The 61,821-nt window shown below is 46.2% G+C and overlaps 1 protein-coding gene and 1 long non-coding RNA gene across 2 annotated transcripts; both read right to left on the reverse strand.

The window, feature by feature from the left end:
• Positions 1 to 16,626: 16,626 nt before the first annotated feature.
• Positions 16,627 to 35,320, reverse strand: LOC141973796 (uncharacterized; the record flags this gene model as incomplete). The annotated part of the gene is made up of 12 exons (XM_074932713.1): positions 16,627 to 16,779; positions 17,744 to 17,950; positions 19,562 to 19,606; positions 21,561 to 21,684; positions 21,848 to 21,974; positions 23,258 to 23,494; positions 24,017 to 24,145; positions 26,672 to 26,800; positions 28,434 to 28,562; positions 32,344 to 32,472; positions 32,845 to 32,979; positions 35,254 to 35,320. Coding segments are annotated over 8 exons (1,026 nt in total), but the record flags the coding sequence as incomplete, so codon positions are not given.
• Positions 35,321 to 35,324: 4 nt separating this feature from the next.
• LOC141973634 (uncharacterized) lies at positions 35,325 to 48,401 on the reverse strand. The gene is made up of 3 exons (XR_012635576.1): positions 48,313 to 48,401; positions 41,611 to 41,988; positions 35,325 to 35,376 (listed from the first exon to the last, which is right to left on the reverse strand). It is a non-coding gene; the product is annotated as an uncharacterized LOC141973634 (long non-coding RNA).
• Positions 48,402 to 61,821: the final 13,420 nt, after the last annotated feature.

A 61,821-nucleotide genomic window follows, 5' to 3' on the forward strand; every position in this document is an offset into this window, starting at 1 on the left:
GCGTTCCTGGTAACAAAAAACCCCCAAACCTCAAAAAACAACATAGTATACTTCAGAACCCTAAGAGGCAAAACTATACTCTAAACAGATCCTAAAATGAAACAAACCCACTGCTGGAATACTAAATTCAAATACTACTGAACTTCTCACCTTTAATCATAATAGGCATAACTGTTTTAACACACATTGTTGATGGTTAAGTACAAGCTGACAACCGTCCAGAATAAGGAGCAGTCATTTATTTATTTATTTGAACAAACCAATTGTTTGGAGCTCACCCCAGTGTAACAACCTCTTCGAATAAAATGTTACATCCTAGCTTGCAGTAACTGGTAAGTCAGATTCACAGATACATGCTTCTATTCAACAGGAGGGAGTCAAAGGGAAAAAAAGCCCAAGAATTCATAAAGATGCAAACAAGAGAGACTAAAACCAGGATGATCAAGATAAAAGCAAGAAATAAAATTACAAAAGAAAAACCTTCAGATAGTAAAGATTGAGTGAAGCTGACAGCAATCAAAAAGACAGTGAAAATGAAAACCAAACCAAACCAAACCAGAGTTGAACTGCTGGTATATTAAAGTTTCAGCTGAAAAAGCCCTCACGTCGGTTTATTCCATTTTAGAAAGGGAGAGCACAAAGTCACAGATAACACTTCCTTCCAGCTCTGGTCTGTTAAATGCAGGCAGGTCCCCGAGCACACCTGAAGTCTCACAGAACGCAAAGGGATCTTCAGTTAATCACCCGTTGTTAAGTGACTTGGTCTAAAGTCTTAAAGAGAGGTAAAGAGGAGAAAAAAAAAAATAAAAAGAAAAAAGAACAGAACTCTCCAACGCCTGTTTTATATTCATAGCATCAATAACGTCAATCACTAAAACTGCATATCACTTTTTCACCTTCCTTTTAAGGAAAAAAGGATTCTTCAGGCCTAACACTGTACCAAGCTAGCTCGAAAGAGCAGGTATGCCAGAAGGGGTTGGCCTTGTCTCGAGACCGGTGCAGAAATTCAGGAAGTTTCACTCTTCTAAAAGCTTCCTTCTCTCCCAAAACTATTTTGTTCCCCCATTCTTAATGCCATTGCCAACCCCTGGGATTTGTTCCAGACCACCGGTAGGTACCCTATCAAGAATTTATCTGTAAATATCACAAAGCTTATGTAGCTTCACAGACCACTTAGTTCCAGATCACGGAAGACCACGGTTAGAGAACGACTAACACACAGTGGTACATGACTCCATAAAACCATCAGAGAAACAGGCATTCTGCCAATTTGCACCAGTAGCTGTATCACCTTTTACACAACACATCTCAGAGGCTCTTCCCCAAAAGAAGGAAAGCTTTTTTCACGTGACAGTAAATCAATCATATAAATAGCAAACCACTTCAGCAATGCCTCCAGAGACATTATAATGACAAGTAGGCCTCCTGAAGCATCACTGCTATCAGAAACTAACAGATCCTCGAGGGTGCAGATTTCCGCTGCCAATCGTGCTCATTCAAGCTGAAACCACACAGGTTTACCAGGACCAGCATTTCCATCCCCAGCTGCAAGGCCCGACGCCTGGCACCCAAACTCTCCACGCAGGTGCCTGGAAGAAGCTCAGTCGCTCGGAGGGCGACTCACAAGAGCAGAACAACATACGTGACCCAGCAAGCAGGTACGAGGACCAGCCAACCGGGAAGCCTAAGGGGTGCTGCTCCCTTCGTTCACTCGCACTGCCGAGGCGGCAAGGACGACTCTGAGGGGCGCTCACTGCCCGCCAACTCTCACCCCTACAACAAAGCCCCGGAGCACGTTACTGTCAGCAGGGAGGACGCGAGCTACCGCTGCCCTTTAAAAGGGCGAAACGGTTCAGAAAAAGGGGAATAAGCCAGAACGCCCACAGCAGGGCCTGCAAAGCAGCTGTTCGCCAGGGCCGCGCGCCGCGAGGGGCCGACACCGCGCAGCCCCAGGCGGGCCGTCCGAGAGGGAGGTCTCGGGACGGCTCCCGGAGCTCGGCCCGCGGATCCTACACGCGCCAACACACGCGGTCGGGCCGGCCGCCGCCCCGCAGGGTCGCGGAGCGGCCCAGGCCGGCAGGCCGGGCCGAGCGGCCCGGATCCCGCCGACAGCCGCCGCCGACAGCCGCCGCCCGCGGCCGGCAAACGCCTCAGCGGCACCCCTGCCCTCCGTGCCAGAGCACCCCCCGCCGCCCCCAGCCTCCGGACCTGCCCCGGCCGCTTCGGGCACCCAGCGGCGGCCTCCGACGCCCGGCAGCGCGGGCGGGCCGCCGCGGCGGGACGGCGCCGCCGCCCGGCCTCGCCCCGCCCGCCGCCGGGCACGGCGGGTGCCGGCGCGTCCCCCCTGCCCGCCGCGGCGCGCGGCCTCACCGAGCCCAAGCGCCAGAGCGCGCCGCCTCCCGCGCCGCGCCCCGGCTGGCCACGCGCGCCTGGCGGGCGAGCGGCGCGGCGCGGCGCCGCCGGCCACCCGCGGAGGCCCCGGGCCGGCTCCGCCGCCGCCTACAGCTCCCAGCAGCCCCGGCGGCGCCGCGACCGCGCTGCCGCGGCCCCCCGCCCCCCGCGCCGCTGGCGCCCCGAGTCCCGCGGCGAGGCGGTGCGGCCCCGCGGCTCCCGCCCTCTGCCACGTTCACGGGCGGCCGCGGGAGGGGCCGGGGCCGGGGCGGGCTCTGCCTGGCGGGGGGAGCCGCCCGACGTGTTTGCGCGTTGTGTCGCGCGCATGGCGGAGACCACCGAGTGCGTGAGTGTCAGCGGCCCTCTGACTTCTCTGTGTGGCTACCGGGGAGAAAAAATTACAAGACGGCCTTAAATTGGGCATCCTTAACAAGCCGTCAGGCTGCACCCTTTCCTCGATCGCTGACTGTGGGAATTTGTATTTTGGTGCCTTGTATTGAAGACCGAGGCAAAAAAACCCCACGGAATGCCTTCAGTTTTGCTGCATCACTGTTTGCCATCCTCATCCGGTACAGCCCAATGTTTTTCTCCTCTCGCTGCTGGCATACTTAAGAGCTTTCTGGTCTGACAAAACAGGCTGCCGTGTTTTAGCTGTCAGGTGTGTTTGTTTTCCTCCCTCCAGAAAAGTATTTTAAATAAAAAATACGAGGTGCTCCCTTCTGGGGAATGAAAGCTGTAGGCTCGTGTCCTTTTCGTGGCTGTATCTCCATCAGGATTGTGGTTGTGCTTTTGTAGCTGTTCCTAGGCTGAGAGTGGGAGACAAATCCTCTGGGGTGTAGAGTCAAGTCCCCTTCCCCTCTTCATCTGTGCTTTGAGAGGTACATCAGCATGCAGTGGGAAGGCCCTCCGGGACAGCGATCTGACCCGGCTGACGTGACGTATCTAATTAACTAGCAGCCTAAACTAACAGGAGGATCAGCTCTGCATCCTAGTGATTCATGTTCAACCGCTGCCTTAATCCCTTCTGTTGAACAGAGATGTAATGCTCGCAGCTGACACTGGCTGCTCGTTCTCGTGTCAGAATAAGAAAATCCAGACTTCGATGCCTGGCACTGGTGTACGCTAGACATGTCAAGCCTCACGTGAGGGAATCACTGAACTGGCTCCCACCTGGCTTTTAATTTCTGAGAAGCGGTGGAAGGAAGACGTTTAGGGAGAGGGCGATTTCACCAGAGGCTGGTTGAAAGGCAAGTAAAGCACTCGGTATGTTCTTGACATCTCAGGTCCCAGATTAGTTCTATTCCTCTCGCTCCAAAAATGAGTCTAGCCTACTTTGGGATCTGTGTTCAGGATTCCCAAAGGAACCTAGAGGAGATAGGCACAGAGCTCCCAAAAGAGTCAGTTTATTCAAACAGAGTCGCTGCTGAAACCAAGTGGTGCTCTGGCCCTGCTTCTTTCCCGATTTCAGTGTGATTGTCACGGTGCCTAACTCAGTTCAGTCATTAACCACACCAGTACTGGCCCCGCTGAGGTAACCAGTCAGAAGGACATTCATTTGTTTGTGCGCTGCTTGCAGGAGAAAAAGGGTTTTTTCGAGAGCGTTTGGTCTTAGGTTGCCACTTGTATTTGTTCTGTGTTTAGGTGTATCTGATGCGGGCTGGTTTTACCCTCAAACCAGGCTGGTTAGAATCTGGGATAAATACGTAAGAAAAAAAGAGGTTTCTTTATACTGCAATCTTCTGAAAGGAGAATTCACTCTTTAGAGCGCTTTGTAATTGACCGGGTTTGTTTGGACAGGTTGCTGGTACACCCCTGTTGATAGTTCAGCACAAAATTACCTTCGGGTTTAATTACCTTCGGGTTTAGTTATGTGATGAATCTTCTTTAACGTTCATCGCGATTTGAGAACAAAACCGTTACAGATGTGGAAAGAATTATCACAGAATCATAGAATCGTTCAGGTTGGAAAAGACCCTTGGGCTCATTGAGTCCAACCATCGGCCCTAGTCTACAAAGTTCTCCCCTACACCATATCCCCCAGCATCTCATCTAAAGCACCCTTAAACACATCCCTTAGAACATGTGTCACTATCGCTGTGCTTAAGAATAAGATGGATTGCTGCAAAGTTTACTTAGAAAACGTGTTCTGAGATCTGAAAGTAGTGCAACCCCACTAAAGTGGGGTTGATGAATATTGATGAAAACTATTTTTCATCGTTATGGCACACAGGGCAGTTACGACTCCACGGTCAAATTTGCTGCATAGGCATCAAGCTGTGGTGCACAAATCTTCCTATCTTTTTCTGGATATTGCTTAAATAATGTGTGGACATGCTTCCACAATTTTGGACGGAAAAATGACTCACATTGTGAAGGATTGCTGTTCCCAGTGGCCTTTCGTTAGGTTCTCTTCCAGATTTATGCATTTTTCCCTTGTATTTTGACAATGTGTAGCTTTGTGGTCTTCTGTCTGGTATATATGCTTTTCCTGACCTTGCATGGTTTCTTTTATTGGGGCATTTAATAAATACTGTGTTTAAAATGCAGCATAACAGTGTTAAAAGCTTAATTGTCCGTTTGACTCATCAATCCATAGGTAGTAAAACCAAACAGAATGGTTCAAGTTCATCATCATCAAGTATCAGCCCAATGTTTTCCTCTGCTCGCTGTTGACATACTTAAAAAGACCTTTCTTGTTGTCTGACACGACCCTGGCCAGTTCCAACTCTGGCTGAGCTTTGGCCTCTTCTGCCATGGGGACCTGAGTCTTCCTGTGGAGCCCGGCAGCAGCTCCTGTGCCGAACCCAGCAGCTGCCTTCTGGGCCTTCCCCGTCTTGCATGGTTGGCTTGGCTGCAGAAGGGGTCACGGGGCAGTGTGTGAGAGGAGGGCAAAGGGCCCTGGGGAGCAGGAGGAATATGCGTTGCCATTTCAGCCGGGTTCACTCGAAGCAGAGAGGAGCTGTGCTGGGGGAAGTCCTGCAGAGAGTGAGCGATAGGGACGGGAAGTGAGGGTGGTGGTGAGGGCTCTCATGGGAATTGATGGTGCCCATCTGCTGAAGAGGGGTCCTTCCCAAGCAGAGGAGGAGAAATGCTAGTGCCAGGGTTGGATCTGGAAGAGCAGGAAGAAAGCCTGTGCTCAAGGGCAGCAACATCTCCGTCCTTCTCGGCTCGTGTCCGCTTGAGTGAGGGAGGGGAAAGAGGGTCCAGCAAGACCAGAGAGTGCGGCTCAGTGGCACTCGCTCGGGGCAAAGAGACCTTTCAGGTCCATAGGGCCAGGCACCATGGCACCTTGCTGAAGGGAAAGGGGCCCTGCAAGAGCAGGGGGCAAAGACCCACGGCGCTGTGCTCTGGGGAGGGGTGCGCTCAGAGAGCACAGGTGAAGCCCCACGACAGTCAAAACAGGGCAAGGAGGCAGTGCAAGACCACAGGGAGAAGACCCGTGTTGCTCCCCTAAGGACAAGGAGAGGAAAGGGTGGGCACAGCCCCGGGAGAAGAGGGAGAAAGCGGCACGGGGAGAGGTGGGGGGTAGCAGTGCCACCTGCGCTGTTAGTAACACAGACTTTTTCTGCAGTTTTCCGGACTTTATTTTCTTTTACTCATAATCCTTAGATTTAGAGGGCCAGAAGCCCTTGAGGGCCAGTGCCTGCCCCAGCTGCTGGCCCAGCCCTGGTTTTGGCAGCACCTGGGGCATTCGTCTAGTGCTGCCGGTGGTGTGGCCTCTTTTTGGCTGGAGAAGAGGCCTTGGGGCTGCCAGCCTTCCTTTTTCGGGGTTGCCGTGGTCCCTCAGGGGAGCGACTCCTGCCCTGGCTGGAAGTAGACGGACGTGCTGTGGTCTCCTCGGGCTCCTCCTGGGGCTCTTCCTGTTCCTCGGGGATAGGAACCGGGGCCGAGGGAGGGCTGCCGGGATGCCCCCAAGGGGCAGCTGCTGAGGTGCTGGGGAGGTCTGCGCTGGTTCCTTCAGGGCTGCCAGAGGGGGCCGGGCCAGGTGTGGGAGACCCTTCTCGGGAGGCAGCAGGACCGGGAGCAGCCACAGGGCTGCCCTCCCAGCCCCCGGCAGCGTGGCCGTCCTCCAGGCCCAGCAGACGGCGGGCGTCCCCGCTGCGCCGCTGCACGGCGACCGACGCCAATAAGCTGGTGCACAAAGGTCGCCGCGTGGTTTTGGAGGGAGGCCCCCAGCAGCTGGACCAGCAGGTCTTCATCCAGCCCAAAGAGGACCAGGAGGGGCACAACGAGGTCCTCCACTATGTCTGCCAGTGAACGCTGCTTCCCAAAAATCAGCCCCAGCTCCTGACGCACCCAGGGCAAGAGAGACTGGAGGAGAGCTGGGTGGTCCCGGAAAAGGGATGCCCAGGTGCCGGGCTGCACGCCGCTGGGAGGAGCCCTGCGCACCATCCCCACAGGCGGCTCTTCTCTTGCTTCAGGGCTGCGGGCAGCTGGACGGCCAGCAGGAGCTCCTACTGCCTGGCGGTCGACGACGGACGATGCTGCAGACGGTGTGATCACATACTCCTCAAAGTCATCGTCCGCCCACACCGAGTGCAAGACGGAGGTGATGCTCCTCTTGCAGAGGGGCGTACAGGCTTGGTGTCAGCCCACTGCAGGATGCAGTTGTAACAGGACTGGTGGAGACATGGCATCACGTAGCTGGCCTCCTCCCAGCGTTCCAGGCAGATGGGGCAGCGGCTGTCCAGCTCCATGCCCATGCTCTGCGTGTGCTGCGGTGGGCTGGGGGGAGCTGGGGATGATGGACTGCTCCCTCTCACTGGTGCTGCAGCAGCTGGTGTCACGCTCGAAAAGGAAGAGGGGCCACAGTCAGTGGCTGGTCCAGGGAGGTATGGAAGAAACGCCCAGGTCTCTCAAGAGGGAAACCCTCCCGGCTCCTCAGGGTGAGGTGTCCCCGCCCAGCTCACCTCTGCTCCTGCGAGGATGACTCTGGGTGCCTCAGCAGGGCCGGGGAAAATCCTTTGACGGCTCTGAGGTCGGGCATGGAGAGCTGCAATGAACTCCCTGAGCAAGCACGACGCTAGCAGCAAAGTCCTTGCTCAATACTCCAGCTTCACGACCTCGCTCAGGTGGAGTCCAGGCATGAGCCAGCTGGGTGAGATTCGCGCCCAAATTTAAGCAGTGAGGGACGTCTCCCGATCTCCACGACTTCTCAAAGATTATGGAGAGAGGCCTCACAATGACGTCAGCCAGCTCTCCTAACACCCTCGGGTGGACAACGCCAGGGCACTACTTACTTCCTTTTCTCTGTTGGCTTGGTATAACCAAAATGAAGTTATTAGAACAGATTCCTTACACAGCTCAGACACTTTCACAGGACCACAGAAAGTTTGGAAGGCTGGAAGGGAGCGCTGGATGTCGGCTCATCAAGGCCCCCTGCTCCAGCAGAGGCAGCAGAGGCTAAGCTAGAGCTGCTTAGCCAGGATCACATCCAGACTGCTCTTCAGTGTCCCTTCTCCTGTCACCGGGCACCCCCAGGAGGAGTCTGGCTCCCGCTTCTCTGCAGCCTCCTTCGGGCCTTTTAATAGATTGGTCAGATCCCCTCCGAGCCTTCTCTTGACCAGGCTAAACAGTCCCACCTGGCTCAGCTTTTCCTCAGAGGAGAGATGCTCCCGTGCCTTAATCACCTTCATGGCCCTTTGCTGGACTCTCTCCAGTATGTGCGCCTCTCTCTTGTTCTGGGAGCCCAGAACCGGACACAGTGCTCCAGGGGTGGCATCAGCAGTGCCAAGGAGAGAGGAAGGATCACCCTTCCTTGACCTGCTGGCAAAGCTCCTAATGCAGCCCAGGACAGCGTTAGTGTTCCCTGTGGCCAGGGCACACGGTTGGCCCATGATCAGGTCGGTGCCCACCAGGACCTCCAGGGCTGCTTCTGCAAAGCTGCTTTCCAGGCCGGGCCGCCCGCCGCATGTGCTGGTGCCTGGGCTTGTCCCTCCACAGGTGCAGGACGCTGCGCTTCCCCTGGGTGGACTTCCTGGGGCTCCTGCTTTGGCAGGGTACGACCCTAGGTATTAAAGAATGACAGGCATTAATGTGTGACACAATTTGTATAGTTTTGGTGTTATCTTATTTGTGACAGGTCTGAAAAGCAATCAGGTTTTCAGAGGCTGTGGCAATTTACAGCTGGAACTACACTGCATTTAATTCTGGTGTGAACTTCTCTGTGAGGACGTTAGCATAAAGAGAGTTAAAGGAGGAGTACTTTGCTACGGTGAGAGCGCTGGAGAGACTAGAAGTGAGCCAGTGATGGTGTAGACCCCAAAATAGGGCGTGTAGTGTGTGTGTACGCATCTCTGAAAATATGTGTACAGTCCTGTGCCCGTTTGGAGCTAGACGGGTTCAAAGGGCCGACCAGTCACCCGTGTATGGCTGCTGGCAGGGCAAAAGACACGGTTTCTGAAAGCGTCACTTTGGCTGTTGGGGTGAAGTAGCGGGATACTGTTCCTGTTTTTTTGCCATTGCCGTTGGTTATATTTCTGTCAGACTCCATACCTGGAATTAACTTGTCACTACAAGAAACTTATGTCCTTGGAAGGAGATGTCTGCTAACCTTCTAAGTATGGTTAGTTTTGTTTCAGCTGTAAACTGGAAACGTGCATGCTCACAATGGATCCGTATTCATGACTTACGTGAACACTGATGCAGAAAAGCAAGGTGACTGCAGAAATCAGTTCGTCACGGTGCCGGTCTGTAGAAGGGCAGGGTACGCTGTCGTTCTGATTCTCACAGACAAAGGAAAATCATGCAGGAAATTTCCGCGTCTGGTGTGACCTCCTCTGTAAGGAAGTTAGCATAAAGACAGTCAAAGGACGCAGACACGTGCCTCAGCGTGTACCCATTCCTGTATGACCGCATCTTATTTCTGAACCCTTTTCTGCTAGCAGGTCTGCAAAATGCCTGACCTAGTGGCTAGCAGGCAAGTCATTTTTTGCAGTGAGAGGAGGAACACTTCACTACAATGAGTACTGAAGAGACTAGAAGGGGGTCAGTGATAGCGGCCAGTAGCAAATACCCAGGCAAGGCATCAGACAAAGGCAAGCTAACAGTGAGAGTTTTGCAGCACACTCACCCAGCAGTTTGCGGCTCAGAGACTTGCAGACCGTGCCTTTACATCTGGTCACCCTCCAACGTGCTTTTCTCTCCGGGGCAGAGAACAGCACCGAGTCGTGAGTCCACGCAGGAGGAGAGATTTGGGCGCCGCCGTAGAGAGGCTGCACCGGGCAGCGCAGGCTGGTAGGAGAGCAGAGCCCCGGGACGTGGGGGCAGAGGGTGCGGTGACAGCAGGACAGGCCGGGGGGGATGAGCGATGGGGTACGGGCTGGCCCTGCAGAGCCCCTGGCTGGAAACATCTGCCCCGGGACCGGCTGCTGAGGTGCAGGCTGAGGCTACTGAGAGCCTTCTGGCTGACCTGTGGGCTGGCACGTGCCCCCGCCGCTGGCCCAGCCCTGGCTTCGGCAGCTCCTGGGGCCTGGTCTTAGTTTGGCCCCCGGGGTGGTCTCTTGGGCGGCTGGGAAGAGCCGCGGGAGCTGCCGGCCCTCCTCTTCGGGGCTCTCCGTCTCCCCCCCCGTGAGCGGTCCCTGCCGCGTCTGGGAGCGGAGGGGCCTGCCACGGCCTCCCCCGAATCCTCCTGCGGCTCTTCCCGCTCCCCGTGTGTTGGGACGGGGGCGTCCGGGGGGCTGCCGGGACCCCGGCGAAGAGCAGCGCTTGATGGGCTGGGGCGATCCTCTTCACGGGCCTCAGCCGGGCTGCCCGAGGGGGCTGGGCCAGGGGCAGGAGAGTCCCTTCGGGAGGCAGCAGGACGAGCGGGGCTGCCCTCCCGCTCCTGGGCAGCGTGGCCGTCCTCGAGGCCCAGCAGGCGGTGGGCCTCCCCGCTGCAGCGCTGCACGACGACATCGATGAGCTGCCGTACGAATGCCGCCGCGCGATCTTGAAGGCAGGCCTCCATCATCCGGACGAGGACGTCCTCACGCAGCCCAAAGAAGCCCAGGAGCGCCAGGGTGAGCTCCTCCAGCACAGCCGCTGCGGAAGGCTCCTCCGCAAAGATCAGCCCCAGCTGCTCTCGCAGCAAGGGCAGAAAGCGCTGGAGGAGCGCTGGGTGGTCGTCAAAAAGGGACGCCCAGGTGTCAGGCTGGAGACCACCCAGAGGAGCCCTGGGCACCGGCTCCTCTGCCAGCGGCTGGGGTGTTACAGGGCGAGGGAGGCTGCGGGTGGCTGCCTGCCTGGGCACTCCTCCTGCCCGGCGAGTGCCAGCTGACGCTGCTGCCAGCCCGGATGGTGCGATGACGACCTCTTCAAAGTCGTCATCTGCCTGCACCGAGTGCATGATGGACTGCACTCGCCTCTTGCAGAGGGGGCACTCGGGCTTGCTTTCAGCCCACCGCAGGATGCAGCGGTAGCAGAACTGGTGGAGGCATGGCAGCACATAGGCAGCGTCGTCCCAGCTGTCCAGGCAGATGGGACAGCGACTGCCTGGCTCCGTGGCCATGCTCTCCACCTGCTGCGGTGAGCCGGGAGGGAGCTGGGGATGGTGAACTGCTCCCTCTCTGTGGTGACGCAGCAGCCGGTGTCACGCTAGAAAAGGAAGGGAGGCCGCGGTCAGTGGCTGGCCCAAGGACGGGTGGAAGAAATGCCCAGGTCCCTCAAGAAGGAAACCCTCCCACCTCCCCAGGGTGAGGTGTCCCCGCACAGCTCACCTCTGCTGCTGCTGCGAGCAAACCTCCTGTGTGCCCCGGCTGCCTGCACCTGGCAGGGCCGGGGAAAATCCTCTGACGGCTCTGGGGTCAGGCAAGCAGGAATACTCCCCAGCCAGACCACCAGCACCAACGCCTCGCTCAACACTCCAGCCTTGCGACCTGCTCAGCTGGAGCGCGGGCACGAACCAGCCAGGTGGGCCTCGGCGCCCGGGTACTAGCAGCGAGGAACGCCGGGTCACAATCCGTCGCTCGGTGACATCAGAGCCCTGTAGAACGGGACCCATCGCCCGGGGACTCTGTGATATCAGAGCCCGTCTCTCGGGGTGATATCAGAACCCACCTGCTTGGCGACATCACAACGGGCCATCCTCACCCACGGCACTCACCCCAGCCACGATGACGCCCCGGCGCCTGCGTCCGGGGTCACCGCAGCACCCCTGCCCGCTCCGTCCCCCGTCTCTCGTCCTTGTGCTCGGCATTGGTGTTTCACGCCAGTCACCGAGGCCTCGGCCGTGTCTTCCCAGAACCCCGCCAGCTCGCTCTGGCCCTGGCAGATGTCCCCAGGCACTTATGGCGAGAGGGTTCACGCAGTAACGTGGTCCCACGGGTTCTCTCCACACCCAAATACTCTGGCCAGCCCTCTTTGCTCTCCTGCTTCCTCCCACGGGCAGGTGGGCAGAGGCAGCACTTGGCTTGCTCTGCCAGGTTTCTCCTGTCCTTATCTTCTTCCCGTCCAAACCATTCTGTTTCCATGAGTAGTTCTTATTGCTAATCTCTCATCCTTGATTAAACTATTATAGTAAACAATTTCCCACACCAGGTATCTCCAGCCAGTGTTTTAGATTCATCCTAGGGGGTCAGAGTTAGGAACCAGAAATTACAATGCTACCGCCTTCTATACTGTCCTTGTATTTCGGTTACTGACTTGTTCATGGTTAATCGAAGGCTATTATCCTACTGAAAAATGGAAATGCCTTGCTTTTGGCAACTCAGGTCTCCACCTTTCCCAACTAAATCTTTAATCATTCGAGAGACAGTCTTGAAAGCATTGCCCCGTTTATGGTATTAATTCCTCCTGCAGGTACAGACAGTAATTACAGAAGGTCGTCAGTTCAAAATCAGCCTCGATTTTCTGCAAAGCATCTCATAAACCACTTGCTTTCTGTAAGAGAGAAAATACGTTACTTGGTGATCCAGTATGGACAAGGATAGCATTTTTTTATATTTCCCATGCAATTTCAAGATCCATCCTAAGCAAATGAAAAACAAACCAAAAAATTTCAAAGCATTTCCCATCTTTCATTAGAAACTTTATTACATTTTAACCTACATGTATGTGAAGTGAAATAAATGGTAGTGAAGGGCAGAATGACGGACATTGGTCATCTTTGGAAAATATATATATTTTCACAACAAAACACGTTTTTGTTACAGCTGAGAAAAAAGCTAGGCATACTTGATAGGTTTTCTTAAAAAATATATTACAGTTCAGTCACATCAAAGTGAAGGTTTGTGGGCTAAAAACCTGAAGATAGAAGAGTTAGGTTCAGTGCTCTAGCACTAGTATGTGTGTTCCAAATGACAAGATCTTCTGTACAGTAATTAATGAACATGCATCCATTTGCTTTCAGTCATTTAAACTACTATATATACAATCTTTAATATAAAGCATTTTTGTCAAAATTAGCTCTTCTATTATTCAGTCTGGACTTTAGAACTTCAGTACGAGGATTATTATTTGGACACATATCTAATAAAAAATTCAGTTGTAGTCACAGTACATGTAAAATCCAATATATTTTGAATAACACATTCCCCACTCTTGATTTTGTTTTATCCTAGCTTCACTTCAATATTAACTCGGCTTTGCAGATTGTCTCAGCAGAAAGTATGAGTAGAATGAAATCTTCTTTCCCCTGTAATCTGCATGAACATCTCCAGTTAAAATTAATGGGAGTTCTCTGGATCAAGATAAGGACAAATTTTATGTGTAACAGTGTGTTGTGATTAAAAAACCTTTGATACAGTTAAAAGCCTTGAGGTTCATCATGCTGCTAAATGACCAGAATTAATATGCCTACATTATTTAAAACCCGAAGCGCATACTCACTACTTACTTTAAAACTGGCTATTAACTTTGTGTGGCATTTTGCACTTTACTAAATGGTAAGTTGCTAGGGGATAGCTATCTCCGTTCTCAGTGCTGTATTTCTCACTATTGTAATGTGAATATATAGACGCAGTGCATCTCTTTCCTACCTGTGGTGAAGCCAGTTCTCTTCAGTAGATGGGGTTTGCTAAAATTATTTCATCAACTTACTCATTAAATTCCCACCACAATATATGATGCGCGTTCAGAAATCTTTAAACTCTCTAAAGAACATACAGGGATGTACAGAAAGGGCTGTGTGACAGTCATGAGGACTGAGCTGGGAGTCTCTTAAACTGACAGCAGTGTGTACTCCAGGGCAAGCCTCCCCAGCCGTACAGGAGACAGCAGGATTGCTAATGCAAGTCCCATGTGCTTTTCTCCTCTGGAATGATATACAGCTACCATTTAACAAGAATGTGTTACCCCTGCAGGCAGCCTGAGTGTCTACCAACAACCATTCACTGAAGTAAATTCACAAGTCGTTTATGTGACCTCTACGTATTGCAAATCTGGCTCAGAAATATGCAGACATTGCTTATGCTGACTACACAGCAAGAGTTTTACACACGTATAGGAAGGCAGACTTTGGTAATGTGTATATTTAGAACATACACAAGAGGCAAAATTATCAGAAACTCATCCATTTTTATGGATATTTGGCTGAATATACCCCTTGAGGATATGTGTCATACCAGAAATTTTCAAACAAATATCATTTATTCTGCTCTTCACTTTTTCATATAAAAACCTGTTTCTATCCTGAAGATTAATTTATCTAGTGGTCTCCAAATTTTACACGGAGTAAGAAAATAAATTTTTGTGAGCTCACAATTGCTAAATACAGCATTTGCTATTCATGGCTTCAAATAAAGGTTTTATTTTAAAGTCTGTTTCACACAGTACAAACACATGTATATACCAGTAGCTCTGCACGTTATCTATATGCACACAAACCCAATCAGTACTTGGTCTTATGGAAGGATTAAATGGTAACTGTTTTTTGAAATCTTGCAGTTAATTTCTGTACTTGCCAAATCCAAAGATAATAAAATCATTTACTCCACAGATATACAAGAAATGCCCAGGGAATTACAGAACAGCCAGTGCTCACAGCCAGCAAAAACCAAAAACTTTATAGGGCACTTCATACAGGCATATACATTCTCAGGCTTGGGCACATCACCAACAATGTCTCTGGATGCAGATCTCTCACTTATCACCACCTCAGTGACAACAAATAAAAGCAAACTGTATTTCTACGTGAGCTCCGTGATTCCTCTTAAAAAAATTTCCAAAAATTTTTTCAGTTTTTCTTCCAGTTGATCCTCTGTTGCATTTTGTATTCCAAAGGCATCTAATTGTCATTTATCAATGCTGTCACAATAGGGATAATTCTTTGTCTCAGACTGTTAGCAGATAAAAATGGTCATGGCACGCCCTGTGTTAAGCCAGAGAGCATGTAAACCGAACTCTTGACCTATCAACTGTCCTTCACATTGTTACAGTGCATCACAGGTCTCGTGCCAAAACGTGACCCCGACACAGAAAAGAAGAGAGGACTGCTGCTTCCCATTATATGCCTGTGTCCTTTCCCTATCCAGTCCCCATCAGTCGAGGAGATAACAGTCCTCCAGACAAGATATTCTATTCACAAGAAGCTACAGAGTTACCACCAGAGCAGGGTGGAAAGGCCTGTTGGGGTTATAAGAACGTTAGCAGGTAGCATCCCTGACATCAGGAGCAGCTGAAAGTAATACTGCCACATCATTTTTTATGTATCTAAAGGTAACTGTCCACTGCAAGAGAACGTCCAGTCTATATAAACCATTTTATTTTTAGGATGATGTGTTTGGGGGCAATTTTGCTTCAACAGATGGACACCTTGGCAAATTTAATTTCCTCTGAATTATGCAGTTCATAACAGATTCTTTTGGAGGGAGAGAAGGGAGCCTTTTGGAAAGATGATGTCCATCCATATAGTCATCAGAATAAGCTAAGCTTTCAGGAGGGACTGCTTTTCCCTTTCCTTCAGCATTCTTTTAATTATCCTCGACAAAAACACCTTGACTTTTTTCACCAATTCATTAAGTTAAACTATTATGGATTAGCTAACTACCTCTGATAAACATCAGTATGACATGCGTTCTTACTTTAATCCTCTCCCTCTGCCCAGAGGTCCCTTTAACCAGATAAATAAAGTCCAGCTGGCAAAAATGCAAAATAAATGGACACAAAGTAGAATACTTTTGCAATTACAAGCTAGATCACTAGAAACACAGACACAGAATAAAAGAGGAGACACAAGTTAATGAAGAATGGGGAGTACGTGTGTCACATTATTAGCAATGCAAAAGACCAGCTTAAGCATGACATCAATTATAAAAAAAGGTGCCTTTTTAGCAAGGATGCACAGAGATTGCTTTGTTATTTCTAAGAAAAAAAAACAGAACACTTTACTATTTTTTATTCTATATTACAGTCATTATTACTACCCGATTATAAAACGTAAACCTTTCCTTGCAGTTAAGATTTACAGCAGCCATCACCTTTGTCCACTCCTTACATCATCAGTCCATGGTGATAAAAATAGACTGATTTAATTTACATAATTTATGAATTACTGATATGTATTTTTACTTGTGTATGGCAGACGTAGCGGTCAGAACTGCAACATACGGAGCTGAATCGTAGCAGAAGATTTGCTGAAGACTGGTGCTGGGTCTGGAGTACCAAGAGATCTTGAGGCATCATATAATATTGATGTATGCAATGCTTTTATCTCCAAAACAATTCAAGCAAGATACCCCACTGCCAGGAGCAGACGAAAAAGCCTGATGATGGATTTCCCAAACAACTGCAGTATTGTGCTTACTTATCCCCATCCAATCTTGTTTCTTAGTATGTCTTGACTAAAGATCACAATGGAAGGTAAAATTTGGCAAAGCAGTTTCTCTTCTACATAACTAGGGAATCAGATCACCTGTACAAAGTGGTATTTGGTAAATTGCACTGTCCTGGGAGTATTTCTACTCTGAAACATGACAAATAGCAAGTCTATATTTAAAGTAGATGAAATGGGATGTTATCAAAACTAACCTGCAAACGTATTTTTAAGCCAGTATATTATAGAATAAATGAGTTGCATACCTGTTTCTATAACATTTACTGCCATGAAAAAAAGAATGATCAGGATCCCCAGAGTGTGGCATTTGCCCATCTGTCCCTTGTATACACAGTACAAACCTCATGTTGAGATTCTGTTTGATGTACAGCAATTGTTTGCTGGACAGATTAAGAGCCAAAAATTATGCTGAATGAGAAGAAGGAGCACAACCATGCTGCTTTGCCCCTTCAGAGTCCTACACATAAGCTTTTGGGGTCATTCGCTGCTGACCTCCTTTGTAGAGGATGTGGGGCTATCTCGAACCGGTAGCAAGTCACAATGACATGGAATATGGCTGGTTTTTGGAAGATCATAAGGATCCTGGCTGAAACGTCCACTGCTGCTGAATGCTCCCTGGACAATGCTGACTGCAGGTTCTGTGATAAAAGAGAGCACAAACATTCAGCACTAGAAATGGCAAACAGAAGGCAAACACTGTACTTCATTTCAGTTTGCATTACAAAACATCCACTCCTTTCTGCTTCAATATAAAGCCTTGCCATGCTGAGTCCTGAAATGCAGGTGTAGAAACAAAGGCTGATGTTAAGATGTTTGGGGTTTACACTAAGTTACACCTAGATGTGGGCTTTTACTGGCAGAAGCAAATAGAACAGCATCTGTCCTTTGTGTGTGGAAAAACTGAAAAAAAAACCCCAAAGGCCAAATCTGGGACTTTCAAGGTTTTATAAAAATGCTTAGAAGCACCATGGGGATATTGATGGATTTCAGAGGAATCTCTAATTGGGGACAGAAAAGGAAGTCGGTATCCTCTGACATGTGGCATACACTTTATTCCAGACCAGAGACCATTAGGATAACTAACATTCCACAAGACCCCAAGGTTTTCTGTAACTGCAGTAACTACAGTAATGCAGTAACTAGATAGGGCCCATATCAGTAAAATACTGTGTCTGTGGGTGAAGATGCTGTTCTTTCAGATCAAGAGGAGGAAACTGTTATTTTCTATCCCTTCCATACACTGACTCCAGCTGTGTTCAGTACTTACCAGCCTGATCTAGAGTTGAATTATACCGCAATCAAATGCTCATCTTATCTTTATGGTGTTGTGTAAAGAAAGGGTTTCAAACCAGGGAAATTCAGAGGTATCTCTAGGTTACAGAACAGAGCTGAACATATTTCAAACACTGTTCTTGTGAATTACACCACTTATCTCAAAAGAAGAATGTTGTTACAGCTTTTGCTCAGCAAATAGCATCTGAACATATTGTCCTTTTTGTCAGTGATTTTTCATGTGTTTTGATTAACGTAATTCAAAGAAAAAAAAAGTTCTGTGCTCTTTGTTCTTAACCTTCAACGTCTAGGAGTAGATTTTGTACTTACCAACTTCAGAAACATTTTTATTGGCTGAAGCAGAGCTGGCAATCTCAGCATATGGAGAGTCCCTGCGTGCTGGTGACTTCATTTCAACGTATCCACATTCAGAACTTTTTGGTACAAGAGTTGGTGGGTCTTTTATAGTAGCGTATGGGTTCTCAGAACTACTTAATGAGCAATTACTTAAACTGTATTCAGAGTTCTTCCCTAGATCTGCAAAAGGAGAATACATTACTCTCTCAAGCATGCTACATACTACGGACATTGCTAATAAACAGGGCATTCTTTAATTTTGAATTCTAAAAAGTCAGTCATAAATTAATATTTAAATGGAAACCGTCCATAACACTGCAAAATGGTTATACAGCAAAATTAAGGAAAGCAATTCTAACTGCTATGCTCTTTTGTGGCCTTAGTCTTGACATCAGCAAATTCTTGTTGCAAAGTCCAAGCACCTTCAATTCTGGTTAAAATAGCTAGCAACAAATACAAAAAATGTGTAGAATCAGTTTTTAATAGGCACTTCAAAATACTTTGTGCCTCTTCAAGTGCTGAACTCAGGACACTATTAGAAGATCCAAGACTGTTCCCAACAGCAGTGTCTGGGCAGGTGGTAACTTCTAGAGAAGGCCTGTTTGGTGTTTGTGGTTTGAGTATGCAGCCACACTGAAAGAGTAACCAGCTTCTCCTAAGTTTCCATAAGGTGCACACAGGTGAACTGAAAAGGAAACACCAGGTGGCTTGTCACTTCAAGATTTAGCTGAAGGGCAGGTAACTGTAGTTTAAGAGAAGACATAGTTTGTTATGCTGGGAAGAGATTTTGTGGCATCCCTGTTACTCTGTTCTCTGTGTTGTTTTGTGATATGCTGTGTTATTTAAGCTTTAGAGCTGAGACTTTCTCAGCTTGTTCCCAACTCCGAGTATCTAGTGTGAGACTGACCTTGGTGAACCTCTCAGTGGTTAGGTGCTCACAACTGTGACTCTTCTAAGGTATTTTAAATTGGCCTTCCCCTAATCCTCCAAGAAATGTCAGGGATAATAAATCACTCCTTCATCTTAACTGTCTTGTATTACACACAAGGTGAAAAACCAGCTGCTTTTGTCTACATATTTAACTCATAGATAATTCATATGGACTTAGTTGCACTTTTTTCATTGTTTAGACATCCAGGCATTCTAGTCACCCCTGCCATACCTTAATCATGTAACAAAAATAGCGGCACACACCAGTATAAGTGGTCCGGTATAAAGCCTTATGAGAAAACTGCAGAATTCACAAGATGAAAGTATCACCACTAACCTGAATTTCTGAAGCTTCGCCTTTCTTTCTATGTATTCCTATTTTGATATCCCTTCTGAAGGCCTGCACTGAATGTGATGAAGCACTGCAGGCTTGTAGTCATGCAGTTCTACACTGCCCAGGCCAGTTGCAAGAGAAATTGGTTCTCTTTTAAAGCCTTTCATCAGAGGCATCCTTACCTGTTTCACTAGGCTGAATTCAAGGGCCATCCCCCTTCTGCTGTCTAGAACAGAGCCATTGCATGACTTGATCCTTACAGAAACATTTGATCTATGTGACACACAGGGGACTTAGAAAGACTTGGTTTGGTTTGGGGGTGGTGGTGGGGGTGGTTTTGTTTTAGACCCTTCCCTCAAAAAAACAACAAAAAAAAGTAAACAAACTTCATTCATCGATTCAGTGTCTAGGAATAATTTCGTCTAAAATTATTTTATATTCTCTTCACAAAGAAACAAAAGATAATTGAGAAGAGTAAACTGAATGTCTACGTCACTTCATTTAAATGCATCAGAAAATAACCTCACCTGTCAGGGACTTTCCCAAATATCCCCTATCAAGTCCAAAAGCACCTAAGAAAAACGATATAAAAAACACAGTAGTTTTAAAATCAAAGAAAAGTGGTTAGATAACAGCTGCTAAAGCCTTAAGATTTGCTTTGGCACTAATGGCTACCTTAGCAGAATAATTCTTTTATAAGCACTGTGAAACTTCCCGGCATGGGGTTACAGAAGCATTGTTGCTATTTGTCTGCACACTTTCAAACAGTAGCTTCCCAAACAGAGAAGGTGGTTAAAGTCGTAAGGGAACCTCATAGATGTCACAAGGCATTATGCTTCCCCCAGTTACTCTTGAATGAGTCTCTAATAACTGCTGTTCGATTAAAGCATATTTTTTGTCTGGATAAATTGTTTCGACCAGAAAGGCATCCCACCTTGACCTGAAAATCTGCAAGTATGCAAAGTTTACTCCAATTCTTGCTACTGTGCTTGCACAGTTAATGACTCCCACTGTGTTGTCCAAGGTCACTCTCTTCCAGTCCCTTCTGCTGCAGGAATGGCCTAAACACCTAGCACCTAAGTCTACAGCTTTGCAATTATGTGCTAGCAACAGATTTCTCTCAATAGAAACACAGGTAATCAGCAATGCCTGACAACTGTCTTCAGAGGCCTGTCACTTACCTGGTTACTAATCCATTCAAATAGCTTTGATTGATACTATGGAGTGCTAATTTTTTAATCAGATTGTACTGTGATACAATGCTAGCAGCCTTACAAAAGCCTAAAATCATTTTACCTATATAGTATCTCTATAAACAAAATTCAGAGTTTCCAAGGACTAAGTCATGTTTCTTGAACAGACCTAAACCAATTAATTTTACTCCTACCCTGCTTTTATTTATCAGATCTCGTGTCAGCTGTTCTGTTGTTTTCACCAAGACTAATGCCTACTAGAGATATCCTAGTAATCCCATCTGATCTTCTAGAAAACAGATATAACATCAGCATTCATCCAGTCCTCTGGATCTCCCTGTTAATCAAGATCTACTGCAGTGGATTAACCACAGCCAATATCTCTTAAGAGTCTGAAGTGCTAGTACAAATGGTCTTAAGAAAATGTGAACACTCAAGCATTATGACTGAAACCCATTTTCTAAGAAAACTCAGGTCTGAGCCAGACGAAGGCTGGGGATGCGCAGGAAGAAACTGCTGCATACTGTTGTTCTGATTCTCAGAATCTGATACCGATTAGGATCAAAAATGAAGGTAATTAAATTATCTGAATTATACTAGTACTGAAAGTCCCTTTTAAGGCTTTCACTGGTCAGAGAGGTAATCCGTGCAATCCAGTCTTTTTTGGAATGCAGGAGACTGGGTAAGGACGGTAAGACAGCAAAGATATCATAAAGCAGGATAAAGCAACTCTCACCACTTCTTGGGCATTTTTCTTCTTAAGGACAGTGCTCTGTCTTTTAGCAAAGAGGAGCTTTAGCTGGGAAGATGCCCCTAGAATTTACATCTGAAGCAGCTCAGAGATGAGAAACTACTTTTTCAAGCACCGATTCCATTTGGTGTGGATTTAAAAAAAGAAAAGGGTATGCAAGCTCTCATTTATTTAACAAGAACATGCAATTTTGCCAAAGTAGACCCTCATTGTACAATACCCTACCAACTGTTTGAAACGAAGTCATAGTTTCAAACTATTAGTTTCCTTGAATGAAACTAATTAGTATGCAAATCTTCTAATAAAAATAGTACGAGACATTTTGCATATCATGTCTGCACTAGGCATCAAACCGATTAATTGTTCCTCACAAGGATTCACTTTTTCATCTCCAGGGGGGTACTGCCTTAAAGGAAGGTCAAACCCGTAACTCTGAACCTCACACACAGTCTAACAAGCCGGGTACTACCCTGAGTGGAGAACCAGGAAAACAAACATCCCTGCTTTCTAATCCATCCCAAACTGAATGAATAGCATTCACATTCTCCTCCTTTTTTTTTTTTTCCTCTTTTTTTTGGTTACCAAGCTCATTGAGGTAGCCACCATGTTTCCAGTCTGCAGGCAGTGTTCCTGTGTAGTCCATGACAGTTCCTCATTTTCCAGGTTGCACATTTTTAAGGTTCACAAACAGCTGATTGTTTTTTGCCTGTTTCACAGAAAGACAGGTAACAGAAACTGATGGGAAGTTGCTAAATTTCCAGATTATAATCAGGGAAAGCAAAAATAAACCAAATATGAAACATTAGGGAACAAAGTAAAATAAAACAAACGCTAATTTACACAGAAGCATCCAGATTTTTATGCTTTACCTTTGCTAGGGTCAGTCTGTCAATGTTGTTGACATGAGGTGGGGTAGTACATTGAGTTAGAGTATGATAACTAGGTTAGAGAAACAGGGACTGTTAGCATTTCCACCATTACTGTGAGGGATGGTTTCTGAAAAGAAAAAGAAAGGGAAATAAACAACTAAAAATAATATAGCAATTCTTTCACAGGTTATGTTTTTGACAGTGTTGCACTGATTGGAGAATCTGATTTAGAGTTTCTCAAAAAATCTAAAAATCTTGCATTCATTTAAAGAAATTAAGAGATATGGAGCAGGAACTGACTAGTCACATCCTCACTTTCAGCAAAGAGCATTCAAAAGTGTCACTTGCTCATGTCTCTTTCTGCTGTGGTCCCTCTTTTGCCTCTGTAGTCACGGCATTGTCCTAGTTATAGACACTTTTACCATCAAGTTCACAGCAACGTTTTCTGGTGCTGCAAGAGCACCATCACCTTTGCCATCAGCTGTCACTCCAACAACTATTTCTGCTGGTTTCTTTGCCTGATGCCCTTCTTAATAGATGTGTGCAAAAGACAGCTTTGCCTCGTTTCATGTACCCATTGCATCCCAACTCACATGCACGTTCATAGGTCGAAAACTCCTGGTTTGTTTCAAGAGCACTGTTCCTTCATTTCACCTGTTTCAAGTTCCAGCCACTCTGCTATCTGCTTCTCTACAGAACCTTGCCACAGCTCGTGTGAAATTCTGATTTTCTACAGTTACTGCAGTCTTTCTGTATTCAAGTTGTTGGCATTAAATTTAAAGTCTCAGTAGAAACCGCATTTTGCCACACTTTCCAATTCTGTTGAAAAACAGGCACAGAGGAATAGAAATGTCCATACTTCCACTGTTCAATGCAGAAAAACATTTGAGGGTGCAAAAGTTTTCACAGTGAGATGCATGGTCACTTTTTCATTACAGTGAACACCTTTTACCAGGGTAAACCACCTTCACGGTATCAAAAGCAGTGATTAAAAGACCACAATGCAGAACAAACTCAGCAGCTACGGATGCTGGAGCAGCATCCTTCTGAACTTGGGTGAACTGTCTCTGACAGCTGAAAGGTAAGCACCCAACTCTACCATCACATCCCACTGGTCTCATGTGCCCAGTTCACCAGCACCACTGTCTGTGTGGTCTCAGGGACTGCTCTCCTGTGAAAGGCAGTTGAGAGCAGTGTGTCAGTCGTCTTCTTACCAGGCACAACTGGAGAAGACAGCCTTTTCAAAATCAAGTATGTTTCTGCTCACCACAGCCCTCACTAATGTGAAAAGGTGAAATGGGCACATTCAAGCCCTGCTAGGGACAGATCTGAACCCCCTCAGAGCTTGGCTAAAAAAGCACAAAGTCATAAGATGGAGAAAAAAAACACCCTGTTCTAAATGTTACTTACCTGAAATGGTATAATCTGCATTGATGACCCTCATAGCCGGGGTCCAGGTCACTGCAGGCATGTCTGTTTCTTTTCCTTTCTGCTTGTGTCTGTAAATGATGAACAGCACCAGCAGGAAGAGCACAACCAGGACAGGAATGATGATGCCTGCTACAGCTCCTATCTGGTAAGAGGCAGCAGGGATGACAGTACTGGTACGACTTAAACTGTTCAAGTTTCCCACTGTAATTACACCAGCTGAAATACAAGAAGAAATTCAAATATGCGGCATAAATTCAGAAGTTTATGTGCCAGGAGCAGAAGACAATATTTCACTTCTACATTTTGCTGCTGATTTAACTTATTTAATAATGCCAAATCGGAACTATGTCAGAAACAAATATGAAGACAATCCTAGCCTTAAGAAAAAGCACAAATCTTCTTCACAGAAAGAGATACTGTCATGGAGTTGAAAAAGTAAGGACATTCTTCAGGCAAAAGCAAAGAGCAGGTAAAGCACATGCTCTATCAGCAGCTCTGGACAGCACAGCACTGTAAAACATTTCATGCAATCTACACTTGAGTGCTTTGCTCCAATAAACTATCACTATCTAATGCTTACAAAATCTACTGAATATATATAATTTAATAGAATGGACTACTTAAAACACACATGCCTTGTCAGATTAACTTAATGAATGATACAGCGATAACATCGAATAGGTTAATCCAAGTTGTATATAAAACAATTGCAATAATTTTATTGCATCTAGGCTTTACCTTGATCACACCTGGCCCCTTTCCAGCCTGGGCTGCAGTAACATGTTCCCGTCATGTGGTCACAGGTTGAGTTGTTCAGACAGTCACATACCTGCCGGCATCCATACCCATACGTACCTTGAGGACACTCTACAGAAAATAAGTGCAAATAAAAATCAGACACAGTCAGTACTTCGTACGTGGCCAGCAGATGGCAATGTGTTATTAGTGGTAGATGTCTATGGAAAAGATTGTCTTAGAAGTCCTCTCTGTGTGTATATATATATATATATATATATGTGTGTGTGTGTATGTGGAGGAAAGGAGAGGAAAAGAAGGAAATTGTATTCCGGAGTGATTTTCCTTTACCTGTAATTTTGCTGCCACTAAGGCAGTTAAATTAGGACAGAAAAAAAAAAAAAAAAACAAAAAAAAAAAACACAACCAAACCCAAACCAGAAAAGATTAAAAGGGTAGAAGCCAGTGAAGAAATGGACAAAATGTGAACAAGGTGCCAGTTCCACGCCAGAATGTCAGGGCTCCCTGGTTACTCAGATACCCGTGCTTGAAAAATCCACATGACCACATGAATGGAGCCAGACATCTGCCTGCTGTCATGTCATATGACAGATATGCTGACGTGGTAAAAGAGCAAAAGCTAAAAGGTGTAAGAATGAGACGAATATACACTACGCATTTATATAAAAATAAAAATGCTCCTAGGCTGCTTGTAGCATACTTTGATATTGTAATGTATACACTGAGAAACCACCTATAGTACAAAAATGCTAAATTATGAAAAATAAGCTAATTGGAAGAGTTTTACATGGTTTTTTTTAATCTCCCAGAATTACGTGCATAAATTACAGAGCAAATTGTCTCCTACATCGTGTAATTATCATGGTAGAGAATTATCCTACACTGATAAAAATTGTTTCTTTTACAGTGCCACCTCTGCTACTTTGTGGCTTGTTACATTATTGTAGTTCTGATGGTTTGAGGAAGTGTGGCATTCTTCACCTTCTGAGACACAATTTTCTGAAATCTCTCAGGAGTTTGTGACTATATTAATTTGGTTTTGGCTTTTAAATAGAATATAACTCATTTTTATGTACTATGTATTTACAAGATAATGTAACAAAATAGGTACCAGAGAAATGTTCTTTGCAGTCTTGATAAATCAGACTCATGCAGAATTTCATGCTTATATACACCTTCTCCTTCTCTTGGTTACATTCAATAAAACAAGATTACAGCTACTGAAGTCAATGGCTGGGCAAAAGCCATCATGCCATAACATATTTAGTCATTTTGAAATCTGGATTGGAATGAAAAGTCAGTATTTTAAACTGATGTTCAAATTCAGAAGTACCAAAACATGTAGTTCAGTATTTTTAAATCAGTATTATAAAATTATAGTATAAAACAGAAAATTTATAAAACATAATAATCAAGTTAGATTTGCCAAAGTATTCAAAATTAATTCTTGATACCACAACATCAAGAGAGGATCTTAAAAAGTTCATCTTTTCCTAAATATTATTGCTCTTTTGAAATGACACACTGAAATCAACAGAGTAGAATAAGAAAATACAAATTGCTAATAATTACATGTTGCCCGTTATTGTTTCGCTGAAATAAATATATTCTTCTAAACCATTCAGACCGTGTTGCAACTGTCTTTTTCTTTGGGAAAAAAAATCCACTTCCAAATTTTTAGTGGTTCTGCCATAGATGTTCTTTAGCCTTAAAAACATAACTCCTTTTGCAGCTGGGGCTGGACCCACTGCTGAGGGAATAAAGTGTGTCTATGGGGATGGTAACCTCCCCCCCTTCTGTCACTGTGCTGCCAAGTGTGACCCATGCTATCTCGGCCACTGCACAACACATCCAGATGCAGCTAAATCAGTCCTGGTTATGGGTAGTAAGTAGTGTCCTCCACACATCAAAAGCAAAGCCTTGTGCACAATGCTGATGCCAAAGACGGGTTTAAAGCTCCACAATAGTGGGTTGAATGGATTGCGTCCCACTGAAGCATAATGCATGAAGTGTGGGAGCACCACTAGTGTTAGCAGAAGTTGGGACTAACAGTTCTGTGCCTATGAGCCTGATGATTTTTAATGTTGTACAACAGTATACCACCATGATATCAGTGGTGTTTGTTCTTGATTTTCTTGCGTAAAGAATCACACACATATGAAAACAGAATGCCATCTGTTACACTTTTATAATCCAGTTGTATTGTAAAACCCCATTGCCAAGATTAATTTTATCTACTAGGACGGATGTGGTAAAAAACTTCCTTAGTTTTCTAACTATTAGTTTTCATTGTGGTTTATGCTAATGACAATTACTTGGATTCATTTGTTACTGTTACATGACAGAGTTGTGGGGGTTTTTAGCGTCGTGTCCAAAGCAAGTAGAATGTTGTACAGATGCCTCTTACGTGTAGACACAAATTGAAAGAAACAGCCATCACAATCCTAATCAGTCTGAAGAACTAACTGCGGGCTTTTGTCCGTGTGGAAAAAGCCTAGGTCCAACTCCTGAAGCTCCTTCTCCATCAGAATTCCCACTGAAGCCAAGAGGCTCTATCACAAGACCAGCCAAAACAACAGAGTCAGCTCAGGGTTTAGTATTTGCTATCAGGCACAAACAATTCCCGTCCCTACTCACTCTGCTCGCAGCGCTTCCCCATGAACCCTGTGCGGCACGTGCACTGCCCACTGATGTGGTCGCAGTCGGCTCCGTTCTGACATTGGCATACCAATGCGCAGTCCCTCCCACGAAACCCTAGAGGACATCCTGGAACACAAGGAGGGGGAGGGGAAAAGGAGTGAAACAACTGCTCTAGAAATAAAATACAAATACTCTGGCTAAGTGTGTTATCGAAGAGTCATTTCTGTAGCCCTGCTACTCAGCATGGCATCCTACAACCGTTGGGCAAAAACTACATAAAAATCAGGTTGAGAAATTGTCTGGACAGCAGATGTTGAGAATAAGGCAGCAAGAAGGGATCCTCGAAGAAACGGGTTTAAGAAGATATCTGAAGGATGAGAAAGAGAGAGGGTAGTTTGTGAACCACAGCAGGGAGTCTGTTCAGTGATGCATGAACCTTTGGACATATCTTCTGCACAGTTGATGCTGAAGCATAAAAAAATTAAAATAATAACATATTGTATCTCAGCTCCTCACCAAGATACCGTTTCAGTAGGAACAAGACATATCACCACAAAGAGATCATTATTCACCAGCAGGAAGCAAAATAACCACGACAGGTGACAGCTGAACCAGTACAGTGAATGTCTTACAGAGCTGCATCCATATGGCCCTATAATATATCTGTTACTTCCTGCCACTATGACGTTATTCACTTGGAAAAGAAGAGTTCTGATTTTATGAAAAACATGTAAACACCGAATGCAAAACACGTTTAGCAGTCTTATTTTTCTTGAGTTCAGAGATAATGGCTATGCCCAGATTACAGACAGTGGGGGTGTCTGCATTAGAGATAAACCAATTGAAACTGTAATATGATACAGGTAAGAAGACAACTTTATCAATATCTATCTCTAAGAAATGTTTATTTCTCAATAAACGCCGTATACCTACACCCAGTCAGTGCACAGCTTGTATTTTTATTTTAATGAAAAGCTCTTGGAAAAAAAAATCATTAACGTGTTGATTACATGAATAAAATTCCAAACCAAATTATAACATTACAGTCTAGTGAAGTTACGTTTCTTATTTCCAAATAAAGTAGCTTCTACGTCAGTGTCTGAATTACAGGTGCTGAGCTAGAGCTCTTCCAATTGCCCCCCTGAGGTAGCAATTAACAGATAGAGGATGTACTATATGATCACTCTGCAGTGACAACAGGGACTGTGCCTCAGTGACCACGGCCACAGCTAAGACAGAAGCTACTCTCACGGCTTTAGTCAGCTCTGTGTTACCTTACAATCTTGGTTGTTGGGTCCCTGCTGCTAGAGTACTCCTTGGGGAGGTTTCAAAGAGAGAAGGAATTACATGGTAGCGTCATCCCACCCTGTGGGGAATGCCTGCAGAGCTGACACCACCCATGCTTCAAACTGCAGCCATAACCACACATCTGCAGTGGCAGCTTGTGAATGTCAGAGTCATTCATCCGGCATTCGTACATGCCAGACTCTTTCACAGGGATGCCCGGCTGCAGCCAGAAGCTGTCTTACTCTGAAGGCCGGCAAAATGGGAGCCCAAATGCAGTGCTCGGCACTCTCTCAGTGCTTACACAGGGGTCTCCCCTGCAACCATGGAGGTAACGTGCTGCACCTTCTGGATCAAAAAAGGTCCAGCAGCATGGGTTAAAGATTAGATGGGTTATAGATTAAAGCGTGAAAGTACTGAAGGAAAACTCTGTCAGTGATTTTTAGACTAAGAACGGGCAACAAAAGTCACTTACTTTGTGTACAATACAGGCCAGTCCATCCCGGGGTACATTTGCACTCCCCATCAAAGGCACTGCAGTAAGCTCCATTATGGCAGTTGCACGTGTGGATGCAGTTTGGTCCCCAGTGGGAAGGTGGGCAAGCTAAAACAACTCAGAGCAATTAATGAATCTCAAATGACCAAGATCCTTGATACTCATGAATAGAGCTACTTACATTCACATATGAGCACCACTTTGTTTATCTCTTGGTTTCTGCTGTTTTTCTTTTAAATGCATTTTTTGGGCAGCTTCAATTCTGAGTAAATAGCCACAGATTTTTTTGGTCTTTAACTAAGGAATCGTTTTACTCTAAATACAAAAGTGCTGAAAAAGACTGAATGTGTGGAAGAAAACAGTGATACATACTTGATACTTAGTAACCAGGACACACATAGCATCTTTCTCATAGAGAAAGCCATGTAAGAATAGAAAGCCAAATACAATTTTACTGACTGCTTTAAGAAAACCTCATCGTGAATGAATTTGATACTGTGTACTGCCATTAGAATAGTGAAATGGTTCCAAAATGCTAGTTACTATTCAGAGACAGCAAAAGATCATCACAGAATCCTAGAATGGTTTGGGTTGGAAGGGACATGAAAGATCATCTAGTTCCACCCCCCTGCCATGGGCAGGGACACCTTTCACTAGACCAGGTTGCTCAAAGGTCTGTCCAGCCTGGCCTCGAACACTGCCAGGGAGGGAGGGGGCAGCCACAACTTCTCTGGGCAACGTGTTGCTGTGCCTCACCACCCTCACAGAAAGAATTTCTGTCTTGTATCTAAGCTAGATCTACTCTCTTTCAGTTTAAAACTATTGCCCCTTGTCCTATCACCACTTTCCCCAATAAAGAGTCCCTCCCCATCTTTCCTGTAGGCCCCCTTTAAGTACTGGAAGGCTGCTATAAGGTCTCCCCAGAGCTGAACAGGCTGAACAGCCCCAAGTCTCTCATCCTGTCCTCATAGCAGAGGTGCTCCTCTGAATTCGCTCAAGCAGCTCAATGTCCTCCTTATGATGGGGACCCCAGAGCTGAACACAGTGCTCCAGGTGGGGTCTCACAAGAGCAGAGCAGAGGGGCAGAATCACCTCCCTTGACCTGCTGGCCATGGTTCTCCGGATGCAGCCCAGGACATAGTTGGCCTTCTGCACTGCAAACGCACATTACTGGCTCACAGTTAGTTCTCCATCCACTAACACTCCCAAGTTCCTTCTCCGCACATCACCCAGACCATGTTTGCGCTTGGGATTGCCCTGACCCATGTGCGGGACCTTGCCCTTCGCCTTGCTGAGCTTCATGAGGTTTGCACGGCTCCACCTCTCAAGCCTGTCAGGGTCTCTCTGGACGGCACATCCCCTCCCTCCAGCACGTTGATCGCACCACTCAGCTGGGTCTCACTGGCAAACTTGCTGAGGGTGCGCTCAATCCCACTGCCCGTGTCACCAACAAAGACGATAAACAGTACCAGTCCCCACACCGACCCCTGAGGTATCCCCCTCATCACTGCTTTCCACTTGGACATCAAGCCGCTGACCAACAGCTCCTTGCGTGCAACCATCCAGCCAATCCACCAAGTGGTTCATCCATCAAATCCATTTTCTTCATGTCACAATGTCACTAAGTGCAGAGGGCACTGTAAGAAAAGCCCCTTTCTACTGATTAGGATTCACGTCTTGGGGTCTTTGCTGCTTTTAGTAAAGAGATGCATAATTTAAGAATAGTTTTGTGGAAGTACAGCACAAGTATTTCATAGGAGACGAGACACAGGTCAGACATGGAAGCCTTAGCTTCATTCCTGTTTAAATTTAAAAAGGGCTGGTAACTCCATGTTGTTTACTGATTTGTTGTCCAGAGACCTGTCTGAGAGCATAAGAATCCTTTGATTAATCCTTTAAGCATTTGCATAATGACTCATCTATGTGTGGGCTGTATTTTTGCAAAGCATTATCCTCGCCCAAATTTCACTTCATTAATAGGCTATGTTCTATTGAAAAAAGAGTATTGTTTGGTTTTTTGTTGTTTCCACTTCAGTTGTGCCTTGTAATAATTTTTATTGCAGTTTTGTGTTTGAAATTAGTGGTCAACTAAGAAGGAATGTAAATCACATACAGAGGAAAGGTCAGAAGTTTCAAAAAGGTCGCTAGTTCCAAAAGAAATTAATGGAATCAGTATTTTCCATGTGAACGAAAGGCCTTTATACAAAGCAAATAAACTTCCTCTGTTACAGTCCATGAGCACAGCCTCAGTAGACACTTCCATTCATATTGCTGGCACCATTTTCTTGTTATTGATTCAGTGAGTAAGTCCCTCCTCCTCCTAAATACCCCTATTCTGCTACGCTCCCAACTACCTACTTATTTTACCATAAAAACACGGAACTTTGTTGCTACTGGCTTCCACAGGAATAGGCCCAAGATTTATTTTGGTATCATATTGAGTTGTGCATGCTAATCACTTTGCAGAATTTAGCCAGCAAAGGTTTTTTTCCAAAATGACCAGATGTTACATTGCACTGGTACAGAGCCAGTTAAACTAGACCAGTCAAACTGTAAATTATATAAAGCAATGAGGCATGTTATTAGCAAGTGCACCTCCCTGGAAACCCCAGCACAATGCCTTTTGAATTTTGACATATCAGGGTCTGGTGCAGCTTCTTTTATTCATAAAAATGGGTTGACTGAAATTTTGGCATGCACGTGTTCCAGACTGTATGGATTTTGGTAACTTATGGAATTGGGTACGATTCTTGTGAGAATTTTACTTTATTCATTCATTTATTTATTTATTTCCTGTCATTAGTAATTTGCATAGACCCAGCAAGGCATCCGGACAATGCCTAATTATTTAATAAAACTCTACGGGACACATGCAAAGTAGCGCCTAGACCTTCTCCTTTTTAAGTCAGTAACAAAGTCTTCACTGTGTTTAGCACACCAAGACAGTACTCATTGAGTGAGGTAGAATTACACTAAAAATGGGTATCTGTGAAACATTTATAAAAGGAAGAAAGAGAAATCCATCAGAAAGTTATAAGCCCTTAAGAAAGTAATTCTGAAAAAGCTCGTAACAAAATGTTCACACGTTTAACAAAAATAAGGATGGTGTTGCAGCCAGAGCACTAACTTCTATGTGAGAAAATCTTGGCTTTGTTCTGAGCCTTGCCAGTAGCTCTTTATGGAACTGTAGCAAGACACAACACCCTGTATTTCCGTGCCTCAGCTCCTTATCTGTAAAACAGTACCTCTGTTACTCATAAGACTGTCCTGAGGATACAAGCCCTGGCATGTTCACAACACTACTGTGATAAGACTAAATAATTACAGACAAGTAAACAACAGATCAAGAACCCTCTCTGCAGGGCAAGATTCATCAACTCACAGACTTTTCCATGTTGGGAGAGACCTCCAGCATCACCTAGTCAAAGGATCTTCAACAATGATCATTTCACAACCTCTTCCAGGCTGGAGACTTCAGAGCTCCTCTGGACAGTTACTTGCTGAGCTTGACCACTTTCACAATAAGGATTTTTTAACTTGTATCTAGTAAAAGTCACCCTTGCTGCAAACTGTGAGCGCTGCCTCTTGCCTTTTCACAGTGCACTTCTGAAATAAGTCTGATCCAGCTTCTCTACAACTCTTCTTTGGGCCGTGGAAGACTGAAAACTGATTGCTCTGGTGGTATGCTCCGGCCCACTTACTAGAAAAATCATAGTGCAGATGTGCTTCTGATAGTACCGATGAAATGCAGAAAAGTTGAGGATCTCTTCCTTATACACTATTAAGTCCTCATTTCTGACTTAGACAATGTTTCTTTAGCAAAAAGTAGAGAATTCAAATAGCCAAACCCTGATTGTTTTAAAAATAAAGGGAAAAAGCAGGTACTTACGCTGAAAGCAGTCACTACCAATCCAGCCAGGGTAACACTGACAGGATCTATCAACAGGATTACATGTTCCATTATTGGTGCAGGTGCATATTCCAATGCAGTTCTTGCCGAATCTGCCACTGGGACATACTGAGAACAAGTTTCAGAGTTAGAACTCCTTGGAATCAGAACAAGACTGTATTTTCTTTATTTCAAGAGAAAACAACTGATCTTTAGATCAAGAAACACATCGCTTACTCTAATGTTAAAGTAAGGCATTAGAAATTCTGGTAAGCCCTCCAGATATACTTGTTACACAAATAATACAAATAAGAATACAGGGGGTTTCATACTTAAGGATCAAATGTTCAAACAGCTTAAACCTGTTCAAGAATCCTTATTTATAAACTGCACATACTACAACAGAAAAACTATTGGTTTTATAGTTTCCAAGTGATGGAATGAACATTATTACAGGGCTTGGTCCCTGCATCCCAGAAAAGTCTTTATTCCAACTTGTACCTTCATTACAGAGGGCTCCTGTAAATCCAGGTAAGCAGTCACATAAGCCAGTAATATGGCGGCAGGGACCACTACTGTGTACACACTGGGGGCATGTCTGGCTGCAGCGGTGTCCACAAAACCCAGGGGAACAAACTGGAATCAGAAAGAACAAAGTGTCATTGCATCCTGCACTTCCTATTACAGCCAGGAACTACTCTTCAGTGCACTTGTTCCTGACTTTGAATTAGGTCTGCTTTCTAAATACACAAGAGTTGCAGTGGTGGTTATTATTCACTCAGTTCAATGCTTGACGCTCAAGAAAGGAGATTTGCTCATCTTCCTCAAGGGTTTACTATATTCTAGTTAGTAATGACTTCACTGACATTCTATTATTTGTCTGGCCACACTGTACTTTGGCTATGTTTGAAATGCTTATATACTGTATAAATTATATTATATGATACATAGAAGAATATATAATTATATAATTTACATATAATGATGTAATATGTTATGATTATATATTATAAAATTGCCTATACATTATATATCCTCTACAACATGAAAAATGCATATTTTAAAGCATATTTGAAGAAAAGTAATTCAAAAAAATAGAGTGGATAGTTTTATCAGTAGATGAATAGGGTCATTCCAGACCTTAACTTCTTAGGTGTTTCCTAATTTGGAATACAAACAGCCATTACTGCACCGAGAGAAACGTACAAACGTTTTCCAATCCTCCTTCATTTGGGTACCCACTATACTCATTACGTGGTACAGACAGCTATGCATCACCTAACTTTTAGAGAAGCTGATACCAGAAATACAGAGTTGTCCACTTAATTCTTATACAAAAGGCACTAGTTTCTTAAAAGAAAGAAAAAAATGGGAAAAAAGAAAAGGCTGTCACATAAAATTTCCTTCTTTGTTGCTCTAATCCCTCTTGGTGATTATTTCCTGATAAATTAAAATATTAGGTAATGCATCAAGAGAGATACCTGTTGCAGAGCAGCAGTTAGCACTGATGAAAACTAACTTGGAATCTTTTCAATATTTTAATTTCATTCAAGATTTAGTCGTTTAATTATGCACTTGATACAAGTCATGTGGCCAGATCTCTCTAGAGGTGAACTTTTCCAAGTGAAACAGTGCCAAAAGGTCTTCCTGTTTACTGAAAAGGCACTTTCTGACTGGGATCCAAATTATTTGTATGACCTTTGTCTTCCCAGCCTCCAGACGGTGCCATCAGAGAGGGGCTCCGAGAGCCACTGGACTGGAAGCCTCTCGTCCAGGTTGTAGGCACAGCTCCAAAACACAGGGAACATTTTTACATGTAGCGTTAGTCTGCTTTTGGATTAGCCGATTAACTGTGAGGCTTTAAGAGATTAGATAGTGAGAATAATTACTGCACTTAGTTAGCAATGCTTAAGGAATACTAACGCCACACTAATGTGTGTAGTAGTAGTGTCACAGGCAGTCACATTCTTCAGCTTGAAATCTTGCCATTCCCGGACTTCATCCTCTTCTGGTTCTCCTTCTACAGGCTAGTAACCATTTCATGTTGTCGCCTGCCTTCTAAGCATCTTTTGGAGGACCTAGTGGCATGCCTACATGGCCTTACTCCACCTGCTTCTTAACCCTGTTTCTGGGAGACCTCCTCTGAAAACAGGACTAACCTCCAGGTGCAGAGGACTCACATTGTTCTTCTCTGAACACTTTGCCATCACAGCTTCAACAATTCAAGCTGAAGACAGCTAGACCGCTGGCAAACTGACACAAATCTTGGGAAGATAGGTATTGCGCACACCACCTCATTTCTGCCTCCCTGTTTCTGGTATGATGTGCCTCAGTTCATCTGTATCTCTCTTCTTGTGACATTTAAATTTTACAGAGACAAATTCTTCAAATGCAACTGTGGGTACCTATGATAACCTCTACTTACTGTGAGGCCTGATCCCACTGGCCATTCTTTCCTGTTTCAAAGTAAGTGTTTAAAAAAGACCAATAATTAAGCCAATGATTCCTACCAGATCCAACACGAAGCTAAGATTTCTAGCTTGTGAAACTCACTCACCTGCCAAAACATGTATTACAAAATGAATGTGCATCAATCACATTTGGAAATGCTTGCCTTTAGAATGGAATCCTCTACCACATTTGTTTCTTAGACATAATGACATCATGGGACAGACAGGGAATAAAAGTGAAGTTGTACCATAACAAGAGGAGCACTACCAGTTGGAAACATTTCTTACTTTCACATAATACTTATTCCCATATATTCATACATTTTGACAAAATGTCCAATCAAGGAGTGCTTCAATAGTACGTCATACTACAATCAACAAAGCATTATGATATTACATCACATGTATCCAAGTAAGGGAGGGAGAGACAAAGATTTTAAAGCGTTTATTTTGTCCTTACTGCCTCTGTATCCTGGTGCACACTCACAGATTCCATCATCTGGAGAGCAGGATGCTCCGTTTTTGCAGTATGAGCAATTTGGACCCCACTGTCCCTCAGCACACACACTGTCCCAGTGAATGCCTGCAACCATAAACAAAACTCTCACCTTCTGTAAAGAACTCTTATGCATAGTTAGTTTAAACCTTTGGTCCTTAAAGGACTTACTATTAAAACACAGCTCACAAAACCTGTTTATGAAAATATCACCAACAACAGGAAAATAGAACAAGTTAAACTTGCATCTCTGCTCCTGCCTTCCCCAAGAAGAGTGAATTTCTTTTCTATTCATAAAGAGTTCCATCATTTTCAAAGACCTTTATACATATGAAAATAAGGTCTTTTGTTCCTTTCACTTTCACCACTGGTATCAATAAAGAAAATCAAAAGTAGAAAGTCATTCAAATGCAGCAAAATAACGACTTTTGCTTCCTCCATAATGACTGTTTCAAAACAGCAAAAGCTTATTTTCAAATTCTGTGTTAGAGAAATGCACAACAAAAGGTATTTGCAGAAACTTTTCCTTCTGAATGTAAAAATTCTTAAGGTCGGACATAATTTTGTGTAAATATGGGGTGCAGGACACAGAATGATTTCTCATTAGTACTGAGCTGATTACTGCTCAGCCTCAGACCAAATGGAAAAATATAGCACACACAAAGGGTTTCTAAACACACCATGTGAACATTCCAAAAGGCTTAGCTGCAACAGTGTTAAGGATGCTGGTCAGTCAGTGCTTTGTCTAACCATTTTTGGCATAAAATTGATTATAAAATGGCCACAACCAGAACCCCTATACATAAATCATAACGCAAACCACTAATTATAATCATCCAATTATGGGATGGTTTTTTCTTTGCAATGCAGCAACATTTAATGTAACTTTCCCGTTTGGTTTTTCCACTATCTGCTTTTAAAAAGCATGCTGCATGTTAAACGCCAGCAGGCACCACTGTGGAACTCAGACCGTATTGTGTCTACAGTACTTTGCATTAACAATTAAGTATTACTGTAGTGCCTCTACGGAATGGAGCCCTTCACTAAGACAAAAATGGACGGAATCCAACCACAAGCATGTCTTGCTTTGGAAGTATTTCCAGCAAAATATGTCACAGGTTCACTGGCTGCCAGAGTCCTAAAAAAGCAAAAGTTTCGCATGTGACAAAAAAAAAAAGGCTTTTATCTTTGAAGAGCAAAACCTACTGTCTGTAATACTGAAAAATCATTACACTGTTTACTGACAGACCAGACTCTGAGGTGATTCCTCAACCCCCACAGCACGTGCCTTCTAAAGCTGCCTATATCCAAAGACTAACTCTAATGAGAGGAAAGGTGAAATTCCAGACTCTCAAATTGTTTGTTTCTCTGCAAGACAATCAACAGATTGAATAATCAAATACGTGGCTCAACAGATTGCACCAACTAATGCCAGCAAGAAAGAAAACACTTGCCCTTCAGAATCCAGATGCTAACTAGCAGCAGCCCACCTAAAAACCCTAATTGTACAATGATTACCGGTCAATAATGACCTAAAATAAATTGATTTTTAAAAAAGAAAGGCTTCTTAGATCATTACTTTTTCATTTTTGCCTGCGTGGGCAATGTCATTCTCCTGTCTTCACCTACATTTGAGAGGCAGTGCAGACTTGCTTCCCAGTAGCCTGGGTCAACTTTTTCATTCGCACCCTATTTGTGGATAAATAGATAACAGAGAGTGTTTTGATTTTGAGAGATATTGATGCACATCAGTGGGATGAGATCACGTCTTTTCTTTTTTAGAAACCAGACCACTTATTTCAGATGGGTAAGACTGTTCTGCTTGAGGTTTCCAAATCAGAGAACTTGGGTTTATAAGCCTGTGAAAGCACAAGCAGACACATGCAGAGCATTTCAGAACCGAGCCTGGCATTCTGTTCACGTGAGTGTTATCTGTCATATCATACATAGCTTCGCTCAGTGAACCCTGCTACAGAAAAGACATTTTTCACAGAGTCTTAATGGGTTTCAGTGGTGTTCAGTATACAATGGTCACTATTATCAAGTCAGAGGTTGCCAAGAGTTACCATAGTGCATTATCTGAGATTATGTAGACCAGTGACATACTATAACACCAGGCTCAATTATATCGTCTTGATCTGTGCACAGAGGGTGCTTTATGACAGCATGGTGTCAAAGGGTGATACTGGGCACACTGGGATAGAAAAGACCATGGGCTCCATACTGCATATAGCCACGATACTTAAAAGAGCCAGTAACTACCATTAAAAATGAAAAGTTCCTCCAGTACACATCAGGAAAAATGATGCATTAGGGAAACTGAAAAAATCACCTTTTCATTCCCACTTTCACCCCTTGTCAGGAAGCAGTCAGGTGAAGAACGGTACTCCTCTACCTAGCAAAGAAACAGTGTATCCTAAATATCACTGAATAATAATTATGACAATCTAGCATACTGGAAGAGTGCTGAATATTACTTCGGTTTCACTATAGAAGAATTTTATTATATTCACTATTGATCACAAGCAAAATCAATTTCACTCTTGAGTTTGTCAAGAATGAATGTACGAAAGCAGAAATACTCGTTCATCTAGTGATTTATTGCATCCCCACTTTTAAATCTCACTCGCTCACTGTTAGCTGGAGAAATTCACAAGGCATTTAAAAATGAGAAACTGAGTTTCACATCTTAGAGCTCTAAAAATCAAATATGTGTATTTTTTGAGAAAGAATACGATAGAAATATTAAGAGGCTTAGAAAGCAAAAACATCATTTTCTACACTGTGATACTTTATATAAAATTTCAGAAAAGAAAGATAAGCTTTTGTAGAAAAGCTAGAAATCAGTGAGGAAAAAGAAATTATTAGACCTTGCAAAGGAAGATTAGACTCAGCTTTTACAACAATGGTATCAACAGTGTGCTTACTTACAATTGCCACGATTTCAAGTGCATGTTAATCTCTTATGCAATAAATTTGATTTTGGTAAGTTTTCATGTTGATTTTGATACTGATAAGGGTATCTTTGAGGGAATCTTTTTGCCAGAGGTCTGGACAAAGAGCTCTTTGATGGCCTTCACAAGTTGCTAGGCAATACCTGAATGGTCATGATAAAACTTCAGCTAGGCTGCTCTGAAGAAATGCTCATGCATTTGATGCCCAGTGCTTTATGCTGGGGGCCTCCCATCTAAATCAGCATTCCCCCTGCATTTGTAGTTGCATGAATGAAGTCAGTCTTTAGGGATACCAGTGTTTCTGTCCATGCTAGCAGAGTGTTTACATACAGCCTATGCTATCTTTTTACGTTGAGACTCAATGATCCGTCCAAGTCAGATCAACGGAGAGCTAATTTGTTTTAGCATTTAGGGGGGAGAAAAATCCACAATCATTTCTTATGATCTTCCCAGGCAAATTTATTATTGGACAAATTGTGTATTTGCTATACGATTTATCTTCACAATACATGGAACTTTCCAGTATAGTCTCCCAGAATTAAAAACTATTTGTATGGTGGTGTACTTCCCAAATGTCAGAGCTAGATTTGATACACTGCAGCCTAAACAATAGAAGGATCAAGCCCTCAAAACTTCCGGAAATCCTGGTGTCATTACAACTAGTGATATTTCCATTATGTTCCAAGATCTCACCCTTCATACTTGATAGAAACAAACACTAGGTCACTTCAAGGAAGCTGAGATTCTGATGATGAGAATGGCTTCCTTACTTCTCTGTCAAATGATGGATGAACAGCCCAAAGAAAGGGGAGATAATGCACAGCGAAGAGCTGAAAAACTTCACAGGCACTACTTAGAAGTACCCTCACTGTCTTTGAGGGAAAAGAAGCACCTTGCTCCCTAGCTGAAGATAGAAAGAAGACCAATGAAGGCGTCTCAAATTAAGGAACTAATGCAACGATCAAAGATTTTTCTCTAGAAGTTCAGACTGCTGCTTCTTCACTCGGGCAGCAAGCAAGTTTGTGCCCATCAGTTTTGGTAGGAAGCCAGCCACAAAAGCTTGCCAACAAAAAAAGTGCTATATTGGACTTCAAACATCAGCATCTGCAAATTTTAGCGGAAGAATCACTTTGGAGATATCATCCCCTGTATCTTTCTGAAGGCCATACTATTGCTGCATATTGTTATCTACTCCAGTAGTGCTCTTCTTTTCATCTACCACATTTTAGGTAGCCACAAGAAAATACTACTTCTCCTTTACTAAGCTTCTTGATAGGTAGAAGATAAATGTACTTCATCTACTGATTTAAAAATCTTCTTCTAAAAGAGTGGTATTTCTTCCACATAAAGATGCACCACAATGCACAGGCCATAGAGAGACACACAGTTACCAGATGTAACATAGGCTAAACCTCTTACTGAAGAATCCATCTCCCTAAGTTTGGATAGTAAATCCGGTGTTTATCATGACACAGTGCCCACATATGATTTCATTTTGCAGCACACTGAATATTCATGACATTGGGACCTTGTGCTTTAGGAGCCCTGGGGTAATCAGCCAAGGTAGAGAGATGCCCATGCTCTTGCAAGAGGTTCTCTGCTTGGGTGCATCAGGGTACCAGCACCATGCACGCCGTTCCAGCAGCAGCTTGTTTCTCAGTCTTAACGTGAGGGAGACCCAGGACAGTACTCTTTTATGTCTTTTTTCTACTATGTAGGAGGGGAAAAAAAGGCACACACACATTAAAAGCTAAGGAGCAAGGAAGAGTTCTAGTTTGTGCTTCCCAGGGGACATGGTTATTTGCATCAGTGGGGCAGGTGTCAGTTGACAGTCCTCCCTGTTACAACTCAGAAACAAATGTGCCTCTTAGAAATAACATCAGAAGCACACGGAAAGACACAGCACTTCCTCACAGAAACAACACATCTGGTGACGGGCAATCTGACTAGCATCAGCAGGTGCCCGGCACAGCAAAAAGTCACCAACCCCCTATCTGCTGTAGCATATGGATGAATACTGTGCACGCTGGTAAAATGTAGGCTGATATTACTGCATCTGTCTTTTCCATAAACCAACACTATTGTTTTGGTACAGATAGCAGACTAGTGGTATTTCATAATCCCTGTCACTGCATAACCTTTAAACTGATTTTTAAAATAACTAATCTCATAGCAGTATGACATGACATTTCTTCAAAAACAGAAAGGTCCAGCAAAACTGCACCCAAGAAAGCAGAACAGTAATGTGTTATCAGTAACACCCACACTACTGTAAGACAGTAGTAAATTGCTTGGAGAAAAACCTTTTCCCTTTTCACAATGCTTTAACGTGAAATCTCAGTTTGCAAGAATATGAATTCTCTAATCTTTGAGATGATTTGGAAAAACTGTATTTTGACACCTGCTTGCAGAACAGATAAGATTAAGGCATGAAATGAACAGTTACAGTGGTGCTTGCTGGACTGTGGTCATTGAGAGAAGAGGTAGAGGTAGCTCTTTGATGGAAGTTAACTTAAAGTTTTGGTATAAACTATTAGGGGAATTACTTATCATAACCTAATGGGGGAGTGTGACATTTTCTTCACCTTTCTTCTGCTTTCTATTTTAATGGTTCTAAGTATGAGCCGTTGCCCCGTTACTCAAGCCTATTTTAACAGATTTTCCAACACTAGCTTTAATCAAGAGTTATTTTTATTTCACACTGCAAAACTGATAGGCCTTTTCCGACATTTTCCTAACACAGACTACTTAAAAGAGAGACCACCAATAATAGCAAAAGCCTGGCCCAAGTGAGGCTGAAGAGCCACGTTTCCATTCCACTAGCAGAAAATTACATCAGTTCAGCAAACGCTTGCATGAAGGTATGTATTTTTCGCTGTCCTAATGCAAATTTAGTGTCTGGAAACAAGAAAAGAGAAGCTGGTGTCATGTGACTGACAGCTTGTTACAGACAGCTTTTCAGAACAAAAACCTGAAAATTACGAGAACACAGCCTGAGGTATCCTGTCATCCTGTGAAAACATGATGGCTGAAGCTGACTCTCTAATCTAAACAAAAGATATTATGTGTGCGTATGTACGTTTAGCTGGGCTTTCCTGTGCAAGATAACAAAAAATAAGGCGCTCAAACAAAGATTTTTCTGTGAGCCTGAATGCTAGCAGAACTCTACTAACAAAGACTCTCCGTCCTCGACTATGACTGTACTTTAACGGCTACTCTCCCTTTTTCTCAGTGCAGCTACATTAATTCAGCGTACCCAGAGTAATAAAGAAGCTGAACTTTCAGGACTCTGAAGTGGTAGGAAAAGCCACCCAGGAGATCCCTCGTCCTGGCTCACAAACAAGAAAGCATAGAAGTGAAAAGTTACCTGTGACTGGAGGTGCAGAAAATGATGGCATCAGCGGGCTCTGTGGTGCTCGACCAGCATGACCTCTTGTAATGTCACAGGTTGAGGACACAGAAAATCCTGAAATGGGGGGACCAGTGGGAGGTGCAGGGCCCCTAGTAGAGCTTCATGGAGAAGGTGCAGAGAACTGGGACATGGAGGTACCAAACGCTGAAGGGGCAACAGGAGGTGGGGCAGGAATTAGAGGTGGTGCAGCAGTAGAAACCCTTGCAGAAGGCACAAGTGGCAGAGAAGCTGAAGTCATCACAGGAGGAGGAAGTGGAGACAGTCCAGCTGGCAAGGGTGGTGAGTATGTGGGAGAAGATGACATGCTTGGTGCAGCAAGGGGACTAGGCAAAGCTAGGGAAAAAGAGAAAAAAGGGAGTTTTAGAAATGCTGTGTCCTAATCTCAAGAGATATAATTGTTCAGGTATTTTATAAGTAAGTTTTGACCTGGTCTGCTTTTTTCCCTTCAAAGTGATTTTTACTTCTGCTTGAGTTTGCATCCAACATCAATTGTGCTCATTTTTTGGTGACAGTATCTTGCAAGACACATCTCTTCCTTTTGCATTACTCTATTTCTGATAAGCTTAACAAGATGCATCAATGTTATAGCAGCTGAAGTCTGCCTCAGAAATTTCTAACTAGTTCTGCTCTTTCTGAGTGACTGTTTAATTAACAGGAATAATGATGATGCAGGAAGTGCCCATCTTTAAGAATAAAGCATATACTCATAATATCTGCGAGGGTGGGAGTTACTTCAGAGGTGTGGTTCTGTGAGATGAGATGAGCACCAGGCAGCCCTCTCTTCCCTGGCACCCAGCATCCTAATACCCGTTTCAGTCTGGCCCTCAGCTGATCCTTGGGTAAGCCAATTTTGCTCTCTATACAAAGTTTAGCCAGAGAATTAAGTCAGAAACACAGAAATTACCATTTTTTTAATAGTAGTAAGCTGTTGGATCAGCTCAAGCATCTCACTAGCCTCAGCCTAAACATCAATCACAGTCAAACGACATGCCAAGTTGCACTAATGCACTGGTCTCCAAACTTTATCACATACACACCTAACAGTAAAAAGTTTTTGAGCGCACAACCCCACAACATACGTAAAAGTATTTATAAATTAAACTGTAATGTGTCACAATATGATGGAAGTGAGCAAACGAGTGAGGGTGCCACTATCAACCCTTTTGCTTCATGGAACACCTGCTCTTCCCTCAGGACATGGGAATGTCCAACGTATGGATCAACTGAGTGAGGACACCAATGTCAAGCAGTAAGTTAAATATTAGTAACACTTAATTTCTTTCTTATTTTTTTAGATTAAAAAAATATTAATACTTCTAATATTTTCTTCCTGCACCCCAATGGATTGCCTTGCACACCCCTAGGGTAAGGGCACCCCCCTTTGGACTTCACTGCACTAGTGTGACAATATAACAATACCAGATGTGTCAGAAAACTAAGTATTTGGTATTGGTATATGGTGTTCAGATGAAAAATCAAAGTGTTTTGATTACCATCTACAACATTAAAAGCCAAGTGATTACCCAGGTTTACCGTTATTCTCTACAAGACTGTGTGATAGGTGGTAAACCGTCTGTTCATCAAACTCAGCAAACTGTAATATGAACTACTGCATATTGTGTAATACTAACAGCAAATGCTTAATTGAACTAACATGATAGTGTAAAAAAAAAAAGTGACAGGAAAGGGGGGGGGAACAACAAGAGAGGAAGCATCTGTAAGTCAGAAGATGTGGAGAACTGCAGGCGGGTCATTGAATAAAACAGCAGGATGTTCACGACCATGAATCTCATTATGCAAAGAGATTACTGGGCCTAGACTGATAAGAACTCTGCAAACTCAGAGGATCATCACATTCCAAGCCAAAGGTGAAACGTACACTGTGAGGAGGACCTACGGCCTTCCTCCCAGAAGACCACCCCCCACGATTTGAAGACCCCTGACCGTAGCTTTAACAACTTCTGCGCAAGCGTAAAGCACTGATAAGCTAATTACCATACGAAGCGGGAGTAGGCGGGTTCAAGTAATGAATATGTATATGTGTATAATGACTACGGAATACTTTGTAGTATAAGATTGAAACAGAGTGCCCTGGAGGCTGCGGTCCGTTGTTGGAGCAGGACACTCCCCGGCCGCCCAGCGCTGTTCTGCTTGTTGCCGCTTGCTAAATAAAGAAATTGGGAACTCTGACTCAGGCAATTTTAAGAGGTCAGTTTATAACAAATTGGTGCCGTGACTCGGATCGCAGTTTCCCAACAGAGTCCCATACGGGGGAGGCGACCCGCTGGATTTCACTGGCCCCCGCCTGCGGATTAGTCTGCCGGAGCCCCGACCGACGAACCCTAAAATTCGGCAACAAGCAAAAGAACACCGGTTAACCCCATAATCTTTGTGCGCAAAGTCCCGGACAAAGACGCACAGGGTTGCGTGAGTATAGGCCGGTTTCCCGTTCGGTTGGGGTTGGGTTGCCTGGAGCGTGGTGTGTGAGACGCCCGGTAGGGCGAAGCGAGTGCGGACGCCTCGGTAGTGCGGTTCCCATATCCCGCGAGGGACTGGGCCACGAAAAGGGGGACTAAATTGTGTGAGTGTGTGCAGACGCTCCAGAAGATGGGACAGAGGAAGAGCAAGCCTTCTGATCCCATGGGTGGTGTGGGAACCCAGGTGAGGTACCCTCAGATGCCACCAGATAGCCCTTTAGGATTGATGTTAAGTAACTGGGAAAATCACCCCTTCTAGGCGGGGTAAGGACAGAGTAAAAATGATTTATTATTGCATGGAGGTTTGAGAAGGTAAACAAATTAGGAGCGACCATCTCTACTGGGCTGATTCGGGGTCCTTTGAAGAGTGAGTCTGCCAAACTTTAAACCTTTATCTACACCAGAGGGGGCTAAACCCTCTAAAACGAGGGTTTAACCTTGCTGATCAAGAGGCAAAAAGAACAGCTCTTAGATGCCTTAGACCGGAAAACAAATTAAAAAAGGTGTCAAAATGATCCTACAGGATATATGGTTTAACACTTGAATATCAATTCAAACTCATATAATTGGTTTCAAATTGAAACCAATTATATGAGAGAAATAGAGAAGCACTGGGGTGGAAGAACACAGCAGGGAAAAACCCAAGCAATCCAGTCTTTAACAGTGTTCAGTCCTCAACAAAGTCTCCAATGAGAATTTCCAGCTTCCCTTAGGAGATTTGCAGGAAAAAAGTTCTCCAGTAAGATCAGACTAAAAATCCTTAATGACTGCTGGGTGTGGAACTGATCTTTCTTTTCAGTGATTTTAAAACAATAAAACGAGCAATAGTAGGAAGTCTTCACAGTCCAATCCACAAGCGCATAATTTGCAGCAAGCAGCACCTCAAAAACTCAGCCTAACTTAAGTGACTTTTGGGTCTCCTTGCTAACTAGAGTATTTTGTATTAGGAAATTTAAGGACAAGAGAGCAGGCAAAGTGAAGCAAGTGCAACTAGGCGAAAATAACAGCAGTACTGCCACTAGTGATTTGTGAACATAAATCGATTTCACACATTCGATAATCTTGCCCCACTTCGGTAGAAAAAAATCTTGGCTTATGCTTGTATGAAAATAAAAAAGAAGGGATATGGAAAAGAGAATTACAGGAAAACACATTCCCGGTGACCAGTCATCCTTAAAATCACCCCTTTAAGAAGGAGAAGCATGAATTGTGTTCAGACTTCCACCAATTACTTGATTAAAAAACCCAAACCTTATCAGTACTAAAGAAGTTACTATATGAATTATGTTAAACCCCTCACATTACACAACAAATATAGAGTATACCCACAAGGTCTATCCCTGGCTGACTGGTAACTGTATTTTACTGATTTTTCACCAGCTGAATCTCATCTATTAACCTAAAGCCAAGTCTCAGCCATTACACTCATTCACAAATGCAAGGCCTGTTTATACTGAAAGGAAAACCACACTCACATTCTGACTGAAAATATTAGCAGGGCCTGTGTCAAAAGCAGGATTTGAAGACTAAAAGGCTGAACTAGAAAATTATTCCTCTTTAGACTTAAATTTAACAGGAAATAATTACATTTGCACTAATACTTCCCAACAGCAACAAAACAACACTTCAAAAGCAATCTGCAGATAATTACAATATAGAAACTCACAGTTAACAATAAAATTACCTACAAATGAAGATTAGCAAATTTCACACCGATAAAAGCACATTGTCTAGAAACCAGCCATACTTGAGAGCTTATGAGGCCGTATTTTCAGTCATCTTTAATTAACCCCTTCTTGTATTTCAGTAGGCGTTCCTGGTAACAAAAAACCCCCAAACCTCAAAAAACAACATAGTATACTTCAGAACCCTAAGAGGCAAAACTATACTCTAAACAGATCCTAAAATGAAACAAACCCACTGCTGGAATACTAAATTCAAATACTACTGAACTTCTCACCTTTAATCATAATAGGCATAACTGTTTTAACACACATTGTTGATGGTTAAGTACAAGCTGACAACCGTCCAGAATAAGGAGCAGTCATTTATTTATTTATTTGAACAAACCAATTGTTTGGAGCTCACCCCAGTGTAACAACCTCTTCGAATAAAATGTTACATCCTAGCTTGCAGTAACTGGTAAGTCAGATTCACAGATACATGCTTCTATTCAACAGGAGGGAGTCAAAGGGAAAAAAAGCCCAAGAATTCATAAAGATGCAAACAAGAGAGACTAAAACCAGGATGATCAAGATAAAAGCAAGAAATAAAATTACAAAAGAAAAACCTTCAGATAGTAAAGATTGAGTGAAGCTGACAGCAATCAAAAAGACAGTGAAAATGAAAACCAAACCAAACCAAACCAGAGTTGAACTGCTGGTATATTAAAGTTTCAGCTGAAAAAGCCCTCACGTCGGTTTATTCCATTTTAGAAAGGGAGAGCACAAAGTCACAGATAACACTTCCTTCCAGCTCTGGTCTGTTAAATGCAGGCAGGTCCCCGAGCACACCTGAAGTCTCACAGAACGCAAAGGGATCTTCAGTTAATCACCCGTTGTTAAGTGACTTGGTCTAAAGTCTTAAAGAGAGGTAAAGAGGAGAAAAAAAAAAATAAAAAGAAAAAAGAACAGAACTCTCCAACGCCTGTTTTATATTCATAGCATCAATAACGTCAATCACTAAAACTGCATATCACTTTTTCACCTTCCTTTTAAGGAAAAAAGGATTCTTCAGGCCTAACACTGTACCAAGCTAGCTCGAAAGAGCAGGTATGCCAGAAGGGGTTGGCCTTGTCTCGAGACCGGTGCAGAAATTCAGGAAGTTTCACTCTTCTAAAAGCTTCCTTCTCTCCCAAAACTATTTTGTTCCCCCATTCTTAATGCCATTGCCAACCCCTGGGATTTGTTCCAGACCACCGGTAGGTACCCTATCAAGAATTTATCTGTAAATATCACAAAGCTTATGTAGCTTCACAGACCACTTAGTTCCAGATCACGGAAGACCACGGTTAGAGAACGACTAACACACAGTGGTACATGACTCCATAAAACCATCAGAGAAACAGGCATTCTGCCAATTTGCACCAGTAGCTGTATCACCTTTTACACAACACATCTCAGAGGCTCTTCCCCAAAAGAAGGAAAGCTTTTTTCACGTGACAGTAAATCAATCATATAAATAGCAAACCACTTCAGCAATGCCTCCAGAGACATTATAATGACAAGTAGGCCTCCTGAAGCATCACTGCTATCAGAAACTAACAGATCCTCGAGGGTGCAGATTTCCGCTGCCAATCGTGCTCATTCAAGCTGAAACCACACAGGTTTACCAGGACCAGCATTTCCATCCCCAGCTGCAAGGCCCGACGCCTGGCACCCAAACTCTCCACGCAGGTGCCTGGAAGAAGCTCAGTCGCTCGGAGGGCGACTCACAAGAGCAGAACAACATACGTGACCCAGCAAGCAGGTACGAGGACCAGCCAACCGGGAAGCCTAAGGGGTGCTGCTCCCTTCGTTCACTCGCACTGCCGAGGCGGCAAGGACGACTCTGAGGGGCGCTCACTGCCCGCCAACTCTCACCCCTACAACAAAGCCCCGGAGCACGTTACTGTCAGCAGGGAGGACGCGAGCTACCGCTGCCCTTTAAAAGGGCGAAACGGTTCAGAAAAAGGGGAATAAGCCAGAACGCCCACAGCAGGGCCTGCAAAGCAGCTGTTCGCCAGGGCCGCGCGCCGCGAGGGGCCGACACCGCGCAGCCCCAGGCGGGCCGTCCGAGAGGGAGGTCTCGGGACGGCTCCCGGAGCTCGGCCCGCGGATCCTACACGCGCCAACACACGCGGTCGGGCCGGCCGCCGCCCCGCAGGGTCGCGGAGCGGCCCAGGCCGGCAGGCCGGGCCGAGCGGCCCGGATCCCGCCGACAGCCGCCGCCGACAGCCGCCGCCCGCGGCCGGCAAACGCCTCAGCGGCACCCCTGCCCTCCGTGCCAGAGCACCCCCCGCCGCCCCCAGCCTCCGGACCTGCCCCGGCCGCTTCGGGCACCCAGCGGCGGCCTCCGACGCCCGGCAGCGCGGGCGGGCCGCCGCGGCGGGACGGCGCCGCCGCCCGGCCTCGCCCCGCCCGCCGCCGGGCACGGCGGGTGCCGGCGCGTCCCCCCTGCCCGCCGCGGCGCGCGGCCTCACCGAGCCCAAGCGCCAGAGCGCGCCGCCTCCCGCGCCGCGCCCCGGCTGGCCACGCGCGCCTGGCGGGCGAGCGGCGCGGCGCGGCGCCGCCGGCCACCCGCGGAGGCCCCGGGCCGGCTCCGCCGCCGCCTACAGCTCCCAGCAGCCCCGGCGGCGCCGCGACCGCGCTGCCGCGGCCCCCCGCCCCCCGCGCCGCTGGCGCCCCGAGTCCCGCGGCGAGGCGGTGCGGCCCCGCGGCTCCCGCCCTCTGCCACGTTCACGGGCGGCCGCGGGAGGGGCCGGGGCCGGGGCCGGGGCGGGCTCTGCCTGGCGGGGGGAGCCGCCCGACGTGTTTGCGCGTTGTGTCGCGCGCATGGCGGAGACCACCGAGTGCGTGAGTGTCAGCGGCCCTCTGACTTCTCTGTGTGGCTACCGGGGAGAAAAAATTACAAGACGGCCTTAAATTGGGCATCCTTAACAAGCCGTCAGGCTGCACCCTTTCCTCGATCGCTGACTCTGGGAATTTGTATTTTGGTGCCTTGTATTGAAGACCGAGGCAAAAAAACCCCACGGAATGCCTTCAGTTTTGCTGCATCACTGTTTGCCATCCTCATCCGGTACAGCCCAATGTTTTTCTCCTCTCGCTGCTGGCATACTTAAGAGCTTTCTGGTCTGACAAAACAGGCTGCCGTGTTTTAGCTGTCAGGTGTGTTTGTTTTCCTCCCTCCAGAAAAGTATTTTAAATAAAAAATACGAGGTGCTCCCTTCTGGGGAATGAAAGCTGTAGGCTCGTGTCCTTTTCGTGGCTGTATCTCCATCAGGATTGTGGTTGTGCTTTTGTAGCTGTTCCTAGGCTGAGAGTGGGAGACAAATCCTCTGGGGTGTAGAGTCAAGTCCCCTTCCCCTCTTCATCTGTGCTTTGAGAGGTACATCAGCATGCAGTGGGAAGGCCCTCCGGGACAGCGATCTGACCCGGCTGACGTGACGTATCTAATTAACTAGCAGCCTAAACTAACAGGAGGATCAGCTCTGCATCCTAGTGATTCATGTTCAACCGCTGCCTTAATCCCTTCTGTTGAACAGAGATGTAATGCTCGCAGCTGACACTGGCTGCTCGTTCTCGTGTCAGAATAAGAAAATCCAGACTTCGATGCCTGGCACTGGTGTACGCTAGACATGTCAAGCCTCACGTGAGGGAATCACTGAACTGGCTCCCACCTGGCTTTTAATTTCTGAGAAGCGGTGGAAGGAAGACGTTTAGGGAGAGGGCGATTTCACCAGAGGCTGGTTGAAAGGCAAGTAAAGCACTCGGTATGTTCTTGACATCTCAGGTCCCAGATTAGTTCTATTCCTCTCGCTCCAAAAATGAGTCTAGCCTACTTTGGGATCTGTGTTCAGGATTCCCAAAGGAACCTAGAGGAGATAGGCACAGAGCTCCCAAAAGAGTCAGTTTATTCAAACAGAGTCGCTGCTGAAACCAAGTGGTGCTCTGGCCCTGCTTCTTTCCCGATTTCAGTGTGATTGTCACGGTGCCTAACTCAGTTCAGTCATTAACCACACCAGTACTGGCCCCGCTGAGGTAACCAGTCAGAAGGACATTCATTTGTTTGTGCGCTGCTTGCAGGAGAAAAAGGGTTTTTTCGAGAGCGTTTGGTCTTAGGTTGCCACTTGTATTTGTTCTGTGTTTAGGTGTATCTGATGCGGGCTGGTTTTACCCTCAAACCAGGCTGGTTAGAATCTGGGATAAATACGTAAGAAAAAAAGAGGTTTCTTTATACTGCAATCTTCTGAAAGGAGAATTCACTCTTTAGAGCGCTTTGTAATTGACCGGGTTTGTTTGGACAGGTTGCTGGTACACCCCTGTTGATAGTTCAGCACAAAATTACCTTCGGGTTTAATTACCTTCGGGTTTAGTTATGTGATGAATCTTCTTTAACGTTCATCGCGATTTGAGAACAAAACCGTTACAGATGTGGAAAGAATTATCACAGAATCATAGAACCGTTCAGGTTGGAAAAGACCCTTGGGCTCATTGAGTCCAACCATCGGCCCTAGTCTACAAAGTTCTCCCCTACACCATATCCCCCAGCATCTCATCTAAAGCACCCTTAAACACATCCCTTAGAACATGTGTCACTATCGCTGTGCTTAAGAATAAGATGGATTGCTGCAAAGTTTACTTAGAAAACGTGTTCTGAGATCTGAAAGTAGTGCAACCCCACTAAAGTGGGGTTGATGAATATTGATGAAAACTATTTTTCATCGTTATGGCACACAGGGCAGTTACGACTCCACGGTCAAATTTGCTGCATAGGCATCAAGCTGTGGTGCACAAATCTTCCTATCTTTTTCTGGATATTGCTTAAATAATGTGTGGACATGCTTCCACAATTTTGGACGGAAAAATGACTCACATTGTGAAGGATTGCTGTTCCCAGTGGCCTTTCGTTAGGTTCTCTTCCAGATTTATGCATTTTTCCCTTGTATTTTGACAATGTGTAGCTTCGTGGTCTTCTGTCTGGTATATATGCTTTTCCTGACCTTGCATGGTTTCTTTTATTGGGGCATTTAATAAATACTGTGTTTAAAATGCAGCATAACAGTGTTAAAAGCTTAGTTGTCCCTTTGACTCATCAATCCATAGGTAGTAAAACCAAACAGAATGGTTCAAGTTCATCATCATCAAGTATCAGCCCAATGTTTTCCTCTGCTCGCTGTTGACATACTTAAAAAGACCTTTCTTGTTGTCTGACACGACCCTGGCCAGTTCCAACTCTGGCTGAGCTTTGGCCTCTTCTGCCATGGGGACCTGAGTCTTCCTGTGGAGCCCGGCAGCAGCTCCTGTGCCGAACCCAGCAGCTGCCTTCTGGGCCTTCCCCGTCTTGCATGGTTGGCTTGGCTGCAGAAGGGGTCACGGGGCAGTGTGTGAGAGGAGGGCAAAGGGCCCTGGGGAGCAGGAGGAATATGCGTTGCCATTTCAGCCGGGTTCACTCGAAGCAGAGAGGAGCTGTGCTGGGGGAAGTCCTGCAGAGAGTGAGCGATAGGGACGGGAAGTGAGGGTGGTGGTGAGGGCTCTCATGGGAATTGATGGTGCCCATCTGCTGAAGAGGGGTCCTTCCCAAGCAGAGGAGGAGAAATGCTAGTGCCAGGGTTGGATCTGGAAGAGCAGGAAGAAAGCCTGTGCTCAAGGGCAGCAACATCTCCGTCCTTCTCGGCTCGTGTCCGCTTGAGTGAGGGAGGGGAAAGAGGGTCCAGCAAGACCAGAGAGTGCGGCTCAGTGGCACTCGCTCGGGGCAAAGAGACCTTTCAGGTCCATAGGGCCAGGCACCATGGCACCTTGCTGAAGGGAAAGGGGCCCTGCAAGAGCAGGGGGCAAAGACCCACGGCGCTGTGCTCTGGGGAGGGGTGCGCTCAGAGAGCACAGGTGAAGCCCCACGACAGTCAAAACAGGGCAAGGAGGCAGTGCAAGACCACAGGGAGAAGACCCGTGTTGCTCCCCTAAGGACAAGGAGAGGAAAGGGTGGGCACAGCCCCGGGGAGAAGAGGGAGAAAGCGGCACGGGGAGAGGTGGGGGGTAGCAGTGCCACCTGCGCTGTTAGTAACACAGACTTTTTCTGCAGTTTTCCAGACTTTATTTTCTTTTACTCATAATCCTTAGACTTAGAGGGCCAGAAGCCCTTGAGGGCCAGTGCCTGCCCCAGCTGCTGGCCCAGCCCTGGTTTTGGCAGCACCTGGGGCATTCGTCTAGTGCTGCCGGTGGTGTGGCCTCTTTCTGGCTGGAGAAGAGGCCTTGGGGCTGCCAGCCTTCCTTTTTCGGGGTTGCCGTGGTCCCTCAGGGGAGCGACTCCTGCCCTGGCTGGAAGTAGACGGACGTGCTGTGGTCTCCTCGGGCTCCTCCTGGGGCTCTTCCTGTTCCTCGGGGATAGGAACCGGGGCCGAGGGAGGGCTGCCGGGATGCCCCCAAGGGGCAGCTGCTGAGGTGCTGGGGAGGTCTGCGCTTGTTCCTTCAGGGCTGCCAGAGGGGGCCGGGCCAGGTGTGGGAGACCCTTCTCGGGAGGCAGCAGGACCGGGAGCAGCCACAGGGCTGCCCTCCCAGCCCCCGGCAGCGTGGCCGTCCTCCAGGCCCAGCAGACGGCGGGCGTCCCCGCTGCGCCGCTGCACGGCGACCGACGCCAATAAGCTGGTGCACAAATGTCGCCGCGTGGTTTTGGAGGGAGGCCCCCAGCAGCTGGACCAGCAGGTCTTCATCCAGCCCAAAGAGGACCAGGAGGGGCACAACGAGGTCCTCCACTATGTCTGCCAGTGAACGCTGCTTCCCAAAAATCAGCCCCAGCTCCTGACGCACCCAGGGCAGGAGAGACTGGAGGAGAGCTGGGTGGTCCCGGAAAAGGGATGCCCAGGTGCCGGGCTGCACGCCGCCGGGAGGAGCCCTGCGCACCATCCCCGCAGGCGGCTCTTCTCTTGCTTCAGGGCTGCGGGCAGCTGGACGGCCAGCAGGAGCTCCTACTGCCTGGCGGTCGACGACGGACGATGCTGCAGACGGTGTGATCACATACTCCTCAAAGTCATCGTCCGCCCACACCGAGTGCAAGACGGAGGTGATGCTCCTCTTGCAGAGGGGCGTACAGGCTTGGTGTCAGCCCACTGCAGGATGCAGTTGTAACAGGACTGGTGGAGACATGGCATCACGTAGCTGGCCTCCTCCCAGCGTTCCAGGCAGATGGGGCAGCGGCTGTCCAGCTCCATGCCCATGCTCTGCGTGTGCTGCGGTGGGCTGGGGGGAGCTGGGGATGATGGACTGCTCCCTCTCACTGGTGCTGCAGCAGCTGGTGTCACGCTCGAAAAGGAAGAGGGGCCACAGTCAGTGGCTGGTCCAGGGAGGTATGGAAGAAACGCCCAGGTCTCTCAAGAGGGAAACCCTCCCGGCTCCTCAGGGTGAGGTGTCCCCGCCCAGCTCACCTCTGCTCCTGCGAGGATGACTCTGGGTGCCTCAGCAGGGCCGGGGAAAATCCTTTGACGGCTCTGAGGTCGGGCATGGAGAGCTGCAATGAACTCCCTGAGCGCGACACTAGCAGCAAAGTCCTTGCTCAATACTCCAGCTTCACGACCTCGCTCAGGTGGAGTCCAGGCATGAGCCAGCTGGGTGAGACTCGCGCCCAAATTTAAGCAGTGAGGGACGTCTCCCGATCTCCACGACTTCTCAAAGATTATGGAGAGAGGCCTCACAATGACGTCAGCCAGCTCTCCTAACACCCTCGGGTGGACAACGCCAGGGCACTACTTACTTCCTTTTCTCTGTTGGCTTGGTATAACCAAAATGAAGTTATTAGAACAGATTCCTTACACAGCTCAGACACTTTCACAGGACCACAGAAAGTTTGGAAGGCTGGAAGGGAGCGCTGGATGTCGGCTCGTCAAGGCCGCCTGCTCCAGCAGAGGCAGCAGAGGCTAAGCTAGAGCTGCTTAGCCAGGATCACGTCCAGACTGCTCTTCAGTGTCCCTTCTCCTGTCACCGGGCACCCCCAGGAGGAGTCTGGCTCCCGCTTCTCTGCAGCCTCCTTCGGGCCTTTTAATAGATTGGTCAGATCCCCTCCGAGCCTTCTCTTGACCAGGCTAAACAGTCCCACCTGGCTCAGCTTTTCCTCAGAGGAGAGATGCTCCCGTGCCTTAATCACCTTCATGGCCCTTTGCTGGACTCTCTCCAGTATGTGCGCCTCTCTCTTGTTCTGGGAGCCCAGAACCGGACACAGTGCTCCAGGGGTGGCATCAGCAGTGCCAAGGAGAGAGGAAGGATCACCCTTCCTTGACCTGCTGGCAAAGCTCCTAATGCAGCCCAGGACAGCGTTAGTGTTCCCTGTGGCCAGGGCACACGGTTGGCCCATGATCAGGTCGGTGCCCACCAGGACCTCCAGGGCCGCTTCTGCAAAGCTGCTTTCCAGGCCGGGCCGCCCGCCGCATGTGCTGGTGCCTGGGCTTGTCCCTCCACAGGTGCAGGACGCTGCGCTTCCCCTGGGTGGACTTCCTGGGGCTCCTGCTTTGGCAGGGTACGACCCTAGGTATTAAAGAATGACAGGCATTAATGTGTGACACAATTTGTATAGTTTTGGTGTTATCTTATTTGTGACAGGTCTGAAAAGCAATCAGGTTTTCAGAGGCCGTGGCAATTTACAGCTGGAACTACACTGCATTTAATTCTGGTGTGAACTTCTCTGTGAGGACGTTAGCATAAAGAGAGTTAAAGGAGGAGTACTTTGCTACGGTGAGAGCGCTGGAGAGACTAGAAGTGAGCCAGTGATGGTGTAGACCCCAAAATAGGGCGTGTAGTGTGTGTGTACGCATCTCTGAAAATATGTGTACAGTCCTGTGCCCGTTTGGAGCTAGACGGGTTCAAAGGGCCGACCAGTCACCCGTGTATGGCTGCTGGCAGGGCAAAAGACACGGTTTCTGAAAGCGTCACTTTGGCTGTTGGGGTGAAGTAGCGGGATTCTGTTCCTGTTTTTTTGCCATTGCCGTTGGTTATATTTCTATCAGACTCCATACCTGGAATTTACTTGTCACTACAAGAAACTTATGTCCTTGGAAGGAGATGTCTGCTAACCTTCTAAGTATGGTTAGTTTTGTTTCAGCTGTAAACTGGAAACGTGCATGCTCACAATGGATCCGTATTCATGACTTACGTGAACACTGATGCAGAAAAGCAAGGTGACTGCAGAAATCAGTTCGTCACGGTGCCGGTCTGTAGAAGGGCAGGGTACGCTGTCGTTCTGATTCTCACAGACAAAGGAAAATCATGCAGGAAATTTCCGCGTCTGGTGTGACCTCCTCTGTAAGGAAGTTAGCATAAAGACAGTCAAAGGACGCAGACACGTGCCTCAGCGTGTACCCATTCCTGTATGACCGCATCTTATTTCTGAACGCTTTTCTGCTAGCAGGTCTACAAAATGCCTGACCTAGTGGCTAGCAGGCAAGTCATTTTTTGCAGTGAGAGGAGGAACACTTCACTACAATGAGTACTGAAGAGACTAGAAGGGGGTCAGTGATAGCGGCCAGTAGCAAATACCCAGGCAAGGCATCAGACAAAGGCAAGCTAACAGTGAGAGTTTTGCAGCACACTCACCCAGCAGTTTGCGGCTCAGAGACTTGCAGACCGTGCCTTTACATCTGGTCGCCCTCCAACGTGCTTTTCTCTCCGGGGCAGAGAACAGCACCGAGTCGTGAGTCCACGCAGGAGGAGAGATTTGGGCGCCGCCGTAGAGAGGCTGCACCGGGCAGCGCAGGCTGGTAGGAGAGCAGAGCCCCGGGACGTGGGGGCAGAGGGTGCGGTGACAGCAGGACAGGCCGGGGGGGATGAGCGATGGGGTACGGGCTGGCCCTGCAGAGCCCCTGGCTGGAAACATCTGCCCCGGGACCGGCTGCTGAGGTGCAGGCTGAGGCTACTGAGAGCCTTCTGGCTGACCTGTGGGCTGGCACGTGCCCCCGCCGCTGGCCCAGCCCTGGCTTCGGCAGCTCCTGGGGCCTGGTCTTAGTTTGGCCCCCGGGGTGGTCTCTTGGGCGGCTGGGAAGAGCCGCGGGAGCTGCCGGCCCTCCTCTTCGGGGCTCTCCGTCTCCCCCGCCGTGAGCGGTCCCTGCCACGTCTGGGAGCGGAGGGGCCTGCCACGGCCTCCCCCGAATCCTCCTGCGGCTCTTCCCGCTCCCCGTGTGTTGGGACAGGGGCGTCCGGGGGGCTGCCGGGACCCCGGCGAAGAGCAGCGCTTGATGGGCTGGGGCGCTCCTCTTCACGGGCCTCAGCCGGGCTGCCCGAGGGGGCTGGGCCAGGGGCAGGAGAGTCCCTTCGGGAGGCAGCAGGACGAGCGGGGCTGCCCTCCCGCTCCTGGGCAGCGTGGCCGTCCTCGAGGCCCAGCAGGCGGTGGGCCTCCCCGCTGCAGCGCTGCACGACGACATCGATGAGCTGCCGTACGAATGCCGCCGCGCGATCTTGAAGGCAGGCCTCCATCATCCGGACGAGGACGTCCTCACGCAGCCCAAAGAAGCCCAGGAGCGCCAGGGTGAGCTCCTCCAGCACAGCCGCTGCGGAAGGCTCCTCCGCAAAGATCAGCCCCAGCTGCTCTCGCAGCCAGGGCAGAAAGCGCTGGAGGAGCGCTGGGTGGTCGTCAAAAAGGGACGCCCAGGTGTCAGGCTGGAGACCACCCAGAGGAGCCCTGGGCACCGGCTCCTCCGCCAGCGGCTGGGGTGTTACAGGGCGAGGGAGGCTGCGGGTGGCTGCCTGCCTGGGCACTCCTCCTGCCCGGCGAGTGCCAGCTGACGCTGCTGCCAGCCCGGATGGTGCGATGACGACCTCTTCAAAGTCGTCATCTGCCCGCACCGAGTGCATGATGGACTGCACTCGCCTCTTGCAGAGGGGGCACTCGGGCTTGCTTTCAGCCCACCGCAGGATGCAGCGGTAGCAGAACTGGTGGAGGCATGGCAGCACATAGGCAGCGTCGTCCCAGCTGTCCAGGCAGATGGGACAGCGACTGCCTGGCTCCGTGGCCATGCTCTCCACCTGCTGCGGTGAGCCGGGAGGGAGCTGGGGATGGTGAACTGCTCCCTCTCTGTGGTGACGCAGCAGCCGGTGTCACGCTAGAAAAGGAAGGGAGGCCGCGGTCAGTGGCTGGCCCAAGGACGGGTGGAAGAAATGCCCAGGTCCCTCAAGAAGGAAACCCTCCCGCCTCCCCAGGGTGAGGTGTCCCCGCACAGCTCACCTCTGCTGCTGCTGCGAGCAAACCTCCTGTGTGCCCCGGCTGCCTGCACCTGGCAGGGCCGGGGAAAATCCTCTGACGGCTCTGGGGTCAGGCAAGCAGGAATACTCCCCAGCCAGACCACCAGCACCAACGCCTCGCTCAACACTCCAGCCTTGCGACCTGCTCAGCTGGAGCGCGGGCACGAACCAGCCAGGTGGGCCTCGGCGCCCGGGTACTAGCAGCGAGGAACGCCGGGTCACAATCCGTCGCTCGGTGACATCAGAGCCCCGTAGAACGGGACCCATCGCCCGGGGACTCTGTGATATCAGAGCCCGTCTCTCGGGGTGATATCAGAACCCACCTGCTTGGTGACATCACAACGGGCCATCCTCACCCACGGCACTCACCCCAGCCACGATGACGCCCCGGCGCCTGCGTCCGGGGTCACCGCAGCACCCCTGCCCGCTCCGTCCCCCGTCTCTCGTCCTTGTGCTCGGCATTGGTGTTTCACGCCAGTCACCGAGGCCTCGGCCGTGTCTTCCCAGAACCCCGCCAGCTCGCTCTGGCCCTGGCAGATGTCCCCAGGCACTTATGGCGAGAGGGTTCACGCAGTAACGTGGTCCCACGGGTTCTCTCCACACCCAAATACTCTGGCCAGCCCTCTTTGCTCTCCTGCTTCCTCCCACGGGCAGGTGGGCAGAGGCAGCACTTGGCTTGCTCTGCCAGGTTTCTCCTGTCCTTATCTTCTTCCCATCCAAACCATTCTGTTTCCATGAGTAGTTCTTATTGCTAATCTCTCATCCTTGATTAAACTATTATAGTAAACAATTTCCCACACCAGGTATCTCCAGCCAGTGTTTTGGATTCATCCTAGGGGGTCAGAGTTAGGAACCAGAAATTACAATGCTACCGCCTTCTATACTGTCCTTGTATTTCGGTTACTGACTTGTTCATGGTTAATCGAAGGCTATTATCCTACTGAAAAATGGAAATGCCTTGCTTTTGGCAACTCAGGTCTCCACCTTTCCCAACTAAATCTTTAATCATTCCAGAGACAGTCTTGAAAGCATTGCCCCGTTTATGGTATTAATTCCTCCTGCAGGTACAGACAGTAATTACAGAAGGTCGTCAGTTCAAAATCAGCCTCGATTTTCTGCAAAGCATCTCATAAACCACTTGCTTTCTATAAGAGAGAAAATACGTTACTTGGTGATCCAGTATGGACAAGGATAGCATTTTTTTATATTTCCCATGCAATTTCAAGATCCATCCTAAGCAAATGAGAAACAAACCAAAAAATTTCAAAGCATTTCCCATCTTTCATTAGAAACTTTATTACATTTTAACCTACATGTATGTGAAGTGAAATAAATGGTAGTGAAGGGCAGAATGACGGACATCGGTCATCTTTGGAAAATATATATATTTTCACAACAAAACACGTTTTTGTTACAGCTGAGAAAAAAGCTAGGCATACTTGATAGGTTTTCTTAAAAAATATATTACAGTTCAGTCACATCAAAGTGAAGGTTTGTGGGCTAAAAACCTGAAGATAGAAGCGTTAGGTTCAGTGCTCTAGCACTAGTATGTGTGTTCCAAATGACAAGATCTTCTGTACAGTAATTAATGAACATGCATCCATTTGTTTTCAGTCATTTAAACTACTATATATACACAATCTTTAATATAAAGCATTTTTGTCAAAATTAGCTCTTCTATTATTCAGTCTGGACTTTAGAACTTCAGTATGAGGATTATTATTTGGACACATATCTAATAAAAAATTCAGTTGTAGTCACAGTACATGTAAAATCCAATATATTTTGAATAACACATTCCCCACTCTTGATTTTGTTTTATCCTAGCTTCACTTCAATATTAACTCGGCTTTGCAGATTGTCTCAGCAAAAAGTATGAGTAGAATGAAATCTTCTTTCCCCTGTAATCTGCATGAGCATCTCCAGTTAAAATTAATGGGAGTTCTCTGGATCAAGATAAGGACAAATTTTATGTGTAACAGTGTGTTGTGATTAAAAAACCTTTGATACAGTTAAAAGCCTTGAGGTTCATCATGCTGCTAAATGACCAGAATTAATATGCCTACATTATTTGAAACCCGAAGCGCATACTCACTACTTACTTTAAAACTGGCTATTAACTTTGTGTGGCATTTTGCACTTTACTAAATGGTAAGTTGCTAGGGGATAGCTATCTCCGTTCTCAGTGCTGTATTTCTCACTATTGTAATGTGAATATATAGACGCAGTGCATCTCTTTCCTACCTGTGGTGAAGCCAGTTCTCTTCAGTAGATGGGGTTTGCTAAAATTATTTCATCAACTTACTCATTAAATTCCCACCACAATATATGATGCGCGTTCAGAAATCTTTAAACTCTCTAAAGAACATACAGGGATGTACAGAAAGGGCTGTGTGACAGTCATGAGGACTGAGCTGGGAGTCTCTTAAACTGACAGCAGTGTGTACTCCAGGGCAAGCCTCCCCAGCCGTACAGGAGACAGCAGGATTGCTAATGCAAGTCCCATGTGCTTTTCTCCTCTGGAATGATATACAGCTACCATTTAACAAGAATGTGTTACCCCTGCAGGCAGCCTGAGTGTCTACCAACAATCATTCACTGAAGTAAATTCACAAGTCGTTTATGTGACCTCTATGTATTGCAAATCTGGCTCAGAAATATGCAGACATTGCTTATGCTGACTACACAGCAAGAGTTTTACACACGTACAGGAAGGCAGACTTTGGTAATGTGTATATTTAGAACATACACAAGAGGCAAAATTATCAGAAACTCATCCATTTTTATGGATATTTGGCTGAATATACCCCTTGAGGATATGTGTCATACCAGAAATTTTCAAACAAATATCATTTATTCTGCTCTTCACTTTTTCATATAAAAACCTGTTTCTATCCTGAAGATTAATTTATCTAGTGGTCTCCAAATTTTACACGGAATAAGAAAATAAATTTTTGTGAGCTCACAATTGCTAAATACAGCATTTGCTATTCATGGCTTCAAATAAAGGTTTTATTTTAAAGTCCGTTTCACACAGTACAAACACATGTATATACCAGTAGCTCTGCACGTTATCTATATGCACACAAACCCAATCAGTACTTGGTCTTATGGAAGGATTAAATGGTAACTGTTTTTTGAAATCTTGCAGTTAATTTCTGTACTTGCCAAATCCAAAGATAATAAAATCATTTACTCCACAGATATACAAGAAATGCCCAGGGAATTACAGAACAGCCAGTGCTCACAGCCAGCAAAACCCAAAAACTTTATAGGGCACTTCATACAGGCATATACATTCTCAGGCTTGGGCACATCACCAACAATGTCTCTGGATGCAGATCTCTCACTTATCACCACCTCAGTGACAACAAATAAAAGCAAACTGTATTTCTACGTGAGCTCCGTGATTCCTCTTAAAAAAATTTCCAAAAATTTTTTCAGTTTTTCTTCCAGTTGATCCTCTATTGCATTTTGTATTCCAAAGGCATCTAATTGTCATTTATCAATGCTGTCACAATAGGGATAATTCTTTGTCTCAGACTGTTAGCAGATAAAAATGGTCATGGCACGCCCTGTGTTAAGCCAGAGAGCATGTAAACCGAACTCTTGACCTATCAACTGTCCTTCACATTGTTACAGTGCATCACAGGTCTCGTGCCAAAACGTGACCCCGACACAGAAAAGAAGAGAGGACTGCTGCTTCCCATTATATGCCTGTGTCCTTTCCCTATCCAGTCCCCATCAGTCGAGGAGATAACAGTCCTCCAGACAAGATATTCTATTCACAAGAAGCTACAGAGTTACCACCAGAGCAGGGTGGAAAGGCCTGTTGGGGTTATAAAAACATTAGCAGGTAGCATCCCTGACATCAGGAGCAGCTGAAAGTAATACTGCCACATCATTTTTTATGTATCTAAAGGTAACTGTCCACTGCAAGAGAACGTCCAGTCTATATAAACCATTTTATTTTTAGGATGATGTGTTTGGGGGCAATTTTGCTTCAACAGATGGACACCTTGGCAAATTTAATTTCCTCTGAATTATGCAGTTCATAACAGATTCTTTTGGAGGGAGAGAAGGGAGCCTTTTGGAAAGATGATGTCCATCCATATAGTCATCAGAATAAGCTAAGCTTTCAGGAGGGACTGCTTTTCCCTTTCCTTCAGCATTCTTTTAATTATCCTCGACAAAAACACCTTGACTTTTTTCACCAATTCATTAAGTTAAACTATTATGGATTAGCTAACTACCTCTGATAAACATCAGTATGACATGCGTTCTTACTTTAATCCTCTCCCTCTGCCCAGAGGTCCCTTTAACCAGATAAATAAAGTCCAGCTGGCAAAAATGCAAAATAAATGGACACAAAGTAGAATACTTTTGCAATTACAAGCTAGATCACTAGAAACACAGACACAGAATAAAAGAGGAGACACAAGTTAATGAAGAATGGGGAGTACGTGTGTCACATTATTAGCAATGCAAAAGACCAGCTTAAGCATGACATCAATTATAAAAAAAGGTGCCTTTTTAGCAAGGATGCACAGAGATTGCTTAGTTATTTCTAAGAAAAAAAAAAACAGAACACTTTACTATTTTTATTCTATATTACAGTCATTATTACTACCCGATTATAAAACGTAAACCTTTCCTTGCAGTTAAGATTTACAGCAGCCATCACCTTTGTCCGCTCCTTACATCATCAGTCCATGGTGATAAAAATAGACTGATTTAATTTACATAATTTATGAATTACTGATATGTATTTT

This window comes from Athene noctua, chromosome Z (genome assembly GCF_965140245.1).
Source record: "Athene noctua chromosome Z, bAthNoc1.hap1.1, whole genome shotgun sequence".
Lineage (NCBI taxonomy): Eukaryota > Metazoa > Chordata > Aves > Strigiformes > Strigidae > Athene > Athene noctua.